Raw genomic sequence first — 72,089 nt, 5'->3', positions numbered from 1 at the left:
TCCCACTCTCCTACAACCATGCGACCAAAGCACAGGAGATATTGCATGGATCCATATGCCCCATCCACAATAGTTAATAGATGCGGATGAAAACGCCATCCTATGTCATCAATACTGAGCGCATATTGTGATTGGTGACCAATGCACTGTATTGTACCTATCTACAATAACGAAAAATAGACAAGCTGTTAACAATTGGTGTTGTAAGAAATAAATAAAAAAATATGTGTAGAAGAAATTACCACATACTCTAATTGCCCAGAAACACCATGGAACATTTGTCTAGGTTGCGGATTCTAGTAGATAGAATTCAAAATGTATAGGATCATGTGCTGATGGTACCACTGGAGATAATCATTTGATGGCCTGAACGTATCATTCTAATTGCCTAGAACCTCCGCATTAACCCATGCATTCTAACATCCTATCCAACTCTTATGAAACTGGGTCCAATTTCTTCCTAAATAGCCTACAAGATCTAGTTGGTACAGACTGTTATGATTAGTATCAACAGGATCAGGAATTTTCTGTCTTAGTCCAAACTGACGCATGACACGAGAACAATGAAACTCAATTATCTGCCAAAATATAAGCGAGACTTTTACCCATCAAATACGCTCGCCATGTCTACAGTATTTAGGTAGGATGGCCAGTCTTTCGTCATTGTACGATATCCATATGAACTATCATAATAAAAAGCTAATTAGCCACAGACAAAATTCATGGTGGATGTGTTGGCAAATAACCAATCGAGTAAAGAGATAAAATACCCGATTCGTATGAAGGTGTGGAGTTCTAGGCCCTACATCGAACATACCAAATAGTAGGTGTGCTTTCCTGAACTTTAAACTTCCTATTCTTCTTTGTGGACCACAACTTAACTGCTGGCTTGACATGTTCCTTTGTCTCGAATAATTAGCCTAATTCCAAATCCTTCGTGTGTTCATTCATAGCTTCAATTTCTCGGGCTTTCAAGTATCGAGAGGGTCAAACTGTAATACAGCATCAACATTAGCTTCATAATGCAATTTGAGTCCCTCAGTTCCCAACCAAAGTGCACTATGACTCATGTGGTGTTGTGTTAGACTCAGGACATCCGGATAAACCTCCAGACCATATGCATCAGGTTGGTTGTCTTCTCTACTGGAATCATCAATATCCAACTCTGGTTCCGAATCCATGTTGACATCAATCAATTCCACATTAGTATGTCGAAGGGGCTCTTCACCCTCTTTGGGCCGAGAGGAGATCTCCCGACTCTAATTGGGTCAGCTGACTCTCAACGAGTTCGGCAGACTCAAACACAGTAATATGTTCTAAGCCAATATTGCCTCGCTTAGCATTCTCAATTCTAATTTCTATAGTTTGGCTATCATTTTGACCGAAATAAAAAATATCCTCCACCTCCACATAGATCTCGGTGCTTTGTCTAATACCAGCTTTTAGTTAGTACATATCAGCAACTCTATTATCATCCACCAAAGGCATCGCACCAAACACACCATGTTGGAGGTAATTTCGAAATATCAAACTAATTTTTTGCCTATTCCGGTCTAGACCTATAATGTTGTATGCTTTGTCAACCAACTCATTATATCCCACCATTTTTGTAAGAAAGAGAACTTTTTTCGATATAGGTGGATCGTAAAAATTGACCCTCTGGCCTATATAATTTTCTACCCCAATATAGTTGAATCACCAAATAGTTATTGTTGGACATATTATACCTAATTTAGGCATAATGTACGACATGTTACAAACTTTTTATTGACGAAAATATATTTAAATGTTCAGTTACAACATGTTCACATTATAAAATTATTGTTAGGTAGTAAATGCTGGTTAATTACACATTTTTAATGAATCTAACTAAGCACATAGCAAATAACATAAATCGATACCATATAAAATGCAGCTTTTGATATGGTACTCTTAAACCTTTATATAAATTTCACCTTTCTAATTTATTATCCTATTTTTACCTGCATAAGTTAAACCTAATTAACTACGCTAATTATGACTTCAAATTACATTCATTCTTTATTACGCTAATTCTTTCTTCATCCTATAATTTACATTCTATCAATTAAATAATGACTTAGATTTCTTTTGTTTAAATTATGAATCACATTTGTAGCGCCTATCTAAGCGTTTAGCTACACTAATTGCACTAATTAGACATATTTTATTTATTAACTACATTAACCAATTCAGTTGTTTATATTGTTCATGTAATTGCCTATCATAATCACAAGAAACGACTAAATTAATTACACCTTTATTTATTTATTCATAATCCTAAATTTAATCCATTAAATTAGTATTTAAACTAATCTAACTAAGCTAACCTAACTAACTAATCACATGACAAACAACAAAATTCCAACATTTCAACACATGGATTCCTCTCACAGACATAAATATTATATACACGTGTATACGTATAAGAATTCTTATAGATCACAATCAATACAAAAAAGAAAATTCCAACACACACAGAGCATGTTATATACACATGTATGTATGCAATTCTTATATGTATACAAGAGAAAATTATAGATTTTTGATAACATAATATATCTCAAATGAAAATTTTTTATATTACTTTATTTGGATTGGGCAGGTAAAAGAAAAAGGGAGAAGTAGAGGAAAGGGAAATGGAGGAGGTTGGCAGTGGGGGATAGAGGTTAGGGGGCTATCCAAGGATTTGGGAGAATGATGAAGGGAAATGGATAAGAAATTAAGTGGCGAGAATAGGAAGCTGGAGGCAAGGAGAAGAGAATGGTGAAAAGTTAAAGAGTCGTGAGAAAAGTCGAAAAAGGAAAGTGAACAACAAGGTTGTGCAAAGAGAGGAGGGAAGAAATAAGAGAATTATGGACATATGACAAAGATGACAAAAAATAATAGAAAGGATGGCACCATGGTAGGATGCGTGAAAGTCATAGAATGCAGTGGATGGCTAGATGACAGGTAAGAATGGATGAAAAGGGTAATTGTTTTTAATAATTTTGAAAACTCTGACAACGTCTCTCACAATGATTTTTTTTGTAATCTATATTAAAGCATATAAAAAACACTATTCTATAAATACTCAACAACTTTAAGGGTACAAGATGGGAGAATTTTTTTTTCTAAAATCAAGAAAATGAATTAGTTATAATTTATGTTTCTATATTATAAGTTTCGATACATGGATATAACATGATATCTTTCATCGGCTATTAATAAAAAAAATTTACAACTGCTCTATCATGTAAATTATTATAAATTAAATTATTTTATTCAAATTCTTATCGTATATCGACAAACAATAGGCAACAAATTTTGGTTTCAATTTATTTTAGATGATAAAATTAAGAAAGCCCATTTTGTGCTCACGAAATAAATTTTTTTTAACATGTTAAGCATACACTTATTTAAAATTTTTAATCTTTTTCATAGACTCTATCATGTATTGCAGTATAAAAGTATATATTATTAATTTAAATTGAAATATAGACAACGTGTGTTGGCACGCCTGAATGAACAATTTGAATATTTTGCATGAAACCATAGACCTTTAGAGGGCTAAGCTCCTAGTTTGGTGATTTGTTTCTTTTTGAGGTATTTTCTCTTTAGAACTCTCATTCTCTGCATGCCTTAGTCGTTCCTTTATTATTTTAAAATTTTTTCTCTTGTGAATACTAGTTAGGTTAGGCCAATTTGCCCATCGGTTCTTTTTCTCTTTTCTTTTCGGGATCTTCAGAGGAAACCACCCAATATTTGGTACTCTTGTTGTAGTTTGCATATCAAGATTTGACAATTTTCTTTTGAATTCAACATTCATTGATTTTTGTACTTTCATTTATCAATGAAGTCAAAGATTCAAGAAAAGAGCTTGTGTGACGCCCCACTTCTCCCAAGGGCGAACCCAAGGGTATCCGCGGGACGCCAGCCCAACTCTCGCCAGGACTCGGTACAAATTTAAGTCAAACTTAAAATAACCAGTCGATACTAGAAGTCGAAGATATAGAGAAAGGTCAATTCCTTACTAAACGTTCAAGTCTTACATCAAAAACTACCAAAAATACCTTACATTCCCAAAATATACAGATCCCAAAAGTTGTCTAAACAAATACATTCAAATTCTAATCAAATGAGCCATCAAGTAAGCTTCTCCAAATTCCTCCCATTTCAGTTCCTGTTGAGGAAAACAAATCTAACGGGGTGAGTGAATGCTCGTGAGGTCAAGAAAATCATGCAAGCAGGTAATTCAAGTAGCAATAAAGTTGGTATGAAAGGTAAAGCTATAACATTCAAGTAATTCCTGAATATTCACAAAACACATTCATGAAGGATACGGGAGCTCTTAGGAGATCATTTCCACTTGCTTTGCCAAATTTGAATCTAATAGTCCGTAGAACTTTACTTATTCCAATTATGAGTCTGAGTCGAATGAGAGGTACCTCCCACTCGAATCGGTGTGGTACATACTATCGCTCAGTGATCGATTGTACGTTTATGGTTCTGAGTCGAATGAAAGGTACCTCCCACCCGAATCGGTGTGGTACATACTATCGCTTAGTGGTCGATGAGATATCGCTCCAATCAACTTATGCTTTGCTTATAGTTCTAGGTCGAATGAGAGGTACCGCCCACCCAAATTAGTGTGTTACATACTATCGCCCAGTAGTCGATGAGACATCGCTCCAATCGACTTAGAAAGGTTTATGGTTCTGAGACGACATGAGAGGTACCTCCCACCCGGATCGGTGTGGTACATACTATTCGCTCAGAGCTCACGAGTTAAACATATTCATGTGCAATTACCAATCATTGTTTATGATTCTGAGTCGACATGAGAGGTACCTACCACCCGAATCGGTGTGGTACATGCTATCACTCAGGGAACCGATTTTAGCACTGAGACGGTATGAGAGACACCTCCCACCCGAATCGGTATGGTACATGCTTCCGCTCAGAACTTACGAGTTAAACGTGTTCATGTTATTCAAGCATTTGATACATCCAAACATTTAATATATTTCAGCATTTCAAGCATGAGTTATTCATTTCAAATGAGAACGAGTGCGATAAAGTACACACTCGGCTCGGCAAGGTTACGTATCATGTATAATACTTGTACAACTAATATCTCAATCACATAAGCATTTAACACATACTTGACACTCACCAAGTAGCAAGAGCAAGTAGGTTCAATTTGAAGTTCAAGCGTCCACCGTGGTATCCTCTTGAAGGTCTTCGTGTGCGCTTGAGCAAATAATAATAGACTATCATTCAAATATCCCCACTATTGAGGAAGATCGTATCATAGTACAATCATAGAAAAATCTCGTGAAACGAGCCTTAATTATCCTAAAACGAGACTCTCGAGCGGGATTTCAAAGTACAAGAGAAATTAAGTTTATATTTTGGAAATCAATGATACAACGTTCGAATAATATCGAAGGAATAAGGAGTACTTGAAAAACTCCATTTTCTTGGAATTCGGAAAATTTCTGTTTTGAAACGAACCCTTGAAAAATCGTATCTCACTCTACACAACTCCAAAATTGGAAAACTTGACACCATTGGAAACCTCTTTGAAGGTACTAAAAGTTCTTAGAAGACACTTTTCCATGAATTTAAGTGGAAGGTATCAAAAAATGGGCTTAAATTTACTGCTTCAGGGTGCTCAGAATTGTGCTGGGATTGGTTTTTCGCTAACTTTGGAAATTCGGTAAAATTCATACGTTGCAAACCAGCCTCCGAAATTTATAAATCAATTAGAGTTGCAAGTAAAGTTTAAGGAAGAATAAGCGGATCAAGAATCGGAGTTTTGAGCACCGAGATACGGTCGCTCAAAGTTGGAGAAAAAACGAAACTGTTAAGCTAGTTTCCAGATTTGAGTTCCAAACTTTGGGACTTTAGTTTGGTAGAAAAATAGACTCGGAACGGTACCAAATTTGGTATGAATATAATACCATATAAGGGCCACTCGGTTGCCAAGTTTCATAGAAAAATATGAACGGGAAGTCGGTTAACAAAACCGTTGAAATCGCAAGAAGTTCTAAGGCTAAGCTGCCTTTGCGCTTCCGGTTTGCCGTTTTCCAAACATTTGGCCAAAAAACGACTCAAACATGATTCATTCCAGTAGGTAATGTCTAAAATATGTCCAAGGTACATTTGATAGGTGATTTACACCAAGAAATTTCGGATAACAAGTCCCAAATCATTGCTAGTTCAAATCTGTCCAAATGTAAGGTATTCCTTCGCCAGACCAGATTCGAGTTTTGATCATAAATCACTCAATTCAGCTCAGAATTGAGCGTGGTCGGTGGAGTTGGAAAATAGACTCATAAGGCAACATTTTCTCAGAAGAAACAATTTTCAAAATCTGTCCATAACCAGCTCGTTCATGAGCATTAAGTTGCAGCTCATGAGCTGCCTTCCAGGAAGCAACGAAACAGGACAGTGGATTTCAAATGAATGATTTGGCTAGCTCAAGTGGAACGTGGACATGCATTTTACACCATCGTAAATATAGGAATGTCTAGTTTCCAGTGCCACAAACGGCACTCGATTCCGACATCGGAGCAATGAGTTATGGCCGAAACAAGAAGACTGCCTGGGCAGTGACGGGATTAAAATTCCAGTTTTCTAACCTTTTGAAAGTCTAACATTTGAGTGACCAAATCAAGTTATTTTTCAATAAAACTTTTTACACAACCAATATAATATGTAAACAACATAGACAAGCCATTATAACTTCAAAATTTTGCACAAAAGTGATCGGACAAGGTAGGGGTAAAATGATCACTTTTGGCCATTGCACCATCTTGGAGTTTCTAACAATAACCCAACATTATACCACTAATTCAATCACTAAACCAACATAATTATCATCATCAACCACCAAATCAGTCCATCAACCAAATTGGGAGTTCATAGAGCCCACACAACCAAATTTCCATCATAGACAAGCTACCCATAAGCATGCAAGGGTTTATAAATGCTATATTACTTCCATAAGCCAAGAATTGAGAGGTTGATCATCACCTACTTGTGTGATGAATCAAAGGCAGAATTTTGACCCTCTCCTTGTCCAAGAAAACCGTGGATTGCAGCTCTCCTTTGTAGCTTAATGTGATCTCCAAGTGCTAAGCTATGTGTGTGTAAAATTTGAAGTGAATTAGAGGAGATTTGAGTGAGATTTTGGTGATAAAAATTGAAGAACTCTTGGGTGTTCTTCCTTGTGGGTTGCACGCTGGAAATGAAGCTAAAAGAAGGAGTTTTTGCTGCTAATAAAGCTTCCCAAGAAAGCTTAAATGTGTGGTGCAAAATGAAGCAAAAGTCAACTCTCCAATAGTGCGCGTACGCGCGCGTTTCGTGCTCGATTCCTCTCGAGTTTATTTCGCTAGTGCACTAAACCTCCAATATACTTATATTCATATAAATATTATTCACTCTTAATTGTCCCAAAATAATGGTGTAAAGTCTCTCAATTAATCGCGCGCGTGAAAATGCGTATTTTCAATTCAAGCGCGATAAAGCGAAACTTCCAAGAATTTCTTATAATGATATTACTAATAACTATCATTTGAGTATTTAAACATAAAATTACCTATTTTAGGACCATTATACAAGTCTCCAATTTTTAAACTTATTGTACTCTCAATCGGTTAAAATTTTCAAACGCGTTTTCACTTTTTCACTAAACGAGCCTCCAAAAAAAAAATAATTTTTGAAACAAGTCACTTTAAAAATATAATAAAGCTACAATTCCATATATGTAGGTCTAATAAGGTTGAAAAATAATATTCGGCGCAAATATCCAAATAAATAATTAATTGAGCCAAAATTGGGGTTTAAAATAAGAATTTTATGAGTCCTCACATCCTGTCCCCCTTAAAAAGAATTTCGTCCTCGAAATTCATACCTTGATTTATGAATAATCCCAAATACTTCTTTCGGTTTGCTCTTTAACTTCTCAAGTTGCTTCATTGATTCTATAATCTCTCTATAAAACCTTCATTAGAAGGACTTGCTTGCATTTTAACTTTTCTGCTTTTCGATGAAAATCTTTACCGGCCCTATCCTCACGTGACCAATTTTCATCACTTTTACTTCTCCCTTTCACAACTCACACTTATTGAACTTAACTACTCTCAGGTGCCATTCATGAGCTTATTACAGGTCTAGAGGCTTGGAGCAATAGATTACATATACATATAAACCGTAAAATCAATTAAAAGTAAGGTAAATTTTCATATGCCATAAAAGATCATAATAATTACTCTAAGTTGTAATAAGTTCATCAAATTGTTTCAAAATAAAAAGGGAAAACAACAAGATCAAGATATGCAAAGTCGCAATATACAACAAAATGATGTCATCCCCTATACAAAAAATTACAACCTCTAAAAGTGCCAGTCTATGTTAGGGTAAAACTACGATCCCTATTTGTCGAGTGGAGTCAGATTCACCCCTAGTCGAAGAGTTTCCACTACTTGGATTTCTCTTAGAATCATCAGCATTAATCACTCTTCTTGGCACTCGAATGATTTGCAATGGATTTAGCAGGTTGTTGAGAATTTCTTTTTCCCTTAGAAGTTTTAAGGCAATTCGAAAACTTATGTTCGGTGCTACCGCACCTCAGACATTTTCCTTACTTTCTCCAGCACTCGACCTCCGTGTGGTTAATCTTGTCACAATATCCACAAGTTACGTGAGGAGTCACGGCTTGACTAGTTTGAGATTTGCCTTTTTGTTGACCTCGCCTACTTTGATTTTCTTCTGGCGGGGCTTCGCTTGATGGAGTTTTTTCGGATTTTTCAGGCATCTTCACTCCTCCAGCCCCTTTTCCCATTTTAAGGGGTTGGGTAGACCTTTCGAACTGTTTAGGGGTATCGCTTGGGTTCCCTCTCTTTCTAGCATGAAAAGCCTTAGATTGAGATTTAGCATTTTCTACCCTCTGTGCCTTATCCAAGGCATCCGTAAAAGTGGTAATCTGGGCAGTTGCTAGGAATTCTTGAATTTCTACATTTAACCCTTGAATAAACCTCCTTATCCTTTTCCGTTCGGTGATTACTAGCTCAGGGGCAAATTTGGAAAGTTTGGTGAACCGCTCCTCATATTCGGCCACACTTAATAATCCTTGTTTCAACTTAATAAAGTTGTCCTCCCTCTTCTCTTGTATAATTGGCGGGAGGAACTTGACATTAAACTCCCTCTCAAAGTTTACCCAAGTCCAAGAGATTTGTTCTCTTTCCCACTTTGCACTAACAACATTCCACTACGAGCGTGCTACCCCTTCAAATTGAAAAATGGCAAAATTCACTTGCCTTTCCTCGGTATAATTTAAAGCAGCAAAAATATCAACCATCCTTTCAAACCAATTTTCCGCTACTTCAGGATCAGACCCTCCATGGAATTTAGGGGGAGCGAACTTCAAGAATCGCTCGAGGGCTCTATCCTCACCCCTCTCTTGGTTCCTAGGTTGGTCGACTGGTACAGGTCCCTGGCGCTCAGCTAAGCGCTCGAGAATATTGGTCATGCGGTTAATGGCCGTAGCCACTTGGTCACCCTCTTCGTTTCTAGGGTTTTGGTTTGGTCCAATTACGGATCCCTCACCTCTCTCGGGAGTGCGGGGTTGCCGAAACCCACGCCCACGCCCCCGTCCACGTCCTCGCCGATCTATTTAGCAAGATTCTAAACGCATAATAAAAGTGGAAAGTATAAGCTCATGAATTGAAAACATGTACACATTGCAAGAACATTTTAAATCAAAGTATAGCTATTTGCATAAGTTAGAAGTCATGTCATATGTCGATGTGCATACAACGAATTAATAGTATCAAATATAGGTCATAGGCAACTAAGTGCCACAAATATAGTACTTGCAAGAAAAATACACAAGGCCTCACGGCGAGCACCACCCCCACTATACTTGGTAGGATCAAAAGAAAAAACCATAAGCCTAGTTAGGGACAAAACTAGAAGAATCCATGATACCAAGCCACCTCATTCAAATGATTATAAACTCCAAATTGCATCCACAAGTCTAAGTTACTTTCTAAATTCTTAGCCTCCTTACTAGATTCAAGGTGAAAGTTCTTATACAAGTTACGGTAATAAGTCAAACCAAACGGAATGCAATAGGTGTCTCATTTTCAAGTTCAAAGCGGAATCCAAAATTATTCAAATGGTTCAACTTTTCTTTCGAAAAATTGGCAAGCAAAAATAATGGAGGAAGCAAGGTTCCTAACCCTTAAACTCACCAAATGGTTATTTGAATTTCCTAATCTTGACTCACCTCCAACCTAACTTGAAGAGTAAAGTCTTATAGTGTTTTGTGAGCAAAAAGGTGATACATCCTCAAGCATCAGAATCACGTTGCACTCAATACGAAATCAAATCCCATGGTCCGGCATCCTAAACTTTTAGATCTAGGATACACTACAAAGATCTAAAGCCTAAACTCGGATACCAACTGTGACGCCCCCACTTCTCCCAAGGGTGAACCCAAGGGTATCCGCGGGACGCCAGCCCAACTCTTGCCAGGACTCAGTACAAATTTAAGTCAAACTTAAAATAACCAGTCGATACTAGAAGTCGAAAATATAGAGAAAGGTCAATTCCTTACTAAACGTTCAAGTCTTACATCAAAAACTACCAAAAATACCTTACATTCCCAAAATATACAGATCCCAAAAGTTGTCTAAACAAATACATTTAAAATTCTAATCAAATGAGCCATCAAGTAAGCTTCTCCAAATTCCTCCCATTTCAGTTCCTGTTAAGGAAAACAAATCTAACGGGGTGAGCGAATGCTCGTGAGGCTAAGAAAATCATGCAAGCAGGTAATTCAAGTAGCAATGAAGTTGGTACGAGAGGTAAAGCTATAACATTCAAGTAATTCCTGAATATTCACAAAACACATTCAGGAAGGATACGGGAGCTCTTAGGAGATAATTTTCACTTGTTTTGCCAAATTTCAATCTAATAGTCCGTAGAACTTTACTTATTCCATTTATGAGTCTGAGTCGAATGAGAGGTACCTCCCACTCGAATCGGTGTGGTACATACTATCGCTCAGTGATCGATTGTACGTTTATGGTTCTGAGTCGAATGAGAGGTACCTCCCACCCGAATCGGTGTGGTACATACTATCGCTCAGTGGTCGATGAGACATCCCTCCAATCGACTTATGCTTTCCTTATAGTTCTGGGTCGAATGAGAGGTACCTCCCACCTAAATTGGTGTGGTACATACTATCACCCAGTAGTCGATGAGACATCGCTCCAATCGACTTAGAAAGGTTTATGGTTCTGAGACGACATGAGAGGTACCTCCCACCCGAATCGGTGTGGTACATACTATTCGTTCAGAGCTCACGAGTTAAACATATTCATGTGCAATTACCAATCATTGTTTATGGTTCTGAGTCGACATGAGAGGTACCTCCCACCCGAGTCGGTGTGGTACATTCTATCGTTCAGGGAACCGATTTTAGCACTGAGACGGTATGAGAGGCACCTCCCACCCGAATCGGTGTGGTACATGCTTCCGCTCAGAACTTACGAGTTAATCGTGTTCATGTTATTCAAGCATTTGATACATCCAAGCATTTAATATATTTCAGCATTTCAAGTATGAGTTATTCATTTCAAATGAGAACGAGTGCGATAAAGTACACACTCGGCTCGGCAAGTTTACGTATCATATATAATACTTGTACAACTAATATCTCAATCACATAAGCATTTAACACATACTTGACACTCACCAAGTAGCAAGAGCAAGTAGGTTCAATTTGAAGTTCAAGCGTCCACCGTGGGATCCTCTTGAAGGTCCTCGTGTGCGCCTGAGCAAATAATAATAGACTATCATTCAAATATCCCCACTATTGAGGAAGATCGTATCATTGTACAATCTTAGAAAAATCTCGTGAAACGAGTCTTAATTATCCTAAATCGAGGCTCTCGAGCGGGATTTCAAAGTACAAGAGAAATTAAGTTTACATTTTGGAAATCAATGATACAATGTTCTAATAATATCGAAGGAATAAGGAGTACTTGAAAAACTCAATTTTCTTGGAATTCGAAAAATTTCTGTTTTGATACGAACCCTTGAAAAATCGTATCTCACTCTACACAACTCCAAAATTGGAAAACTTGACACCATTGGAAACCTCTTTGAAAGTACTAAAAGTTCTTAGAAGATACTTTTCCATGAATTTAAGTGGAAGGTATTCAAAAATGGGCTTGAAGTTACTGCTTCAGGGTGCTCAGAATTGTGCTGGGGTTGGTTTTTCGCTAACTTTGGAAATTCGGTAAAATTTATACGTTGCAAACCAGCCTCCAAAATTTATAAATCAATTAGAGTTGCAAGTAAAGTTTAAGGAAGAATAAGCGGATCAAGAATCGGAGTTTTGAGCACCGAGATACGGTCGCTCAAAGTTGGAGGAAAAACGAAACTGTTAAGCTAGTTTCCAGATTTGAGTTCCAAACTTTGGGACTTTAGTTTGGTAGAAAAATAGACTCGGAATGGTACCAAATTTGGTATGAATATAATACCATATAAGGGCCACTCGGTTGCCAAGTTTCATAGAAAAATATGAACGGGAAGTCGGTTGACAAAACCGTTGAAATCGCAAGAAGTTCTAAGGCTAAGCTGCCTTTGCGCTTCCGGTTTGCCGTTTTCCAAACATTTGGCCAAAAAACGACTCAAACATGATTCATTCTAGTAGGTAATGTCTAAAATATGTCCAAGGTACATTTGATAGGTGATTTACACCAAGAAATTTCGGATAACAAGTCCCAAATCATTGCTAGTTCAAATCTGTCCAAATGTAAGGTATTCCTTCGCCAGACCAGATTCGAGTTTTGATCATAAATCACTCAATTCAGCTCAGAATTGAGCGTGGTCGGTGGAGTTGGAAAATAGACTCATAAGGCAACATTTTCTCAGAAGAAACAATTTTCAAAATCTGTCCATAACCAGCTCGTTCATGAGCATTAAGTTGCAGCTCATGAGCTGCCTTCCAGGAAGCAACGAAACAGGACAGTGGATTTCAAATGAATGATTTGGCTAGCTCAAGTGGAACGTGGACATGCATTTTACACCATCGTAAATATAGGAATGTCTAGTTTCCAGTGCCACAAACGGCACTCGATTCCGACATCGGAGCAATGAGTTATGGCCGAAACAAGAAGACTGCCTGGGCAGTGACGGGATTAAAATTCCAGTTTTCTAACCTTTCGAAAGTCTAACATTTGAGTGACCAAATCAAGTTATTTTTCAATAAAACTTTTTACACAACCAATATAATATGTAAACAACATAGAAAAGCCATTAGAACTTCAAAATTTTGCATAAAAGTGATCGGACAAGGCAGGGGTAAAATGATCACTTTTGGCCATTGCACCATCTTGGAGTTTCTAACAATAACCCAACATTATACCACTAATTCAAGCACTAAACCAACATAATTATTATCATCAACCACCAAATCAGTCTATCAACCAAAGTGGGAGTTCATAGAGCCCACATAACCAAATTTCCATCATAGACAAGCTACCCATAAGCATGCAAGGGTTTATAAATGCTATATTACTTCCATAAGCCAAGAATTGAGAGGTTGATCATCACCTACTTGTGTGATGAATCAAAGGCAGAATTTCGGCCCTCTCCTTGTCCAAGAAAACCGTGGATTGCAGCTCTCCTTTGTAGCTTAATGTGATCTCCAAGTGCTAAGCTATGTGTGTGTAAAATTTGAAGTGAATTAGAGGAGATTTGAGTGAGATTTTGGTGATAAAAATTGAAGAACTCTTGGGTGTTCTTCCTTGTGGGTTGCACGCTGGAAATGAAGCTGAAAGAAGGAGTTTTTGCTGCTAATAAAGCTTCCCAAGGAAGCTTAAATGTGTGGTGCAAAATGAAGCAAAAGTCAACTCTCCAATAGTGCGCGTACGCGCGCGTTTCGTGCTCGATTCCTCTCGAGTTTATTTCGCTAGTGCACTAAACCTCCAATATACTTATATTCATATAAATATTATTCACTCTTAATTGTCCCAAAATAATGGTGTAAAGTCTCTCAATTAATCGCGCGCGTGAAAACGCGTATTTTCAATTCAAGAGCGATAAAGCGAAACTTTCAAGAATTTCTTATAACGATATTACTAATAACTATCATTTGAGTACTTAAACATAAAATTACCTATTTTAGGACCATTATACAAGTCTCCAATTTTTCAAACTTATTGTACTCTCAATCGGTTAAAATTTCCAAACGCGTTTTCACTTTTTCAGTAAACGAGCCTCCAAAAAAATTTAATTTTTGAAACAAATCACTTTAAAAATATAATAAAGCTACAATTCCATATATTTAGGTCTAATAAGGTTGAAAAATAATATTCGGGGCAAATATCCAAATAAATAATTAATTGAGCCAAAATTGGGGTTTAAAATAAGAATTTTATGAGTCCTCACAGCTTGTTCCCAAGTGGGCTAGCCAACATCCACCTTAACAGTGAGTGTGATTGATAGGACTTTTTACACACTACAAATTTTAAAATCTTATTACCCTATTTTTATAAGTGCACAGTTCGTTCATTGAGTATAGAGATAATAGGTGTCGATCCCATAGGGACATAGAAGTTGACAATCACTTGAGTTTAATCACTTATTTTATTATCCAGACAATCAAAGTTTAAGGCGGTAACAACAAATAAAGTTAATTAGGCAGTAAAACCGGTCATGAAAGATGTTAATTTAGGTAGTACAATCAGCCATAAAAGTTAGAAATTAGTTAGGCAGTACAACCAACCATATCGCAAAAGCAATAAATATAAAAATCGGCTATTAGGTAGTAAAATAAACCATCTAGGCGGTATGGTGCAAGAAAGTAAAGACAATTTAGATTAGAAGTACTTTAAAGATTAAGTGAGAGGATCTTAGGGATTAGAATCCCTTATTATATCAAGATTAGAAATTAGTTTGAATGATTATGCTTATGCTTTCATGAATTGTCAAGGAATAACTTCCAAATGGATGTCCTTGCTTTCGCCAATGGACATTTAAGAGAAATCGCCTTAGTTAATTTCATTAGAAATTGTTTTTGCCAATTTCTTTAACTCCTTGAATCATCCTTTACCTATTTTCATAGAGAAAAGGTAAGAAACAAGTTAAATAAGATCAGTGAAGTTATTATATGAATCCAATCAACCATTATTCACTAATTTTGTAAGAATAAGACTAATGTTTAAGAATTAAGATATATTTGAAGGCAACTTTCGTTACTCAACACTTATCAAATCATTTATAATTGATGACCAAACAACTATAAAGCACATGCACAAGTTCTCAAACTAACAAATTATGAAAAAAGCATAATCATGCCTTAACTATTTCAAATCAAAACTATAACAAGTGCATCTTCACCCTAAGATATGAAAAGATTTAGCTAGACATCATATTAAGAGCATATAAGTATGAAACAAATTTGTAACAAAGCATGTGAAATAAGAACAAGAGACAAAGTTTGGGAAGAAGAATTTTTATTTAATGTCTTGAAGCTTGAATCCTTGAATTCTTTCACAAGTTGATCTCTCAAATAAACTTGATACAAGAGTGTTTGTCACCTTTCTCTCAAAACTCTTTAAATTAAGAAAGAAACTAACAATATGAAAGTAGAGCTAAAACTACTCCCATCTCTACTTCTACTCTATACTACAAGGTGTTTCAAGATACTACAAAGTACTACATCATCCTCAAATGAATGAGATACAAGGGATATTTATAGATATTTTTGGATGGGAAGGTGTTTTCATAATGTAGTCACAAAGTTGTTTTCCACTTCTCCAAATCAAATTTAGTTGGTTCCACTCATAATTCTTGCAGACAAATTGGTTAAAAGGTTGGTGTGACCAGAATGCAAGTTGTAGAACAAGTTGTAGCTTCAATTCAAGGATTTGCGAGGTGGATCCGTGACCTGCTACCTTGTGGTTCTTCTTTGTGCTCAGTTTTGCACTTTTTAGCTAAAAACTCAACTTTGCTCTATTTTTTGTCCAACTTCAACTACAATTTTCTTAATGATGAAAGTCGAATTAGCTCTTACATAAAACAATAAAGTTGTAGCTCTTTGAGTTATATTTCCAATGCATTAAGAATCATCTCATTTGGATCTCTGTAAGCTGAAAAATGACTAAAATACCCTTGACTAGTCGATGTTTTGTTTCAGCTGTTGACAGAAAATTTTTCGACTGTATTTCAACCTTTTTTACTAGGAAACTCAATGAATTAGATTTTAATATCTCATAAAAATTGTAGAGCTGTGTCTTAGTTTCAAAATGGCTCAAGAATCACCTCAATCCAATACTTGTAACTTATGATATAGCCAAAATACCAAAATGTGTCAAAACTGTCAATCTCTGTTTTACTTGAATCGCTTCATATGTTACCAAAACCTACAAAGCAATATAAATTTGCATATTAACTCATACTTTTACATATTTTGGTTAAGTAGCACTACTTATATGAAATGTAACTTATAAAGTAATTCAATTTTTCCATTTTAACTTAAAACACACCAAGAAGTTAATTTAAAACCTAATTAAAATTAGGTAAAATAAAGGCTAATCAAACTCCCCCACATTTGAACTATTGCTTGTCTTCAAGCAATTTAAAAATTACAAACCATCATAATAGTTCAAATATATCCCTTTATACTCATGTATCTTTCAAATTCATTTTCTCAATAACAAGGTAAACCACCATTATACAACCATTCATTTCACCCTAAATACTCATCAAACCAAGTAAAGAAGAGATAATTATATAAGATCAACTCATTTCCTCCCTTCAACTTAATTTCACTTTTAAGCAGTTCATATAATCAAGTCAAGGCATAAAACTTCCATGAGCATCTTTATTATTTAAAATAGGGATTTATTTAATGCATAATAAATAGTTTTCTCAAGTAATGATGATGTCTTTTGACGTGAAAATCAATATTGGTAGATGAAGACCTCCGGTTACTCAACTTCATCACTAACTAGAGTTGCTTTACATACTCATAATTCAAGAGCCATTTTATACGAAAGTTGACATTTGTAGATGAAGACTTCCGCTTACTAAGTTTCAAAAATCATTAGAGTAAATATTTATTTATATATTTTTTCTTTATTTTTCTCATTTTTTCTTTCTTTATTTTTTTTTTCTTTTCTTCTTCTTTTTCTTTTTTTTTTTCCTTTTTTTAGGAGCTTCCCTTATATAGAATGATCATAGCAAAAGTAATGCCAATTATTGACCATATTCATCATTCAGAATGTGAAATTCAATCAAGATAGAAAACTTATCAAGCATGCAAAATTCAAAGCATAATTATTTCTACTTTACAATATGTATTTTCTTCTTAGCAAAAATTCTAGTCATATAAGAGTTATTTCTAAGTTAAATAAGAAATGAGATGCTTAAGACACATCAATTTCACTTCAAAGGGAGAATTTGATGACTAATAGATATGAAACTTCTTTGCAAATTGACAAAATTTTGAAAAATTTGTACCATTTTTCACAATTAAGAAGATAATAAACCTTCCCCCACCTCACACACACACACACACAATTTTTTTTTGAAAAAAAAATTTCATTGTTGTGACCTTTTTTTTTCGGGGGAAGGGAGCCACCCCTTAGTTTTATTCAACAAGAACCAAACCTACCAAAGGACTTTTACACGACAGTGCGACTACAACGAAAGTGAGGAAACGAAAGCTTGTCTAGATGCATGCATGCCCTAGCCTTTGCTGGGAGCTACCGGAACTCAAAAAATATCATATCTGAACCCAAGTTAGCGGAAGCCAGGGCATCTGCCGAAGAGTTCCCTTCTCGAAACACGAAAGCAAGCGAAGCCTTCAGATCTCTGAGCGTCAGTCGAATGCGTTGCAGCACTCGGCACAGCGGCCACTTGGCTAGAGCATTCGACTGCACTAGGTGGAACACACACACACACTTAACACACACATTGTCCTCAATGCGTGAAAAGGAAAAACAAGAGGAAACAAAATATTCCTTCTATAGTGAATTTGTAACACCTCTGACCAATATTGTTCCACAGTTAACCGCCCCATTGGGCCGTGGGTTTTTTTCCTGGAGGTGGGGTTATAGCCCACAACAAGTGAAGAGCCCAACCCCACAGGTCAAGAAGCCTAGCACCCCTCCAAAAGGCCTCGGTCAGGTGGGGGATGTTAGACCCTGAAAATTTTCACATTTTCTAGGCATTCTTTTATTTTTGCCTACATTTTTATACTTGTCTTTAAAATATTGAATTTTCTATGCATTTTTATAAGTAAGTACAGTTTTAAATCATTTTCCTATCATAAGTTAGTGTACGTTAAAATTGAAGAGCATTATAGACGTGGGACCCGCTAGTGCGATAAAATTTTGGTGACTAAGTGAGTTTTGTACTAAGTGATATTATTATACAAGGTGCTAGAGAATAATTAGAGGTTTGTTATATGATGTAACCATTAGAAGACAAAGGATTAGAGAAAACACGAGAAAGGTAAAGTGTCACTACATCATTGGAGATTGGATTTTGACCTAATTTTCTTCACTTTACTAAAACAAATTTTGACCCAAAATTTCCTCTATTTTCCTTCTTCTTGGCCGGCTGTTTTGAGGAGAAAAAGAAGAGAGAAAACTCCATTTTCTACCTCACTTGCTAGCTTGGATCTTGTGTTTTAGCCAACCAAATTTGAAACTACTCCATACAAGTGATCACTAGGAAAGCTTAAAGGCTTTGGGTGGAGTTATTTTGGAGGGGGAAAGACTAAGCTACCATTTTTCTTGAGGTTACAAGGTATTTTTGGCTAGCAACTTTTCTCTACTTTCAATATGTGCAAACTAGTAGCTTATGGTTGAGATTTTGATAGTTTTATGCAATATTTCATGAGTTGAGGTAGTGATATGAAAATTTTCAGTTTTATGGTGTAATTTCTGCTCACATGTGAAGTGTAATGGTTGGTCATGATTTACTAGCTTTGATGTATGGAAAATCTTGTGTTTAGGTGCTAGTTTACTTTGTCTAAAGAAATTTCTGGTTGGTTTGCATTAATTCCAGCTTTAAGTTCTTACACTGCCCTGTTCTGACCAGTTCCATTCGGCCATGATGGAGGCCGAATTGGGCATAGCTTAAAACATAAAAGTTGTAGGAAATGATGTTTTTCAGCTCAATCAGAGCACTGTATCATGTGAAATGATAAAAATACCCTTGACTGCCATAGGTAGATTTTTGCGGACAGTTTTGACATTTCATCATTCTGGTTTCATTTTTCACCTTGATCCGTAATAAATCAGCAGTTGGACAAAACACGAAAGTTGTAGTTTTATGTTTTAGCTTTCCAACGCATCAGAAAACGCCTCAATCGGACTTGTGTAGCCTGAGTTATTGTCATTTGAACCTAGTGCTGTTATCCAGCCTGACAGTGAAATTCTGGTTCTGTAATCTGTAAATTCGATCTGGATAAACTATGAACCGGGCTAAGTTGTCTTCATGAAAGTTGTAGCCCTTTGTCTTAGCTTCGAAATGGTATAAATTGTACCCTAATCCTATACGCATAGCTTCAGTTGTGACCGATACGCTAAGAGACGTCAAACCTATCATTTTATTCTTTACCTTAAACCTTATTTCCGGTCACTTTTCTAGCTTGATTTTGTAATGGAATGAATTTTAGCCTATTGAATGGCTATTGTAACGAGATTATTTGTGTGTGATTTTGGGGACTGATTGAGGCAAATAATGAAGCCATAAATGGCTGAAAAATAGGTAAATACAAAGGGCGTGCTGCCCAAATTTGCACTCGAGGGCTAGGTAGATGTACTCGTGACTTGAGTAAGGGTTGAGGATGAAACTAACTTGAATCGTCTAAGGTGTTCAAGTATTCTTTATTATAGGTATATAAGTTAGAATCTGGCTGAAACTTGTACCCTTGGAAAAATGAAATTTACGACTAATAGAAATACGTTTTCTTCATTTCTTCGACTCAAATGGAGATTTCAAGTTTTACGAGCGAGCATAAGTTTTACAAATATTTTACTCATGTCCTTTGGTTTAAATGTACTCTTTTCACTTCCAAAACTATACTTATATTTTGTACTAGTAGTTATTCGAATTTTCTTTGAATCACCTAAATCTTTGATGGTTGAAGCATGACGTGTTCTCTTGGTTACTCTGAGGGTTCCTTGGTGATTAAGGGTGTTATCCGGAAGGATACTTTGGACGTTATTTTGCTTAAATAGGTGAATGTTCTTTGTACGTTATGTTTTCAATGACTATGTGGATTGTTGTGACTATGTGACTATTTGTGCATATTTGATTAAATATTAAATGTTTTCAATGATTTCTAAAATGAATTTTGCTAGGTGAGTGTGTATTTTATCGCACTCGACCTAAATGAATGTGGAATTTACAATGATTAAATGCTACTTTTGCATGAATGTAAGCCATTTGGCTGAATTGGGCCTTTGCCCTTCGTTGCCGGTCGACTCGAGCCAGAAGCGGACTCGGTCGGGCTATTGGTAACCATAGGAAAATGTTTGGTATACTCGAGTATGACCATGAAGTCTGGTGGAGACTAGCTAGTGAATTGGCTAGAAGGGGGAAAATGAAATGAATGAATTAATGGCAGGAACAATGGAGGGATTTTCACTTACAAATGAAATTATTTTAATGCTGGAGGAATAAGGAAATGATTAATGGAATGAATGAACGAAGGGCTCCATGTGAGCATGTATCCTTTTAATGAATGTGTTATCATTGCTTTATATTGTAAATGTTTTCTAGATGACTTGTTATTATCTGATTAATGCCCTTGTTTAATTGCTTTGATTATGCGTACGGAACCTCGCTGGGTTTTTAGCTCATTCCGTTAGTTTTGTTTTCCTTACAGGGGATGCGAGCAAGGGCGAGAGACCTGGATAGAATAGCATAGTCTAGTTCTTTTGAATTTTGTTTTTTTTTGTTTCTCGCTCTAGTGCTTGGTTAGGTGGATGTATTGAGAATTTAAAGCTTTTATTATATTTGGAATTGTATTACTTTTGAGATAGGTATGAATGTAAGTATATGTTTCAAGTTTGGGAATTGTTTTTCGCTTAGTCTCGAGGTTATATCTTATTTCACTTGATGAGAGCGATCGAATTCTGGCGAGAGCTGGGCAGGCGGTCCGCCAAACCCTTTAGTTCGCCTTAGGGGAAGGTGGGGCAATCACAGAATTGACCTCTTACTTGCAACCTTCTATGATTTCATCTTTCTTGAATTGCAACTATTCGCTACATAAATGAAAGTCAAAGAGTGCAAAAGTTTCATATAACTATTAGTGATAGAAATCTATAATGCAAAAATAGCAAACTCACTAGTTAACATTCAAATGATGCAAAAACCACAAATTTAGAGTGTGATTAAGAAAGAAAAGGAGAAAAGAGGAACAAAAGTTGAAATATGAATTTTTTTTGGAAGAAGCCTTCAGGAACCTCGGGGATCGCCTCGCTGATCTCTGGGTTTTTGCAATTAAAGTGAAAAAAAATTGCACTTTTTCACTATTCCATTCATTTCTAACGTCTACAGAAATATGATTCCAAACATTTTTTCGTGAAGTGTAATGTCTCAAACAAGTTTCAAATGATCTAAACATGCAATCTAACCCTTCATAACAAATCAAAAACATTTAAAATGTATAATGAAGGGTTGAGTTCTTCATGTTTCTTATTTCTCGCTAACCTTCAAAAAGTGACTTTTACCTTATCTTTTGAAACCTATAAAATAAACATAATAAACACAATTTAATACATCTAATAAACATGAAAACATACTAAAACAAAATAAATGACCTAAAACATTGGGTTGCCTCCCAATTAATGCTTTTGTTTATAGTCATTAGCTCGATTAAAAAATGTTTCTTCTTGAATTTCACTTTGGAGGGGAAAAGGAACTAGTTCCTTCACAGGGCTAAAATTTTCTTTCCATTCACCATATTTTGTGCTTGCCCTATCTCCAAATCATACTCATCATCAAACAAAGAAGAGTTAGCATGATCATAATATGTATGAGGATTTCTTGAGAAACATTTTAAACAATCCCAAAATCTACTTGATTTCTTGCCTTTATCTACTTGAACTTTAGGATTAAGGATCTCTTTTTCTTTATTCTTCATATTAGGCATGTTAGAAGCATGAAAATCAAGAGTTACAAGATGGTAACTGTAATGATCCTACATCGGCTAGGGAGAGAGACTAGGCTGCTTTGATAAGTCTGTAGTGGTATCACCCACCTCGACGAGGCCTTTTGGTGAGGTAGCCTGCGGGTGACTGTTGTGTAGTCTAGCACCGCCAATAACAAAACCCATGGCCCCACGGGATGTCAAACTGTGGGACAATATTGTCGAGGGACTGTTAGAGTTGGTATCAGAGTCGACTCCCGACCTCGGTGTGCCAGCGAGGACGCTGGGTCCCCTAAGGGGGGTGGATTGTAATGATCCCACATCGGCTAGGGAGAGAGGCTGGGCTGCTTTGATAAGTCTGTAGTGGTATCACCCACCTCGACGAGGCCTTTTGGTGAGGTAGCCTGCGGGTGCCTGTTGTGTTGTCCAGCACCGCCAAGAACAAAATCCACGGCCCCACGGGGTGTCAAACTGTGGGACAATATTGTCGAGGGACTGTTAGAGTAACCTTCTTTATACAACTCTTGCATAACATTAACCTCCTCAGGTTTAAAAGCTTTTCCATGCTATAAATCAAGATTCTTAATTTCAGTAAGATTGAATGTTAACTCTTCACCATTTACTCTAAAGCTTAACTTATCTTCTTGAACATCAATTAGAGTTTTGGTGGTGGTTAAGAAAGGTCTACCTAAAATAATAGGTGATGCATATTTTCTTTCATATCAAGTACAATAAAGTCAACCGGTATAAAGAATGATTTCACCTTAGTGATAACATTTTCGATTATACCAATCGAACACTTTATGGACCTATCCATCAATTGAAGAGTAATATTTGTATCCTTCATTTCCCTCAAATCAAGCTTCCTTGCAATGGAAAGTGGCATCAAATATACGCTTGCACCTAAATCACATAAAATATTAGTGAAATTTAAATGTCCAATGGCACAAGGTATAGTGAAACTCTTCAGATCTTTAAACTTTGTTGGAAGCTTATTTTGAACACACACCAAGTATTCCTCCGTTAATGCTATTGTCTCATGATCTTCAATTTTTCTCTTTTTTTGACATAATATCCTTCAAAAAACAAGTATAAGAGGGAATTTGCAAGATAGTATCAACAAAAGGAATATTAATTCTAATTTACTTAAATATTTGAGTAAATTTCTCAAATTCCTTCTCTTTATTGCTTTGTTTCAACCTATCGGGAAAAAGAATGGAATTAGTAGCATTCTTATGAGAAGTATGAGAAGGAATATCAAACTCATTTTGAACATGATCATTTTTACCTTCTTGTTCATTTTTACCCCCATTTTCATCATTTTTTCCATTTTTACCAAGGTGATTATCTTCTAATTGTTTACCACTCGTAAGATTGATTGCATTCACATGTTTTCTAGGGTTCACTTCGACTTTATTTGAAAATTCATCCGATTGCCTCAAATTAATGGAATTAGCAATAGTACCTAATTAGCCTTGCATATCCCTAATCAAGGTCATCATATTGTTCATGTTTATTTTAACATCATCAAATCTTTCTTTTGTTTCATGAATATATTTTTCAAAATTGGCCTCTAAAGTTAAAAAATGTGACTCAAGTGGTCTTGTTTGAAAATCGGATGGATAGATTGGATTTTGTAAAGTTGATTGGTCTCTCCACCCTAAATTAGGATGATTTTTCTAACTGAGGATGGTCATTTCGGCTCATGGAGTGCCTCCTGAAGTGCCACCTCGGCAAGACCTGTTGGTTTGGAACCCACCTCATTACCACTTCGGCTAAGATCGTTAGCCGAAGTGACGCTTGAGTATTTGATAACTGCAGAAAGGTACGATGTGACTCCTGACACATCTGACACCTGGGAAGGCTGCTCTGATACGCCGCCTGAACCTGACAGATGTCCCCTCACATCTCATAAAGATCGGTCAAGTCTACCGGATGCACTGACCATCTCAGATCTTTAGGGACTCGTGCCGACAGTCCCTCTCTCCTATCCTTCCTCTATAAATTCTCAACATTTCTATTGAGAAAGGGATGATGACCAATTCTCTGGTAACATACTACTCCCTTCTATTATACTACCTCCTTACAACCGAACTAACTTGAGCTTCGGGGTTATACCAGGGGATTCAGCCCCTCTTATTACCCAAGCAAGTGACCACGTCCAAGAGAGCTGCCCAAGATAAAAATACTTCTCCAGTTCGGGTGACTTACTCCAGCGGGACGAAAATCACCTCTTCAATTGGCGCCGTCTGTGGGAACGCAAAGACATCAGAGTATGAAGCCTACGCGTTCTAAGAGCAGAAAAGCTCTCACCATTGGTGCTGAGCAAAGCAATGCAGCTTCACAAGAAGACATATCTGAAGGGCAGGGGCCTCCAAGGACCCAGCCCGCAAACGAAGAAGCCATCACTCGTATGGCCGAGTTTGTAACCGAGAACCCCAACATCTTTGAGGAGTTGGGGAGATATTTAAAGAGGCAAGGCAAGTAGAAGGCTGAGTCCTCTAAAAGAAAGTCAGATGGATCTCCTGAGGGTTCATCTGAAGAGGAGTCTGATGGGAGGCGCCTAAGCCGGAGTGCGTCGAAACGAGCGTTTTCCAAGGCCACCTCCAAGGTAGCCTCCCTAACTAAGGCTTTTTCTCGAGGTCTCCTGGGGCGACGACCTGAGGAAGAACTTCGGCCCCTGGGAATACCCGGGGTGAATTATATGAGGGCCCCGCCTTTTACCGACGACATTAACGAGGAAAGACTTCCTCCAAACTTCAAGCTCCCCGCGATACCGTCTTATGACGGCCGAGGTGATCCCGAGGATCACATTCATGCCTTCATCTCGGCCTTCCGCTTATACTGCATCCCTGACCCCATCATATGCCGAGCCTTCCCAGTATTCCTCCAGGGGACAGCTCGAAAATGGTTCTGGGGATTATAGAACCTAGGAGCATCTCAACCCTGGGAGGACTGGTGGAAAGATTTCTCCATAGGTTTATTTCATCCCGACCTACGACCCAAACCTCGGCTTATCTGCTGAACATGCAGTAGAACCCGGGTGAGTCACTTCGGTCGTATGTTCAGAGGTTCCATGAAGAAAGCGTGCAGATACCTGATCCTAATGAGCAGGTCACCATCGCCGCTTTCACCCTTGGGCTCGTTTCCGGGGTGTTCAACACGGGGATTCACAAGAAATATCCCCGCACCCTCCACGAGCTGTGGTTAAAGGTTGAGAAGGGCATACAGGCCGAAAACCTCAATCGCATGAAAAAGGAGGTTCAAGCTGCTCGCCCGAGGGCCGACCCCCGAAAGGGAAAAGAGCTTGGCCGAACTGAGGTGGGGACGGGCAGTGGCTTCCAAAGTCCTGCCCGAGATCACCGCAGTGTGTTTGACAGGATATCTAAGGGAAAGGCATCTATCCCCGAATCTGAACTAACTCCTTTGAACACTAGCCGGTCTCGGGTGCTATCCGTAATGGAACAAAATAACCTTGGAAAGGCACCCCCCAAGATGCAGGGCAGCAGGGACAAGAGGAACTCGACCCTCTATTGCTTATATCACCGAGATATAGGACATGAAACCGAGGACTGCAACGATCTCAAGAGAGAGATTGAGAACCTCATTAGACAAGGCCACCTCAAGCAGTTCATCCGCCGAAGTGGAGGTCATCCGCGTGATGAGAATCGACGTGATAAGCGAGGTGACCAACACCAAGATGAGAGGCGGACGTCGAGAACCAGTTGCCGACCTCCTGAGGATCCTAGGGAGTCGAAGAGGCCACCTGGAGACGGATCCTCAGGTCAAGGATTAGGATATGGACCAAATATTGCCGGAGTCATCAACACCATTGCCGGAGGTCCGACGGGAGGAGATAGTCAAAACTCCCGGAAGAGGACCTACAGACAAGCCAACCCGGATCAGGCTGAGTCGAGCTCTCGCTTGTCCGAGGTGATTACTTACGGGCCCAGTGATCCCGTCCCAGCTGCCTCCAGCAGTCATGAAGCTTTGGTGATTGAAGTCCTCACCAATAACTACATCGTGAAAAAGGTCTACATTGACCCGGGGAGTTCGGTTGACGTCATGTACCTTCGTACCTTTGAGAGCCTTAAACTGGCCAGGGAGTGCATGACCCCGGTGAGAACCCCTCTTGTCGGGTTCGGGGGACACATTGTGAACCCCGAAGGGATGGTGACTTTGACAGTGACTGTAGGGCATCACCCCCGCTGCAGAACCATCCCCGTCAACTTCGTAGTGGTTAAGGCTGACTCCCCATACAACTTACTCCTAGGCCGACCTACACTTAATGCTTTGCGGGCAGTATACTCCACCTATAACCTAAGCTTTAAGTTTCCTACTCCAAAGGGGGTAGCCGAGGTCAGCAGCGACGTCTGCGCTGCCCGGGAGTGTTACCTCGCCACTCTACAAGCAGCCTCCCCGTCCACCTCAGGAGCAAGGCCCGAGAGGAAGTCAAATATCCTCTCAATAGATAGCATCGATCCTCAGCGAGCTGAGAAGATCCCGAGGCTGGAGACTGGGGATGAGGTGGAAGAATTCCATCTGGACCCCACGAAGCCTGATCAAACGATTCGCGTCGGTACCCGATTGCCCAGTCCTATCAAAAGAGGTATGGTGAGCCTCCTCAGAGAATACCGGGACGTCTTTGCTTGGGCCGCAGAGGAGGTTCAAGGGGTCCCGCATCACCTCGTGATACATGAGTTGAACGTCGACCCCCAAATCCGCCCGGTCAAGCAGAAAAGAAGGCACCTCGGCCCTGAGCGTAGCCGAGCTGTTGGCGAAAAGGTGGACAAGCTCCTCCCTGCAAAGATCATCCGGGAGGTCCAATATCCGACCTGGTTATCCAACCCGGTCATGGTAAAGAAGGACACTGGGGCTTGGAGAATGTGCGTCGACTTCACCGACCTCAACAAAGCTTGTCCCAAGGATTGCTACCCGTTGACCAAGGTCGATACCTTGGTGGACTCGGCAATGGGTTATGAGGTCCTCTGCTTCTTTGATGCCTTCAAAGGGTACCACCAGATCGGAATGAGTCCGGAGGATCAGGAAAAGACCGCCTTCTACACTGACCGAAGCACATATTGCTACACCACTATGCCTTTCGGATTGAAGAACGCCGGGGCCACATACCAACGCTTGGTTAACCAAGCCTTTAAGTCTCAGATCGGTCGGATGGTTGAGGCCTACGTAGATGATATCCTCCTCAAAAATCGGACAACCTCCACATTCCTTGCCGACCTGAAAGAAGTCCTGGAAGTCTTTCGGAAGACGCGAATGATGCTAAACCCCAAGAAGTGTGTCCTGGGGGTCACTTCGGGGAAGTTTTTGGGCTACCTCGTCTCCAGGCGAGGTATTGAAGCAAATCCAGACAAGGTGAAAGCAATTCAAGAAATGTCTCTACCTCGGTGCGTCCGCGATGTCCAAAGGTTGACGGGGCGGTTGGCCGCCCTGAATCGATTCCTATCGCATTCAGCCTCCAAGGCATTGCCATTTTTCAAAGTCCTCAAAAAGGCCAACAACTTCTCCTGGACTGAAGAGTGAAGACTCAGCTCGGCGGGATGTCTCCGCACCTCCTTCCCAGGCTCGGTAAGACGCTTCCGCACCTCCTTCCTCGGCGTCGAATGCAGTTCTCTCCTCGGAAGGGTCGGGCCTCTCTGCCTCGGTGAAGTCAGGCCTCACCGTCTCTTTGTGTGTGCGAGCTGTTCTAGCCATTAATACAGAAAGAAGAAGTGAACTTACTTAGGAGATGCGGAGTGAAGAAGTTGCTGAAGAAGATGTAGGTTGGAAAGATTGTCGAAGTGAAAAAGCAAAAAGACAGAGCTCTGAGGTGATTTCAAATTTTGGTAAAGAATGGAACGGTGAAAAGAAACCCCTATTTATAGGCAACAGGGGGGAACCGAAGAGACGCGATCTTTGGGATTCCCTAAAGCTCTCTCTCCCCTCATTAATGAAGGTGCTGTTCACCTGACAATCGATCGTATTGATCCGACGTTAAAGCTGCCAGCCCCCGTTTCACCTTCCCCCAGTCACATCTACACAGTCGTGACGTGTCCTTGCCATGTTCCGTGTTCTACACGCGAGTCAGCTTCGGGAAGTGACGACCTCGGGAGACACCGACCTCGCTCTTCTCGAAGCTTGGGGGGCTTAGTGAGGATGGTCATTTCGGCTCATGGAGTGCCTCCTGAAGTGCCACCTCGGCAAGACCTGTTGGTTTGGAACCCACCTCATTACCACTTCGGCTAAGATCGTTAGCCGAAGTGACGCTTGAGTATTTGATAACTGCAGAAAGGTACGATGTGACTCCTGACACATCTGACACCTGGGAAGGCTGCTCTGATACGCCGTCTGAACCTGACAGATGTCCCCTCACATCTCATAAAGATCGGTCAAATCTACCGGATGCACTGACCATCTCAGATCTTTAGGGACTCGTGCCGATAGTCCCTCTCTCCTATCCTTCCTCTATAAATTCTCAACATTTCTATTGAGAAAGGGATGATGACCAATTCTCTGGTAACATACTACTCCCTTCTATTATACTACCTCCTTACAACCGAACTAACTTGAGCTTCGGAGTTATACCAGGGGATTCAGCCCCTCTTATTACCCAAGCAGGTGAGCACGTCCAAGAGAGCTGCCCAAGATAAAAATACTTCTCCAGTTCGGGTGACTTACTCCAGCGGGACGAAAATCACCTCTTCACTAACCGAGGTTGCAAGTGTTTGAAAAAGGATTATTTTGAGGTGGTCAATTGTAGTTGTTAACATTATGAACTTGCTCCCTATGAAAACAATTAGAACTATCATGATTACCACCACATGTTGAACAATAAGCAACACTTACACTAGAGTTTGAACTACTTCCACCTTGTTTACTTAACAACCTCTCAACATTATCCATACGAAAATTGAACATATTTTTAATTTAGCATTTAAAAAGTTAAGAGAATCGATTTCATACATACCGACCACTCTTCTTAAATTACTTCTTTCATTTGCCCATTGATAGTTGTTAGAGGCCAATTCCTCTATTAAAATTTGAGTATTCTTGGTTGATTTTCACATTAAAACTCCACTAGTGGTGGCATCTACTTTGATCTTGGTTAGGTAGTTGAGGCCATTATAGAAAGTTTAAACAACCAACCAATCGGAAAGACCATGGTGGGGATATCTTCTTTGAAGATTTTTAAATCTCTTCTAAGTTTCATATAATGACTCACCTTCATGTTGAGTGAAACCTATAATATCCATACAAAATTTAGTCATTTTCTGGGAGAAATTTTTTTATTTAAGAATGCTTTTGTCAACTCACTCCAAGAAATGAAAGTATTAGGTAGATAAGAATTAAACTATACCTTTGCTTTGTCACAAAGCAAAAACGGCAATAATCTTAACTTAATTGGATCATTACTTACTCCATTTATTTTGATTGTACCACATAAATCCATGAAATTAGTTAGATAAGTGTTAGGATCCTCCATTGCATTTGGATATAGCCAAAATATCAAAATGTGTCAAAACTATCAAACTCTTTTTGACTTGAATCTCTTCATATGCTACCAAAACCTACAAAACAACGTAAATTTGCATATTAACCCATACTTTTTGATGTTTTGGTTAAAACACTATTTGTATGAAAAGTAACCTGTACAGGAACTCAATTCTTCCATTTTATCTTGAAATATACCAAAAATTTATCCTAAAACCTAATTAAAAATAAGTAAAATAAAGGCTAATCAGATATCTTGAGTGTGCTCAAGATTAGGTAGGGTAATGAAGGTTATGGATGTCTGTTGCCCTAGTATGTGTTAGAAAAAAAATTGTTGTGGGCTGGAGGATGTGGATATTAGGCATGGTATGATGGAGAAATATGTGAGAAGTCAAAACTAGTCATACTTGTTCTCTTAAGAAGCAAGAACAAGTTAAAAGTTGAGAATGAACCTCTACAAGAGAAGGATCTGCAGTGGCAAAGGAAAGCTGAAAAATGAAACTAGAGATAAAATCATTGAAGGAACAACATGGCAAAAAGCAAAGGAAAAGAGAGCTGACAAAGATTCTTCTTATGATAGGGGTTGTTGCTGCATATGTAATGTGGATGAATGAGCCAAGAAAGCACTGTTATCCTGGGCCATTGCAAATTATCGACTTGTAGAAAGATAATAGCTGGGTTGTAGAACAAAAATAGCTAAGTTGTTGGTATGTAGAACGTAATGGTAGTTGATAAATAATGAAACCAATGGGAAATGAATGTATAAAGTCCTTAAACATGAGTTAGTTGCATCAATTTCATTCATCCAAATTTTCCTCATTCAATTGGTCAAGAAAGAGGTAAGCAAATTAGAAAAACCCAAATTTTTGACCTATTTCAAATTAATTTTGAAAATTTGAAAATAGAAAAATAGAAAAATAGAAATTTGGATGAATATAGAAGCAACCGAATTCAAATAAGTTAAATAAGTATTGAATTTGGATTTAGAGATTGTTTTAGAATTTTTTGATTTTTGTAGACACCAAATTTTTAAATAATTTGTATGTTGCATCTAATTCATGATTTTGTTTTAGATTGTCTGCATTTTAGTTGTTACCTTTTTATTTGTCTTTTATTTGCTAATTATTTGTCATATTAATTTTGTTCACGTTTTAGTTTTAGTTTTAGTTTTAAGTTTTAACGTAAAATTTGTGAAAAAAGAAAAGAAAAGAAAAGAGGAAATTGATGAAAAATGGAAAATTGTGCTTTGTGGATTCTAGTTTATTTAGATTTAGTTTCTATTCAATAAATCAAAAAAAAATCAAAAAAAAAAAAAAAAAAAAATCACAATTCTATTTCTGCCGGCTCCATTTTCCACTTCTCAACCTAGCACCTTCCATTGTTATTGCCGACTCCACTCCACTCCACTCCACTCCCAATACCTCAATATATACATCCCACTACGCTATATCATTGCCAGTTCACTACAATCATTATCACTCACCATAACATTTTATTTTTTCAATTGTTCCTATGCCGGGAGCTGTGAAGTGATCAGCTTCTTTGGAAATAACGACGAGAGAGAGAGAGGTGAGGACTTAGCTTATCTTCCAGCCTCACTTCAAGACCAACCGAGAGAGGGAGAGAGAGAACCGAGAGTCAAACTTCCTCCAATCCAGCCGCAAGTTTGAGCCAGGGAGAGGGAGAGTTGCGGACTGCAATTCTGGACAGCCGAGAGTGGAGGATTTGCAGCTGCTAGTCGTGTGTTTTAGGCTTCAAGCTAAGGTAATTTCTGAACTTAGATGAGTTGTTTATGGGTTGATGAAGCTGACTATAAGCATGCATGTGGGATTGTGTGGTTAGATGATAGGTTAAATCATAGAAAAATCTGTTTGAGAAGGAAGTGAAGCTGCCGAGAGCTTGAGCTGGAAGTTTCGGTTTTTAATCTGCTAGCTGTGATGATCTGAGCTTAATTTTGGACTCAACCTGATAGATAGTTTCTTATTTGATGTTGCATGTGAACTACGTGGCCTGAATTTCGGTTGCATGGCTGGAAATTTTAATGGAAGTTGATGGATTGCTGAAACAATTTTTCCAGTTTAGCCGTTGAAGTTGTTTTGGAAATTGCATGGGTATTTTAGCATGAAATTTGCTGGAAAGTGGTTGATTTTCACTTGGTTAGGTGTTTGACTAATTAAAATTAGATGATTAAGCTTTGCAGGAAGTTTATTGGTCCGGCTAAGCAAAAAAAAAAAAAAAATGAAATAGTGAACGGCTACATGCAAGTTCATCCAAGGATGGCGAACAGAATTTCTGGATTTGTGGATGTTTATAGTTGCTGTCCGAACTTGATCTGAACTAGAAATGATAGTAATTTCATTAAGTAGCCTTGCATGTTAGTTTTGGGTACTTAACACAATGATTTAACCGAGGTAAATTCGGATTCATGCCCAAGTACTTGCTGGAAAATGCATTTCAACTTGCCAAATCAGTTTTATATGTTCCAGATTTTTCAACTTGCTGAACGTATTTTATTTGTATTTGCACTGGATTTTGCTCAGTTTTTTTTTTCTATTTGTTTGGATGATGGTTTGCTGCCTAGTTTAAAGCCTTGTGTTTGGATTTGATTGTGTTTGAAAGCTGGATTTTGTAAAGTGCCGAATTGCAGAAAGCTTGCTGCGTTTTTTTCTGTTTCATTCTTGTGCTGTTTAGTTTTCTTTCTACCTTTGATGATTAGCTCCATTTTCTTGTTTCAATGCTACAATGAAGTTACAAGTTTAGTTGGTGATTGGTAGTTAAAACTCTGATATATGGTGAACACATTTGTATGTTGAAATGCAAGAAAAGCTGCGGCTGAAGGTGCACAAAGCCAGATTTGCTTCTTTTATTATTGATGGATAATGAATTTCCTTCCTTTGTTGATGATCAAAACCAGATTTGCCATCTTAATCTTGCACCCAAAATTTCATGTTTTAAATTGGGTCAATAATTTCTGGGTTGATGAATTTGTTTGCATGATAAAAATGCGAAAGATTGCGGCTGGAAATTGCTGCTGCACTTTGTTTTTTTTAGCAGTCACCGAACTATATTTTGCTTGTTTGAGCATGTTAAATGGTTTATGTCTTGGGGTATACTAGTGGGTAACATGCGATATTTGCCTCATTATGTTTTGATTTGAGCTCATGGATGGTCTGTACAAAGAGTAAGCTACAAATTTGCAGCAGATTATAAGAAAGTTTTTTTTTTCATTTTTCTTCGCATGAGAGGCTGCCAGAATTTGTATTTGGAGTTGTTGGCCTGTTGAGTTACGCTTGTCTTTGATTTAATGTTGAAGCTTGGATCGATTGGCTGAATTTTTAATTGTGCTAGGAGTGCATTTGAGCAACTCGGTAATGCAGCAATTCACCAAAACTGGTTTAGTTGTCTACCTTGCTAGTTTTCAGTTTTTGCAGCATGAAATAGGAAGAACAAGTCAAAGTTGCTGGATTTTGTTTTAGCATTTGAATATTCTTGTTTTCTGGATTTTTGCGTTCCGAAGAGGGGGAAGAATGTTTGATCTCCTTACAAGTTTTTTTGTTTGTTGGATTGTGTTTGCATGGTAGAATGGAAAGAAGCCACGGCTGGAAATGAAATTTGTTGCAGAGAAAGTTTCTTCTACGTGATTGCATGGCTTTTGCATGAAAATGACTTTCAAAAATCGCACTCCAACCCCTTGGCTTCCATCTAATGCTTCCATGGCCCAATTAATTGGAAACTTAATTAATTTTGTCCTCCTAACATGCCATTTCCTCTTTAATACATCTTGATTTGTTTTGGGTAGATACTTAAGGGATTGTAGAATGAATTTGAAGGGTCTAATAATTTCTTTTTCCTAGACTTGTAGTTAATTTGATTTTTTTTGGATTCTTTGGCATTTGGTTGTTTAGCTACTAGTAAATTGCTCCTCGTTTACCTTTTTGTGAATTTTCTAGTTTGATTTGGTAAGTTTCACCTTAGATTCTTAATTTTATTTTATGTTTTTTTAGTTCCTTAGTGTTTATAATAGTAATAAATTGGCCCTTTAGACCTCTTTAATTTTTTTCCAATTGGGTTTTTGTTTGTCTTAATTGGTTAAGTACGAGTAGTTTACTTTCCTTGGAATGCTTCGAGTGATTCAATTTGACGGTTGTTTCCATTTTCTTTTAATTTTTCTCAATTAAAGTGGTACCTTGACCTTTTTATTGTTTTGAAGCCATTTTTCTTTCATTTGGTCACCATTCAAAGGGGGCGGTATATTTTCTTTTATCCCTTTTTGTATCTCTTCTATGTGATCCAACGTGTTACGTGGAAATTACATGACTATTTGCTTTCATTGCCTTTCTTTAGTTCTTTCATTTCATTTACTTTTGCTTTTATTTAAGTTCTTCTTTATGGGGTATGTGTACACCTCTTGGCTTGTAATAGATAGGGCTTGGAGGAGCATTCAATGAAGACCTATCGAAGACGTGTGCCTAGCTAGCAAATGTAATAGTTAGGGCTTTAATTGCCTATGTGTTATGTGTTACTTGCTTTAATTAGGTTCTTGCATCTAGTTGAGCATGCTAAGTGTTATGTGCTATGTGTTTATAAGTGTTTGGCATGTCTACTCGCTTTCCATGGTCATGAATGAATGTGATGGACGAATGTACGTTTCCACTAGTCCAACGCTAGTCGGAATTCATAGAATGGGCTAGTCCAACGCTAGACCCTTAGGGATTTCCCCTCGTTAGTACATGTTTGCATGTTCATTACATGTCATGCATTCTTTTAGTTTTATCATTTTGCATGCCCCTCGACCCCCTTTTCCCTCCATTTTAGGATTTTTGCATTTCATGCTAGTTATAGGGTTCATTTGCTTGAGAGTCCCCTTAAATATGGGATATAGACGAGTGTGGCTTTTTCTAAGCCTTAGCACGCTTGTATTCCCTCTATAAAAGGGTAAATTGAGTCACGATTTAGGTCTCCCCGTACCCAATATGCATGCGTTCCCTAGGCTCATGCATTCTAAATCCACTCTATCATTACACTTTCACTTTTCATTCCATTTGCACACATACACCTTTTATCCCTTCACTTGCACACGAACACTTTTGTTCCATTTTGCACACGTGCACCTTTATGTTTCTTCACTTGCACACGAACACTTTTATCATCACTTGCACACATGCACTTCATATTATCATTTCACATACCGTACCTTGCCCACTCACGTGCACATTTTCCTTTACATATTTATTGTTTTTTTATTACTTTTTCAAAACTCATGTCCTCACATTGCATACATGCATTCCATTCATTTGCATCCCACTCGCATTATTCGTGACTTCTTCAAAGGATCGTCATTGGGCTTCACAATTAATGTGATTGGCACCACTCAACCTTTGAAGAGAAATTTCCCCCAATACCCCTAGGTCTAGGGTTTGCATTCATGTAGTACATCCAAATGTAATAAATTCTTTGATTAAAACAAGAAAATCTTTGATTAAATCAAGCAACTAGCCTTGGCTAGGTCGAAGGGGTGCCTTGGATTTTATCCTTGCCTTCCCCTTCGTCAAATGTGACTCCCGAACCTTTTTCGTTGGTTTACGTGGACTAGGAGTCGTTTAAAAGGGGTTTCTTACTACTTTTTCCTATTTTTCTTTAAAAATTCATTTTTAGGTGACTTGGTACACCTTAACTCATTACCAAGTGGCGACTCCGATTTTTTATTTCAAAAAACCCTTTTTAAACTATAATTTTGGGTCAAATCGTCGCATTCTCAAACCCCCATTTAGACCCATTTTTCTTTTAAATCACAATTCATTTTCCAAATCACAAATTGAATCAAAAAATACATTTTTAAACCATTTATTTATTTTATCAAAAAATGGGGCGCGACAGTTGGCGACTCCACTGGGGACATTCGAGAGTCCGAGCAATTTTGATTTAATCAATCTTTTTCTTCTTTTAATCTTTTCATATATCACATTTGGGTGTTTAGGATTGCATTTTTCCTTTTATTAGGATTTTTGCATTTCACGCGTATCCAACTACTCCCTCACTCACGAATGTATGATTGGTTGATTGGATGTATGTTTACTTGCTTACCTCGCGCTCGCATTGCATTTGGGGGGGTGTGTCACCTTAGAGCCTCGCGTTGGTTCTTGATCCCTCCCCTCCAAACGAGCACTAGCATACGCGCATACGCTTTAATTATTTTTACCCTTCATTTATTTTTCTTTTAGTGGCTTGTCACGCCACTCCACCCTATTAGGATTTTAGGCGACCCACTTGGACATGTGATCGTATCACGACGTGTGCGTAGCATGATCCGAGGGGTCACTCGATCTTCCGCTTTAAACTTTAGGTTGATAACCTATTAGTTTTTAGTCGAAGGTTGAGGATTTTTTTTAGATTTGCCCAGACGGGTAGCCGTAACACGACGTGTGCGTAGCAACGCCTGGGGAATCGCTCGAGCCACCGACAAGGAACCTTGGGAGTGATGACCCTTGGTTTCCAAGTCTGAAGGCTCGGGGACCTATGACTTATTGAGTCTAGATGCATTAGTGAACCCTAACCTCATGCATCCATTTTAGCTTGCCTAGGGTAGAGTCGACCTTACCCTATTAGGGACACTATTCACGAGGGGAGGGGTCCAACCCCTTTCTTCTTTTTATTGCTTTATTCCCTTGTGTTGATTTCGTTGTTACAATGTGTTATGTGTATTTATCGGACTGAGCTAACTTTTCTTGGTTTTGTGCCCCCATTGCATTCACAAACATTAGCAAATAAGAGGTCTGGCATGATCCTCTTTTAGGACCTACCCTTATAGATAGGCTATTGCACGTTTAGAAATTTCGGTATATTTTGTTCATAAATTAATGTCATACCATTTTAGGCTTACCCTGGCAAACAAAGGGCTCCTTAGGTCACGTCTCATTTCAAATCGCATTTTTCCCTGCTTTGATAAGAATGGCATCATGCATAAGCCTTAGAAAGGGAATGCCACTTAGGGAATCCCGCATTAGGGACAAGCCAACCTAAATCCCATGGGTATTTAACTCAATTTTTGGGATTTGCACGTTTAAATTCCTGTTAACCAGAGAAATGGGACCTGTAGGTAAGGTATTTAACTCCGGTTTTGGTTTCTAGATGGAGAGCCCTCGCCGAGTGCAACAGATGTTAGTAGTGCCGCCGGAGGTACAAAGATGGCCCACGTTACTCTCACCCAATGAGGTTAACCAAATAGCCGATCGATTAGGACACATCGGGGATTTCAAGGACATTAAGTCCGATGGATATTTGGTAGAAGCTTTGGTGCATCTATGGGACCCCATTTGTTCTGCTTTTAGACTTGGAAAAAGGGAGATGACCATAACAATTGAGGAAATCGCTGGATTTCTCAATTTGCCGATTCAAGGAACTGCCGTGGTATTGCCGCTAGTATCTAACAAAGCTGAATTTTGCCGTTTCACTGGGTTAAAGGAATCAGTACTACAAGGGGCAGACCAAAATATAGAGGCGAAGTTCTTATTTGATCGATTTGCGCTAAGAGATGGTTTTGAGAGGCATCAAGGGGATTTCTCGTTTACTTCCAAGGAAACGTGGGATCGAAAGAGAGTCTGGGTATACGGTTTAGTCATGACGGGAACCTACTTTTTTCCTAGGAAAGACAAAAAGATAGCCTTCAAGCTCACTAGAATCCTGTATGACTTGTTTCTCGGAATTAATGATAGGCCGTGTTCCATTATTCCTACCATTTTGGCCGACATCTTCATAGCCTGCACTACCTGTCAGAAAGGGAAAAAGTTCTTTTGTGGTTCAAATTTGATCTTACATATATGGGGAATGGAGCATTTCATGAGACGATCGGCTATTTCATCGAGTCTACCAATGTCCGCATACAACTGGATAACCACGCATCACAAGAGAATTAACAGAGACAATCTGCCGTGTAATGCATCTGAGTTTGTGGATTTCTTGAAGAACGTGACCGATCAAAATATTAGATGGGTGTTGGATTGGACCGATTGTACTAAACCCGTTCTTCGCACTCAGGCATCCGAATTCATTCTCCTACTGGGTACTCAAGGGATTACCGCGTACGCCCCAAAAAGGTTTCTCAGACAATTAGGGCGTGTCCAAGAAATACCACCCGTAATTGACATGAGCGAAGTCACCATTATTTTTAACTGGGGAATGTGTCCAAATCAAATCCCTATGAAAGATCGGATTATTGACGCCTGGGTGACGCTATCCGATGACGTGAGTTTTAGATACATCCCGGAGCTCAAGCAGAAGGGTTTGACGACTTCACAATACGAAGACTGGGTAGGAGGATCCGCTGCGCAAGAAATTCAAGATGAGCCAGCTGAGGAGGTGAAAAGGTTAAAGGCCATTGTCGAAGCAAAAGATAGGGAAATTCTGCAGTTAAGTAAGTCTGCCGAAGCATACAAAGGGATGGCCGAGCAAAACAAGCAATTGTATGAAAATGAACAAGGAAAGCGTCAAGAGCTGAAAAGGAAATGTGCAGAATTATATGACCAAACTGAATGTGTTAGAATTTCATATGCTAGGGAAACAAAGGACTCTGTATTAGATAGGTTCAGAAGTTTTGGTAATCTTGTACGGAATCGTCTTCGTGACATGATGTAAATATTGGCAAGTTTATCAATGAAAATGACTTTTCTTTTGCTCTTATTTTGGATTATTGTCAAAAACAGGTTTGTATTACGGGTCCCATTTCGAAGGTGTTGCATCATGCTAGGCCTACCCTTGGCACAAAAAGGGCCCCCCAAATAAGACATGCATCCGAATTGTTTGAATAATTACTAACTCATGTCTTTTTCTTTTTTCTCTTTTTTTGAATAAATTGCAGAAATTCAGTAATCATTGATTTATCTAAAGAAGTCTTTTGCATTCTCAGGTAAATTTCAAAATAGCTTTTCGGAAAAGCCCCATTATTACGCGATCCCGAAGTAAAGCCCAAAGGAATCGTGTAGACATGAGTACTCAACCAGAATCATCTGATAAGGCCGTCGCAACTACCCAGCCGGAAGCTGCAAGTCCTGGGGTTCAGTTGACAGAGTTACTCACAAAATTTGGGGAAATGGCATCGGAAATGGCCGCTCAGAAGAAGTTGATTGATGAGCTCGTTAGTAGCGGAGTGCAACCTGAACCTGTACCCGCCACACAAACACAATCCGAACCATTTGTTATTCCTCCATTTCAAACTACGTTTGAGGGAACTGTAAACCCGCAATATGCTTTTACTCAAAATCCTCCTTTCTACCCTCCTTATGGTCAAGGATTTCAGCCTCAAGACAATCCGACCCTGCATTTGAACCCACCAGTTTTTTATCAGACTACCGCGGAGCCCGTGGTGCCGGAGCACACTTTTCAAAATAAGCCAGAAATGGGAGAGTCGTCTGCCCAGATTGATATGAAGTTACTTAAACGCTTGGATCGTTTTGATGAATTTATTCGGAAAAGCCAAGGTTTAAGCAAACAAGGGGTGTTGGATTATGATGATTTGTGCCTATTTCCGAACGTACAACTACCGGTGGGGTTCAAGACCCCTAAGTTCAACAAATATGATGGAACGGGTAACCCTAAGACGCACCTGCGTTTGTTTGCTAACAAGTTGGGCAAGCCAGTGGATGACGAGAATTTGCCGTTGAGATTATTTCCAGAAAGCTTAGAAGGGGATGCTCTCGATTGGTATTCCAACCTAAAGCCAGAGGAAGTGAAGACCTGGCTCGATCTGTCCAATGCCTTCATCAGACAATATGAGTATAACTGTGAGCTGGCACCAACCCGAACTACTTTGGAAGGAACGAAGAGGCGACCATCTGAAGATCATAAGACATATGCCAAGAGATGGAGAAAGATAGCTGCGAAAGTGGAGCCTCCGATGACCGAGGATGAAATTATTCGCACATTCATAAAGGCGCATGATCCTCCATATTTCGAAGAAATTTTCCGTATGACTGGTTGTTCATTTGCTGCCATTGTGAATAAATTGGAAGAGTTTGATGACTTTGTAAGAGCCGGGAAAATTGTCAACGTCTCTGCTCTCAAATCCCAGTTGGATGCTTTACAAGGTCAAGGAAGCAATGTGAAAAAGCCGCCGTTCAAAAAGAAGGAGGGGGATGCAACCTTTATTTGGAACCAAAACCCTTCACCCCGACCCCGATACCAACACAATCCAACCTACCAACCACATTACCCTTACTACTCAAACCCGCATCCTGTATATACCACCAACATCCACCACCCTCGACCTCGCCCAAGTTATCCTAACCCACTTTCAGCCCCTTTTCAAATTTCCCAACCAAATCCACCTCAAAACCGACCTCGCCCTCCATATAACCTAAGATTTCCTCCACCAAATAGACCTGTTTACAACCATCCTCAACCTCCTGAACCTTACAACCGACCACCTAGCCGTACATTCACCAATTTAGGCAGGCCTCTGGACCAATTGTATGACCAGTTGAAGGCCGCCGGGAAAATTAGTACAGTACCCCCTCCTACCTACCCATATGGCATGCCCGCGTGGTATAATCCACAAGCTGTCTGTGCTTATCATTCTGGGGCCCCCGGACATGCCACCTTTGATTGCAAGGCGCTTAAGCATAAAATCCAAGATATGGTTGAAGCCGGGGAGATTGTAATCCGGAAAAGGGAGGCGCAAGGGCCGAACGTAAATAGGAACCCTTTACCGGAACATGCCAATATCATTGGGGTTATTCTGGATGATACGGAGTATGTGGAACCGGTCAAAGAATTGACAAGGGAAGCTGAAGTGTTTGGGGTCACAGACCAACCCTTTGTCATAGAATTGCCATTTGAAGAGGACGAAAAGCCCTTTGTTTTGGATCTCACGCCAGCGGAGAGTGAGGCTTTGGAGCCAGTAATCATCGAATTCCCGAAGCAGGAGCCTGTTCTGAGTCTGCAACAAGTGCCATGGAATTACAATGAACCTACTGTACAGATTGGGGAAAAGTCAATCGCGAAGGAAGAAGTGTCAGTGGTCACCAGATCAGGGAAAATCGTAAGTCCATTTGAAGCTACCATTCCGATTCAAGCAAATAATTCCGAGCCACCCGCCAAACCAACAATCACTGAGAAGGAAGCCTTGGATTTTCTTAAAAGGCTCCAGAGAAGTGAATACAATGTGATTGAGAAGCTAAGCAAGTCACCTGCCCAGATATCCATGTTGGATTTACTTTTTTCTTCAGATGTGCATAGGGATGCGTTGATCGAGGTATTGACTAAAGCTCAAATCCCTAGGGACATTTCTGTTGATAATTTTTCGCACGTGGTTGGGAGTGTGTTATTCACCAAGCAAATTACTTTTTCTGACGATGAATTGCCGGCGGAAGGCATTGGACATAACAAGGCCCTGTACATAGTTGTTAGGTGCAATGGGAAAAGGCTGCCGAAGGTTTTGATTGATAATGGATCCGCGCTTAATATCTGTCCTTGGAGCACCTTGGAAAAGCTGGGATTGCAAGACATCAAGCTGAGGCCTTCAGGGACCATAGTTCGAGGTTTTGATGGAGCACAAAGAGAGCCAATAGGAGAAGTGGATTTAGTAGTTGAAATGGGACCCGCCCAGTTTCAAATAACCTGCCAAGTCATGCACTTTCCTAGTGTTTACAACGTTTTGCTTGGCAGGCCATGGATTCACAAGTCTGGGGCGGTGCCTTCTTCATTACATCAGTTGTTGAAATTTGTAGTAAATGACAAGCTGATAACTATATTTGCCGAAGAGGATTGCCTTGTAATCATCGATTCCGAGTCCAAAGAAGAGGGTAGCCGAAGCTCCACAGTGACCCCTCATAGCACATCTGATATTGTCTCCGTCAGTTGGATAACAAAGGAGGAGCAAGCTCTATCAAGGGCCAGTGTCATGATGGCTAAGGAGATGATCCGTGGAGGCTATGAATTTGACAAAGGGCTGGGACGAGATCTGCAAGGAATTTTAAAGCCAGTGGAGATTGTGGAGAAAAATGATTCGTTTGGTTTGGGTTTCCGACCGACTGCTAAGGATATCAGAGAAATGAAGGAGCGCAAGAAAGCGGAGAAAGAAGGAAGGCAAAGGGCTCTTGACATTCCACCCCTGCATTATACTTTCCCACGACCAGCCGAGGTGATCATGTCAGAAATCAACCCAGTTGACGAAATTGAAGCTAGTTTGGCCCAATTGTTCGTTGGGGCAACATTTGAAGATAGTGTTCCAGGCGAAGCTGAATTTCCTGACATCCCCGAAGGATCAATTCCCAATTGGACAGCCGAGTTCCTGCCCGTTCGGAAGGAGTTTCGGTAAACTGAAAGGGGTTTATCATTCATGTGAATTCATGAAAAGTTGCATCTGTAAATAGCCAATGAAAACAATTTTACTTTTTGACTAACATTTTCGCATGTAAATATTGTTAAGTTTTCATTTCCATTTGCTTTCAATCAAAGGTTTTATGAAAATGTACAAGTTGTTCTTGTCATGTTGTTTTGTTTATTCATTTGTTTATATCTTCGTTGTATTGCTTGACCATTTGTTTGTTGTATGCTTATTTGCTTATTATCCCACATTCATTAATTCTTTCAGATGGCCAAAAATAAAATTATTTGACCCTTTGGATATCACAATTCTGGAATTCAATAACGGCAATCTCTATATCACTCATGACTTGGAGGTCTGTGAATCCGAACTCCAAAGCGAGAGTGATAATGAGGAGGTATTCGATTCTTTTGCAAAGGACCTTGAACAATATGAGGAAAAACCAAAACCGAACCTGGAAGAAACAGAAAAGGTTAACATTGGCACTGAGGATGAAGTTAAGGAGGTGCAAATTAGTATTCATTTGAATGAGAGGCAGAAAAAGGAGATGCTTGAATTTTTGACTATGTTCCAAGATGTCTTTGCATGGTCCTATGATGATATGACTGGCATTTCAACTGACGTGGTAGTGCATAGGTTACCCACAGACCCTTCTTTTCCACCCGTAAAGCAAAAACCCAGAAAGTTCAAACCCGATATGAGCCTCAAAATAAAAGAGCAAATTGAAAAACAACTCAAAACCAACATTATCATTGTTTCCCATTACCCAATTTGGCTTTCAAATCCAGTCCCTGTTCCAAAAAAGAATGGAGAGGTGCGAGTTTGCGTTGATTATAGAGACCTTAATAAAGCCAGTCCTAAAGATGATTTCCCTCTACCAAACATTCACATTCTCTTAGACAATACTGCCGGACATGAGATTGAATCCTTTTGCGATTGTTTTGCTGGCTACCACCAAATTTTGATGGCAGAAGAGGATAGGGAGAAAACTGCTTTCATTACCCCTTGGGGTACCTTTTGCTACCGAGTCATGCCTTTCGGTTTAAAGAATGCAGGAGCAACGTATCAGAGGACCATGACAACCTTATTTCATGATATGATCCACCGGGAGATGGAGGTCTACGTGGATGACATCATAATCAAGTCTAAGAGGGCAGAGGACCATTTGGTTGATTTGAAGAAGTTATTCGAAAGATTGCGGAAGTACAATTTGAAGTTAAATCCTGCGAAATGCGCCTTTGGAGCACCTGCGGGTAAGCTGTTGGGATTCATTGTTAGCAAGAAGGGCATAGAAATAGATCCGGCGAAAATCAAAGCAATTCGAGATATGCCAGTGCCGAAAACTCAGAAGGACGTGAAAAGCTTCTTAGGGAAGATCAATTTCATTGGGAGGTTCATCGGCCAACTAACTGCCACATGCGAGCCGTTGTTCAAATTATTGAGAAAGAATGTGCCGTTGTATTGGAATGAGGAGTGCCAACAGGCTTTCGACAAGATTAAAGATTATTTGTTGCATCCACCAGTTTTAGTGCCACCCAAACTGGGCCGACCTTTGATTATGTATTTATCTGTACTCGATGGAGCAGTAGGGTGTGTTCTAGGTCAGCACGATGACTCTGGGAGGAAAGAACAAGCCATTTACTATCTAAGTAAGAAGTTCACACAGTACGAAGCTAATTATTCATTCATTGAGAAAAGCTGTTGTGCATTGGCCTGGGCGGCTCAAAAGTTGAGACACTACTTGTTGAGCCATACCACTTATCTTATTTCCCGATCTGATCCTCTGAAGTTTCTTTTGGAGAAGCCGATGTTAACCGGACGCCTGGCCAAATGGCAGATAATTCTATCAGAGTTCGACATTGTTTTCACTTCACAAAAGGCGGTCAAGGGGCAAGCTATAGCTGATCATCTGGCGGAAAATCCAAGGGATGATGATTATCAGCCACTTCATACTTATTTCCCTGATGAGAAAGTTTTATTCGTAGGCGCTACAGATGATATGAGTGAACAAAGCCCTGAATGGAGGCTTTTCTTCGATGGAGCTTCGAATTCCCTCGGAGTTGGAATTGGAGCTGTTCTGGTTTCACCCGAAGGGAAACATTACCCTGCCGCTGCCAAATTGCAATTTGCCTGCACAAACAACATGGCTGAATATGAAGCTTGCATTTTTGGTCTCAAAATGGCTTTGGAAATGGAAATCAAAGAGTTGATAGCTTTCAGCGATTCAGATTTGCTTGTACATCAAACCTTGAAACAGTGGATAACCAAAGATTCAAAAATTCTGCCCTACCATTGCAGTCTGCTTACTCTGGCCAAGCAATTTCGAAATTTGGAGTTCAGACATCTTCCACGTGCCCGAAACGCATTTGCCGATGCTTTGGCCACTTTAGCTTCTATGATCCAATATCCTGATGAATTGAGGATCGAGCCAATTCCGATTCAACTTCAAGACAAACCTGCCCACTGTTGGGTTGTAGACAAGTCCTCCGACAATGTTCCGTGGTATAATGATCTTAAGGAGTTTCTCAAAACAGGATCTTACCCTCTGCATGCTAAGACAAAGGACAAGAATTTTCTGCGTAGAATGGCTTCAAAATTTTTCTTAAATGGAGAAGTGTTATACAAAAGAACCTCAGATTTGAACCTTTTAAGGTGCATTGATGAGGATGAAGCTCAATATATGATGAAAGAAGTGCATAGTGGCGTTTGTGGACCTCACATGAATGGCCATTTGCTAGCGAAGAAAATCATGAGAACCGGATACTTCTGGCTTACTATGGAGCATGATTGTATAGATTTTGTCCGGGGATGTATAAAATGCCAAATGCACGGTGACATTATACGCGCTCCACCCACTGAACTGCATAGCATGACCGCCCCATGGCCCTGTTCAATGTGGGGTATGGACGTGATTGGTACAATCGATCCTCCCGCTTCAAATGGACATCGATTTATATTGGTGGCGATCGAGTACTTTACCAAATGGGTTGAAGCAGAGTCATTCAAACATGTCACGAAGAAGGTAGTGGCCAATTTCCTGAGAGATCACATCATCTGTCGCTTTGGAGTACCCGAAACGCTTATCACGGACAATGCCAAGAATCTGAACAATGACATGGTAGATGGACTATGTGAGCAGTTCAAAATCAAACACCGCAATTCTGCCATTTATAGGCCTCAGATGAATGGAGCTGTAGAAGCCGCAAATAAGAATCTGAAGAAAATTATCCGCAAAATGACAGAAAAGCATCGCGATTGGCATGAAAAGTTGCCTTATGCATTGATGGCGTACCGGACTTCTATTCGGACATCGACTGGGGCAACGCCATATTCACTTATGTATGGGATGGAAGCTGTATTACCAGCTGAGGTTGAAATTCCGTCGCTACGAATCCTTATGGAAGCTAAATTGGAGGAGGCCGATTGGATCAAGCAGCGCCATGAGCAATTGACTTTGATAGATGAGAAGCGATTCAATGCTATCTGTCATGGGCAATGCTATCAAAAACGTGTGGCCCGAGCTTACAACAAAAAAGTCCATCGGCGGGCATTTGAAGAAGGTGATAAGGTACTGAAGCGAATTTTGTCAATGCAAGATGAAGCTAAAGGCAAGTTCGCTCCAAATTGGCAAGGGCCGTTCATTATCCAAAAGGTATTACCTGGCGGAGCTCTTATTTTGGCGGAAATGGATGGACGGGTTTTCCCTCAACCCATCAACTCAGATATGTGCAAAAAGTTTTTCATTTGATCATGCAAATTTTCTTTAGAAATTCATGCAAATGGCGAAATGCAAGTCAGGCCATCTTCTTTTACACTAAAAACATTTTATCTCTACTTGTCCCCTTTGAGCCATCAGAATTGACAAATTTCGTTTGATAACCCTTGAGAATTGCAAACCCCACACTGGGGTAAATTTGTTTCGAAAAAAAAAAAAAAAAAAAAGAAGAAAACCCTATACTGGGGCAAATTTAGTTTTCAAAGAAAAATGCAAAAAGTGAGGAAAATACAATGAAAAATGCAAAGAGAGAAAATCTGATCAAACTGGGGCAAATTTTCCTCAGTTTCGGAGTTGTTTTCAAAAGGGTGCAATCTCAAGTTATTTCACCCCTCGTATCAAATCTGCTTTCAAGCCTTAACCTTTCTTGAAAAACACCCCACCGGACTTCATTACAAAAGCCCAAAGTCCTGGTTTTCATCACTTGCTGCATTTCTATTAGGAAATTTGTTAATCAACTGGCAGGTGATGTCTATAATGCTTTCGCCTAATCTCACAAGGGAAATGCATTCTACTGATGCCAGAAATCTTCAATTCATATTTCTGAGTCGATAATGGTCGAGATATTTCATGGTTCTCTAGGTGAAAACCCGAAAGGGCGCCTCGAAAGAAAAAAGAAAGAAAAAAAAAAAACAACAAAAAGGGTGGGGGCAACCTTGGTGAAAACCCGAAAGGGCGCCAAGGTAGGTTTTCTCAACAGACAAGCTCAAGAAGGAACAGCCGGTGACCTGGTTCATTTGGGGTTTTCCTCATATTTGTGATACTTCTGCCAATATCGGATTCCGAAGAGAAAATATCCAAAGTTTTGAATATGATATTCGTTGGTTAAATTTGTATTTGTTCTTTACAAATATTCTTTTGCAAAATGTATCTTTATAAACCTCTTGGTTATTCTCAAATTATTTGTGTGTGAATGCTTATGATTGTCTACATTCTTTTGCATGCTCATCTTTGCCTAACATAGGAAATCATCTTGCATATACTAATTTTCATGCATCATTCTTTCACCATTAAATTCAAATGAATGATAAACCCTGAGGTTTGTGCAAAAATAGGGGATTCAATCATCAGTTACAGGGAGTAACATACAACAAAGCTACCACCTGGATTGGGTGACGTGGTAAATCTGCATTTTATCAGTCTCAGAAATTGAAAGGTTTAAGGCAGACGCCGCCGAGCCGAAATAAAAGCATCACAAGACTCATGTTTACACGACTCTCAAGGCAAACCGGATCAAATAATGGTGGCAAGCCCATTATTTCTTCTTTTTTTGCAGGAATGTTGCATTTACAAACAAAAGCAGCCACTCTCTTTTTGGCACCTAAACCGATGTCAGACAAAAGCTTCCCAGTAAACAAGGATCGATGTTATTTGCAAGACTCGATCATAAGAAACAGCATCAGCTATCGTTTCAGTCACAGAAATCCAAATTTCCCTCTTGGTACAAAAGTTGAAATATTCTCAGGTAAAAAAAAAAAAAAAAAAAAAAAAAACTCAATTCATTGTTTAAACTTCCCCAGTGAAGTCCCCTTTTAAATCCTTGTTCGGGTCAGTCCCGTTTTAAATTCCTGTTCGGGCCAGTCCCGTTTTAAATCCCTGTTCGGGCCAGTTTTAAATCCCTGTTCGGGCCAGTCCCGTTTTAAATTCCTGTTCGGGCCAGTCCCGTTTTAAATTCCCGGGCCAGTGTTTTAAATTCCTGGGGCCAGTCCCGTTTTAAATCCCTGTTCGGGCCAGTCCCGTTTTAAATCCCTGTTCGGGCCAGTCCCGTTTTAAATCCCTGTTCGGGCCAGTCCCGTTTTAAATTCCTGTTCGGGTCAGTTCCCAGTCCCGTTTTAAATTCCTGTTCGGGTCAGTCCCGTTTTAAATTCCTTGTTCGGGTCAGTCCCGTTTTTTAAAAGTCCTGTCCGTTCAAATCATTCTGCAGCCGAATAACACAGGTAAGTATTTGGTGTCTACTTCTTTGTCTCAAGTTTTTTCAAAACTCAAACAAAGAGGGGCAAACTGTAGACACCAAATTTTTAAATAATTTGTATGTTGCATCTAATTCATGATTTTGTTTTAGATTGTCTGCATTTTAGTTGTTACCTTTTTATTTGTCTTTTATTTGCTAATTATTTGTCATATTAATTTTGTTCACGTTTTAGTTTTAGTTTTAGTTTTAAGTTTTAACGTAAAATTTGTGAAAAAAGAAAAGAAAAGAAAAGAGGAAATTGATGAAAAATGGAAAATTGTGCTTTGTGGATTCTAGTTTATTTAGATTTAGTTTCTATTCAATAAATCAAAAAAAAATCAAAAAAAAAAAAAAAATCAAAAAATCACAATTCTATTTCTGCCGGCTCCATTTTCCACTTCTCAACCTAGCACCTTCCATTGTTATTGCCGACTCCACTCCACTCCACTCCACTCCCAATACCTCAATATATACATCCCACTACGCTATATCATTGCCAGTTCACTACAATCATTATCACTCACCATAACATTTTATTTTTTCAATTGTTCCTATGCCGGGAGCTGTGAAGTGATCAGCTTCTTTGGAAATAACGACGAGAGAGAGAGAGGTGAGGACTTAGCTTATCTTCCAGCCTCACTTCAAGACCAACCGAGAGAGGGAGAGAGAGAACCGAGAGTCAAACTTCCTCCAATCCAGCCGCAAGTTTGAGCCAGGGAGAGGGAGAGTTGCGGACTGCAATTCTGGACAGCCGAGAGTGGAGGATTTGCAGCTGCTAGTCGTGTGTTTTAGGCTTCAAGCTAAGGTAATTTCTGAACTTAGATGAGTTGTTTATGGGTTGATGAAGCTGACTATAAGCATGCATGTGGGATTGTGTGGTTAGATGATAGGTTAAATCATAGAAAAATCTGTTTGAGAAGGAAGTGAAGCTGCCGAGAGCTTGAGCTGGAAGTTTCGGTTTTTAATTTGCTAGCTGTGATGATCTGAGCTTAATTTTGGACTCAACCTGATAGATAGTTTCTTATTTGATGTTGCATGTGAACTACGTGGCCTGAATTTCGGTTGCATGGCTGGAAATTTTAATGGAAGTTGATGGATTGCTGAAACAATTTTTCCAGTTTAGCCGTTGAAGTTGTTTTGGAAATTGCATGGGTATTTTAGCATGAAATTTGCTGGAAAGTGGTTGATTTTCACTTGGTTAGGTGTTTGACTAATTAAAATTAGATGATTAAGCTTTGCAGGAAGTTTATTGGTCCGGCTAAGCAAAAAAAAAAAAAAAAATGAAATAGTGAACGGCTACATGCAAGTTCATCCAAGGATGGCGAACAGAATTTCTGGATTTGTGGATGTTTATAGTTGCTGTCCGAACTTGATCTGAACTAGAAATGATAGTAATTTCATTAAGTAGCCTTGCATGTTAGTTTTGGGTACTTAACACAATGATTTAACCGAGGTAAATTCGGATTCATGCCCAAGTACTTGCTGGAAAATGCATTTCAACTTGCCAAATCAGTTTTATATGTTCCAGATTTTTCAACTTGCTGAACGTATTTTATTTGTATTTGCACTGGATTTTGCTCAGTTTTTTTTTTCTATTTGTTTGGATGATGGTTTGCTGCCTAGTTTAAAGCCTTGTGTTTGGATTTGATTGTGTTTGAAAGCTGGATTTTGTAAAGTGCCGAATTGCAGAAAGCTTGCTGCGTTTTTTTCTGTTTCATTCTTGTGCTGTTTAGTTTTCTTTCTACCTTTGATGATTAGCTCCATTTTCTTGTTTCAATGCTACAATGAAGTTACAAGTTTAGTTGGTGATTGGTAGTTAAAACTCTGATATATGGTGAACACATTTGTATGTTGAAATGCAAGAAAAGCTGCGGCTGAAGGTGCACAAAGCCAGATTTGCTTCTTTTATTATTGATGGATAATGAATTTCCTTCCTTTGTTGATGATCAAAACCAGATTTGCCATCTTAATCTTGCACCCAAAATTTCATGTTTTAAATTGGGTCAATAATTTCTGGGTTGATGAATTTGTTTGCATGATAAAAATGCGAAAGATTGCGGCTGGAAATTGCTGCTGCACTTTGTTTTTTTTAGCAGTCACCGAACTATATTTTGCTTGTTTGAGCATGTTAAATGGTTTATGTCTTGGGGTATACTAGTGGGTAACATGCGATATTTGCCTCATTATGTTTTGATTTGAGCTCATGGATGGTCTGTACAAAGAGTAAGCTACAAATTTGCAGCAGATTATAAGAAAGTTTTTTTTTTCATTTTTCTTCGCATGAGAGGCTGCCAGAATTTGTATTTGGAGTTGTTGGCCTGTTGAGTTACGCTTGTCTTTGATTTAATGTTGAAGCTTGGATCGATTGGCTGAATTTTTAATTGTGCTAGGAGTGCATTTGAGCAACTCGGTAATGCAGCAATTCACCAAAACTGGTTTAGTTGTCTACCTTGCTAGTTTTCAGTTTTTGCAGCATGAAATAGGAAGAACAAGTCAAAGTTGCTGGATTTTGTTTTAGCATTTGAATATTCTTGTTTTCTGGATTTTTGCGTTCCGAAGAGGGGGAAGAATGTTTGATCTCCTTACAAGTTTTTTTGTTTGTTGGATTGTGTTTGCATGGTAGAATGGAAAGAAGCCACGGCTGGAAATGAAATTTGTTGCAGAGAAAGTTTCTTCTACGTGATTGCATGGCTTTTGCATGAAAATGACTTTCAAAAATCGCACTCCAACCCCTTGGCTTCCATCTAATGCTTCCATGGCCCAATTAATTGGAAACTTAATTAATTTTGTCCTCCTAACATGCCATTTCCTCTTTAATACATCTTGATTTGTTTTGGGTAGATACTTAAGGGATTGTAGAATGAATTTGAAGGGTCTAATAATTTCTTTTTCCTAGACTTGTAGTTAATTTGATTTTTTTTGGATTCTTTGGCATTTGGTTGTTTAGCTACTAGTAAATTGCTCCTCGTTTACCTTTTTGTGAATTTTCTAGTTTGATTTGGTAAGTTTCACCTTAGATTCTTAATTTTATTTTATGTTTTTTTAGTTCCTTAGTGTTTATAATAGTAATAAATTGGCCCTTTAGACCTCTTTAATTTTTTTCCAATTGGGTTTTTGTTTGTCTTAATTGGTTAAGTACGAGTAGTTTACTTTCCTTGGAATGCTTCGAGTGATTCAATTTGACGGTTGTTTCCATTTTCTTTTAATTTTTCTCAATTAAAGTGGTACCTTGACCTTTTTATTGTTTTGAAGCCATTTTTCTTTCATTTGGTCACCATTCAAAGGGGGCGGTATATTTTCTTTTATCCCTTTTTGTATCTCTTCTATGTGATCCAACGTGTTACGTGGAAATTACATGACTACTTGCTTTCATTGCCTTTCTTTAGTTCTTTCATTTCATTTACTTTTGCTTTTATTTAAGTTCTTCTTTATGGGGTATGTGTACACCTCTTGGCTTGTAATAGATAGGGCTTGGAGGAGCATTCAATGAAGACCTATCGAAGACGTGTGCCTAGCTAGCAAATGTAATAGTTAGGGCTTTAATTGCCTATGTGTTATGTGTTACTTGCTTTAATTAGGTTCTTGCATCTAGTTGAGCATGCTAAGTGTTATGTGCTATGTGTTTATAAGTGTTTGGCATGTCTACTCGCTTTCCATGGTCATGAATGAATGTGATGGACGAATGTACGTTTCCACTAGTCCAACGCTAGTCGGAATTCATAGAATGGGCTAGTCCAACGCTAGACCCTTAGGGATTTCCCCTCGTTAGTACATGTTTGCATGTTCATTACATGTCATGCATTCTTTTAGTTTTATCATTTTGCATGCCCCTCGACCCCCTTTTCCCTCCATTTTAGGATTTTTGCATTTCATGCTAGTTATAGGGTTCATTTGCTTGAGAGTCCCCTTAAATATGGGATATAGACGAGTGTGGCTTTTTCTAAGCCTTAGCACGCTTGTATTCCCTCTATAAAAGGGTAAATTGAGTCACGATTTAGGTCTCCCCGTACCATTTTCCTTTACATATTTATTGTTTTTTTATTACTTTTTCAAAACTCATGTCCTCACATTGCATACATGCATTCCATTCATTTGCATCCCACTCGCATTATTCGTGACTTCTTCAAAGGATCGTCATTGGGCTTCACAATTAATGTGATTGGCACCACTCAACCTTTGAAGAGAAATTTCCCCCAATACCCCTAGGTCTAGGGTTTGCATTCATGTAGTACATCCAAATGTAATAAATTCTTTGATTAAAACAAGAAAATCTTTGATTAAATCAAGCAACTAGCCTTGGCTAGGTCGAAGGGGTGCCTTGGATTTTATCCTTGCCTTCCCCTTCGTCAAATGTGACTCCCGAACCTTTTTCGTTGGTTTACGTGGACTAGGAGTCGTTTAAAAGGGGTTTCTTACTACTTTTTCCTATTTTTCTTTAAAAATTCATTTTTAGGTGACTTGGTACACCTTAACTCATTACCAAGTGGCGACTCCGATTTTTTATTTCAAAAAACCCTTTTTAAACTATAATTTTGGGTCAAATCGTCGCATTCTCAAACCCCCATTTAGACCCATTTTTCTTTTAAATCACAATTCATTTTCCAAATCACAAATTGAATCAAAAAATACATTTTTAAACCATTTATTTATTTTATCAAAAAATGGGGCGCGACAAGTACCCATGGTTCGTCAATCTCCTTGACCAAGCCCTTGCTAGTTCGATTCGACTAACTAGCCGATGGGGTTTGAGATCCCAGGCGGTTACTTTCAAGTCATATACATGAATATCAATTCATTTGCAAACAATGCATGGTACTTTAGTCAAGTTAGGGCAAGTGTGATAAAGTACATACTTGCCCAACCAAACAAGTCAAGTATTGTCCGATCACAACAAGAGAGCATTTCAATCAAGCGGCAAGTTCTACTATGCAATTTCAAACATTCACCAACCAATTAAGATCTAGCAATGTCAAGCTGAAGTTCTGTCTCCTGACCACTCTCGAAATCTGCAATCAAATATCGTATAGTAAGAAGCTATCAAACTTCCAACATAGGTTTTCAAAATTCATAACTTTTACTTGTGAAAATCCAAGGAAGACCATGTAAATGTAACTCATGTAACTCAAGACTGCAAGCACAAAATGGGGTAACATATGGTATGTATATGTACAATTTTTTGAAGAAAAGTGACACAAATTACGAGTTTAAAACTGGACACATCTAACTATAAAATATGTTTGGGCAACCATTACTTCCCTCCTTTTAAATCGCTTGACTTTGTCTAAAATCCAACCTATATGTGAAAATCAAAGTGTTCTCAAGTAACGTCGAGTAAAGTAAGTTCAAATCACCCTAAGCGTTCCCCTCAACTCTCACTCTCTTTCACTTAACCAATAAGGGAAAATTCCACCAACTTGTCTGTCCAATTTCAACCCTATTTTCATAGCAAAACCACTAACAATCAAGATAACATATCATTGAGTATACGATACATATTCTAGTTAAGAAAATCTAGCAAAATTTCACATATATAAAGCTCTAAACTAAACTACATATATCTTGTATCAAAATTGAAAATTTCAATAAAACTTAACAAAACCATAAAATCTTCCATAAGCATGCTTCCTTTAGTTTCTTTTGCTTCATATATCAGATAAATTTAAAAATAAAAGAAGAAAGAGATGGTTCCTAGCACTTTTACTTCAAACCTTAAGATGGAAAGCAAATCAATGTCTTTCTTCCCCCAAAAACTTCACCAAAAGCTCCCTTCCGCACTTGCTTCAAAGATCTAAGGAGTAGATTAGGGTTTTTCTTTGGTTTTCTCACAAATCAAGTAAGAGATTAAGGCTAGAACTTGAGATTCTTTTTCTCTCCTTTTTCTCTTTCTATTTTTGGCCACAAGAAGGAAAAAATGAAGGAGTTTTGGTTGTGAAATGGAAGATAAATACAAGACTTATTTTGGTCAAAGAAAGCTTAGATTGTCGACACTTGGCGAAACTTGGTTCAAGCCTATCTCTTTATCTCTTGATTTATCTCTAATCACCAAGATATTTAGTGTTCCTCCAATTAACTCTTAACACTTCTTGTCCCATAATCCCTCTTGCACAACACCCATTCTTGTTCCCCAAATTTATTGCACACACCTCACTAGTTAGTCACACTAGCGTAATGCACTACAAAACTAAACATGCACCAAATTATATATAAGAGAAAAGGATAAAAATCATGACTCAACCATTAAAACAATCAAGAAATTAAGGCAAGTAAATTCAGAGAAAAGAAAATATAAATTAACTTATTAAAAATAAAAGAAAATATAAAATGATTTTCGAATCCTCATTGACTTGCCCTGCCACATTTTCTATAATATATCACAACATGCTTTCTCAATTTCTGGACATTGCTTTTTCCCCCATGGGTGTTGTTTCTTTTATCAGAACTATCTTTTCTTCTTATTTTCTAGGCCTCTTTGGTTGGGTATATGGTATGGGTGGTCCAACATAGAATTTGAACTGGTGGCCATAGTTTTTTTCCACTGATAGGGTATAACACATTCTCATAAATTCTTAAAAATAAATCTTTAAAACAGAACTCATGACAATGCAAGCATGGGTCATCATTCATTCTACGGATGGTTGCTATAGCATGCATGGCAACATGGTAGCCCACTAATTTGCCATAAATTACATGAACAAGTTTTCATATTGATATAAACTACATACTACTCCCCCGTTGGCCCACTCATCTAATACCCTTCCCCTCATCACCATTTGCTATAGTCTTCCACTTCCTAGACTATTTTGCCTTTCTTCAAGTAACCCTTTTATTGATGGACCCACAAGAACTATGCACTTTCTCATCCAAGAAACCATATCTGCTATTCTACCTATTACATATTCTCTAATTTTCTCCATCATTGCAATAATTGGCAAATCCCTATACTATAATATTTTAGCATAGAATGTCTCACACAAATTGTTAACAAGCATGTCGACTTAATATAATGAGGAAAAAGACCTTACGCCAATGTTTAGGAGGGAGTGCTCTCTTGACCCATGCATATGCAAGAGAATTAAACTCCTTCAAATCTTCTAATTCTAACTCACACAGCTCAGTAGTTGTTGCTACAGTGATGCTCCATAGCCTATCTTTCAGCAGTTGGCTAGGATGTTTTTTCTTGAAATTTTTGTATAGGTGCTAGACACAAAATCTGTGTTGACAGTAGGGAAGGAGTTCAAGCAGAGCACTATCAAGTCCCTAAATAACAATAGTATGTCAAATGTGATGATTGTGATAATAGTAATATAAATCGCACTTGTATTACACCAGTTACCTTTTGTTGATTCAAAATGAATGTGTAATGACTAGAGGTAGCTCCAATTCCTAGATGTTCAATTAATAGGCTAAGGAACTAATGCCACTACTGTGACGACCCCACCTTCCTCTAGGACGTACTCCAAAGGTTAGCGGACCGCCTGTCCAACTCTCGCCAAGACTCACTCACTAACATTTTCAAATCAATAACACTAAAATCCTTCAATATAACATTTACATGCTATAAATCGTCCTAATATTCAAACCAATGTACAAGCCAAAAGAAAAAAACTTAACGACTAGTACCATGATACAGTGTCAGCCAAATACATGTTTAAGATTTCCTATTACAAACTATTACTATTCTTGTCTCTGGCATCCCACACCCTGTAAAGGACAACAAATAATGGGGTGAGCTAAAAATCCAGTGAGATTCCTAGAAAATATGCAGTCAAATTGGTAAGATATCAATCATATATATCAAAATCATAAAGCAAAGAAGGTGAACAATTACAAGCAAAGCCATTAACAATTCACATATTTAAATAAACAATTTAACACCAGCAAGAAAAGGATACAGTACTGATTCAGTGGCTTCCGCCAAGATCTAGGCAGAGCATCCAAAATTCAAACGTTAATACAATTGATACGGTGGCTCCTGCCAGATTCTAGGCGTAACAATTAGTCTCGTTCAATATTTCACTTGCAACTCAAGGATATAGTGGGTTCTTACAAGCCAGTTCCACAGCAGTTTTTTGAGTCCGTTGACACTCCGCATACGTTTGAAATGCACCAATAACAATGTCTGTAGGTCACCGCTTAACTTCAGTTGCCATGCACCGATCAACCCCCATGTCAGGACCAAACTCCAATAGCACTAGAACACTGGGTGGTAATACTCGAGTATATCGATTCCAAAGGACACATCCAATGGATTAAACAAAAAACACAAAACTCTATCTATGGTTCATCAATCTCCTCAACCAAACCCTTGTTAGTTCGATTCGACTAACTAGCCGATAGGATTTGAAATCCCAAGCACTCAGTATAATCGATGAGATAACATTTCCAACCAACTTTCAAGTCATATACATGTATATCAGTTCACTTGTAAATAAGATAACAAGAGTTCAATTAAGTTAGATCGAGTACGATAAAGTACACACTCGCCTATGCACTAACAATTCAAGATATCTAGTACTTTCGATCAACAAGTCACATTTAGCATCATTCAAGTAAATCACATGGTCCTAACATGTAGTTGGAACACTCACCAATTGATCTCAATCTTTCCACTTCAAACCTCAGTTCTCTCTCTTGATCATTCTCGAGTTCTGTGGTCATGTCATACATCAAGAGTTTAACCACTTAAAACCAATATAAATGAGTAAGTTTCACTTAGCAAACACAATAATTTATAGGTTTAACCCCATCATAACTTTTAAAATGGTAAAGTTTTCTTCTTCAAATCAAAGGGCAAACCACGTGCATGCTAAATCAATGTCTCAATCAAAATATGGAGTCAAAATATGTCAATTATAGTCAATAATTTGGAAGAAAACTGGTCAAGACTTTCGATGTTCAAAACTGAAAATTTTTTACTATAAACCGGTTTGGAGAAAACTCATCTCTTTTCACTTAAACCTCTTTGTTTTGGTTCAAAACCAGCACACATGTGGAGATCAAAGTCTTGGCAAGTATTTTGAATAAAAGTATGTCACAATCACCATACAAATTCTAGTATTAAAGCTAAACTTTTTTAACTATCAAACATTTTGGGGCAAATATCATTTTCCTTCCCTTAAATCGCTTTGTTTTGACTCAAATGCAACCGATATGTGAAAATCAAGGGTTTCTTAAGTAACTCAAGCAAAGGTAGATCAAAACCACCCCAAATCTAAAATTCAAAAACTCCAAATCAACCTACATGTGAAGATGAAAATATTAACAAGTATCTTGAGTATAATATATCAAAACCATCCCAAACTTCCAATTCAAACAAGAATTTCCAACAACTTGTCCTTAATTTCCTTTACTCTAATTTCAAAGTTTCAAACTTATCTTCATGAAAAAAAAATCATGACTAGCATAACATGTGTTATATGGTATATATTCTCGGTAGGAAAAATCACACATATATAACTTAAACCTATGCTATGCACTTCATGTACCAAAGTTGGAAATTGACAATATAACTTGACAAAATCATGAAATCTTTTATAAAGATTCTTTTTTTAACTTCTATAACATCATATTTCAAATAAACTCAAAGATAAGGGAAGAAAACTAAGGTTAAGGGAAGAAAACTAAGGTTTCTAATCAAGTTCACCTCTTTACCTCCAACCCAAGGATGGCAAGCAAATCAAGAAAGATGCAAGACTTTCTTCCTCCAAGAACTCCTCCAATAGCTTCCTCCCAAACTTAATTCAAGGTTTTATAGAGTAGATTAGGATCTTCTCTTATTTTTCTTACTAATCAAGCAAGAAATCAAGACTTGAATTTCGAATTTTTCTCTCCCTTTCTCTCTCTCTCTCTCTATTCAACCATGACAAGAAAGAAAAAGAAGAAAAAATGGTGAAACTTAAAGTTTTGGTTGAATAAGAATAAGGTTTAGTCTTGATTAAGAAGTTGTAGTAGTTTGACAAGTGGGAAGATAAGGATTAGTCTTGGCGGTCAAAATGTTATAGTGGTGTGACAAGGGTAAGATAAGGATTAGTTTTGGTCAAAAATCTTGGTCAAGGTTTCATGGATAAGTGACAAGTGGCAAGAAATCAAATTATCTCTATCCAATTGTCTCTAATCACTAAAATATCTAGTGTTTCTCCAATTAACTCTTGACAACTCTTGTCTTAGAATTCCTTTTGCACAAAAATCCCTCTAATCCACCAAATTTATTACACTCATCTCACTAGTTGGTCACACTAGTACAATATACTGTGAAACTCGACATGCACCAAGTTAAATAAAGCAAAAGGATAAAAATCATGATTCAACCATTAAAACAACCAAAAATGCAAGACAAGTAAGTGAAACTAACAAAAATCATAGGAAACGAACTTTCGAATCCTCGCACTCTCTCCCCCTTAAGAGAATTTTGTCCTCAAAATTTTAACTTTTACTCGCACAAAACTTGATTCTCTAGGGTTGTCTTCCAATTTCTAAGTGGATTCCTCTCACCTATGATACTTCCACAAAATTGTATCTAGAGGAAAGTTTTACTAACGTAGTGGCTAAATTGATATGCTAAGGAAGTTTCCTGACGGTTGACATAACTCACGATGATATAAACTTGAAACTCGATGAAAAGGAGAAACTATAACTACAAAATTGGTTTGCTACCCTTACTAGATCTTGAAATCAGATACCATGCATTGGCAAACGTACTACCTTCTCTAATCGACCTGCCTTCATTACAAATCACAAATAAAAATCCTTGCTCAAACCCAAGAATAAATTGTAGGAAATGAATCATAGATAAGGATATAATTATAAACAAACACCGACTTTTAATATCACTAGTTCAAACATCAGACTCCAAGTTTATTATATATAATGGAAACACAACTTTCTACGTAAAATAGTCACTACACATTCTAACAGATACAACCATTTCAGAAAAAACATCACTAATTGCTAATTTTGATGACTACAACAGTTATCGAGCCCCATTTTTTCAAAAAAAATAATAAAATCAAAGTATTTAAGTGTTAGAAAAATGAATTTTTGATTTGAAAATGAGTTTTTTATTTTAGAGAATAAATAACGAAAAAGACCTAAAATGGGACTTAAAAAAAGGTGACGGTTTTGGCCCAAAATAATAGTTTAAAAAGGGTTTTTTGGAAAAATAGGAATCGCCGTTTGGTATTGAGTTAAGGTGTACCAAGTCACCTAAAAATATATTTTTTTAATAAAAAATAAACAAAACCCTTTTTAGACGACTCCAAATCTTTGCAAAACAAAAAAAAAGAGTTCGGGAGTTAGAGTTGAAGAAAGGGAAGGCAAAGATTTGATCTAAGGCACCCTTTCAACCTAGTCAAGACTAGTTGTGTGATTTAGTCAAATTTTTCTTAATCTAACCTATAAAATTGGTTACATTTGGATGTTTCTACATTGATGCAAATCTAGATCTAATGGATATCGAGAGGGTCGAAATATCTCTTCAAATTTTAATTGATGCAAATCACATTAATTGTGATGCCCAAAAATGATTCTTAAAAGAGGTCACAAATATGCAAAAATGAGACTCAAAGAAAAGAAAAATTATAATATATAAATATACGTGACTTAAATGAGAGAAATACAACATAACGGGTATGGGGGACTAAGATTCGTGACTTAATTTTTCTTTTTATAAATGAGACACGAGCGTTCTAAGGTTAAAAAGCCATACTCGCCCATTTCCTATATTTGAAGGGTGACTCTTCTAATCTAATCAAGTAAATGAACTAACATATATCTAATTTTCTAAATGAGATGCAAATCTAAATGTCATATTTCGACATAGGGATGAGAGAGGTAATATATAGGAAATACCATGCAAGATGAGAAAATATCCTAAAAATATAAAATATGTATGAAATGCGATGAATATCACGCAAAAAGAGTGAATCTAGGTCAAGATGGCCTAAAAGGTCTAGCATTGGACTAACCCATTTTTACAAGTCTTCACTAGCGTTAGACTAACGAGAAATCGGGGAGAAAACCCACAACTAGCGTTGGACTAGTGTGGTAATGTCATACATTTATTATAAACAAATAAATTATATAAAATATAATTAGAGCAAATAAACACATAATGCACATAGAACACATAATACATAAGCATAATTTCCAGATGCAAAACCCTAATGAAAATGAATAAATACGTAAACACACAAGCATGCAAGCACACAAGCAAATAAAAGCAAATAAAAACCTAACTATTATATTCGGGACCCTAATTACAATCTAAAATGGGAAAATTTTAAAATAATAACCTAACTATTACATTTATCTAACTAAATACATTTTTAGTAAAAATTAAAACCTATCTATTACATAGGCTAGCTAAATACATATCCTGAACATCTATCTATTACAACTTGGCATTTAAACGCCTCACAAATAATCATCAAAATTAAATAAAGGAAATGAAATTTAAATGAATAAAATGAATAATTAAAACACTCAAAACATGTAATTATACATAAAAAACACATTGGAGCACATAAAAGAATTTAAAATAATAAAAGAGATTATCTCCCTTGAAGTTATGTTTAAATGAGGTGAAATTTGCCCTATTTATGCTCCAAAATCAACAAAATAATCAAGACACCAATTTAATTATAAAGAAATGGGAATAATCATAAAATCTATCAATTAAAACACTTAAATGAAGCATAATTAACAATTAAAGAAGAAAATTAACTTGTATTTAAGAAATCAAAACTACCAGGGATCTAATTGCAAAAATTAAGAAAATTTTTAGGGGCAAATTATAATTATTACAAAAATTAAGGGTCAAAATCAAAGAAAAAAGTTTAGGGACAAATTGTAATTAAATTAGGAACCTAATTGAAAGAAATTCAAAGTTTTTGGGTCACAATAAGATTACTCAAAAGTACAAGGACCAAGTTGCAATTTTTGGATCTGGTTTTCATATTTTAACCAGCCATTGAGCCATTCATTTATTTTCTTGGGTCAGGAGCCACTTAGCCCAACCGAAAGTTCAAACAAAACAAATAGGTATCCAAACCCAATCGAAATTCAACCAAAATCACTAACAACACACTATCTAAAGTCCAGCCAAAATTCAATCAAAATAAACCAATGACGCAAAAACTAGCTTTCTTACAAAACCCAACAAAATATTAAATCAACTAAAAATATTAAATCCTAATCATGCCCAAAAGTCCAAAATTAATCTATCCAAAAACATAATTAAAATATGCAAAAGATGATTAAAACTTAAAAGGGATCAAAATGGTTCATTTGTAGAAGTTTTGGGGCTACAGTAGAATTATACAAAAGTTGGGGGGTCAAAATGAAATTTTTAGAAAATCCCATGCATCTTGTTCGGAGCATTCTTTCTGCAACTCTCTGGGAAGACTTCCTCCTCAACAAAACAATGGGAGCTTTATGGTTAAGCCTTTTTTTAGTGACTTTTGAAATAGTCTTTTTTACATAAAATGATTTTTACAACATCAAAAGCAGACTTAAAGTTTCAAACAAGATCCTAATCAGCATAAATATCAATCAAAATCAAATTTTGCAGTCCAAGAACAAGGCTGCAAGTTTCATAACATGTTCGCATCAAACATCAAACCAAAACTCTCATGAGACCCTATCCAAACGTATAAAACAAATCAAGGAGTCTTCCTAGACCCAAACGTTTGAATATTAAGAAAAAGTTGAGATCTTTAATCCATTAAACAAGTTTTTGTTTCTTTTGCATATTAAAGGAACCCAGCATGACAAGGAAATCCCACAAAACCGGATTCCAATAAGACAAATAAAAAGGCCGAAGTTTAGAAACGTCTATTTGGGTGTATCGGTCAAAAATGAATTAAAACGAACAGGTTTTGAGAATGCAAATTTGATTTCAAACTCCAAGAATTTCGGAAACTAGGGTTAGTTTTCTTCCAGCTTTGGCGTCGAATTTGATAGCCTTAAAGTTGTTTTCTCCCGAAACCTTCAACACAAAAGTTCTTCGCCTACATCTATAGAGTATGCAAAAAAAAAAGAATCGATGAAAAAAAAGCTAAAACGAAAGAGAAAATGGCATCCAAAGATGGCTGCTCGATCAACCCGACTTTTTCTGCAGAAAATTTTTTCTTCTCCTTTTTCGTTCTCTCTCTTTTGCTGTTTTTCTTTCCTTCCTCGCCACTCTCTCTTTCTCTTGTCTGTTAGGGCTGTGTTTCTATCCCTTTATATGGAGCCAAAACTCCCCTCCAACCCTAATGTCAATCGGTGCGATGAAACAGGTTTTTGCTGGTTTCTTTATAGTCATTCGATGGCTTTAATTCTAGAAAGATCTTGGTATGGATTAGGGGAATGAGGTGGCAAATGGTTGGGGAAAAAGAAAAAACAAAAAAACAAGTGGAATTGGGCCAAAGATGGTTGCTGCAATTCGAGACAAAGATGTAGACACCAAATTACTTACCTGTTTGCTTCAACTGTGATTGAAACGACTAGCAAAACCTAATTAATCAGAAAACCTGAAGCTAGAAAATAAAAGGAGTGGTGGGATAAAATCCAAACCTAACAAAAATAACCATTTGTGGGATAAAATCCAAACCCAACAAAATAAAGGTTGGTGGGACAAAACCCAAACCCAACAAAATAAAGTGTCGGTGGGATAAAATCCAAACCCGACAAAATAAACGTTCGGTGGGATAATACAGTTGGTGGGATAAAACCCAAACCCGATACGGTTTGTGTGATAAAATCCAAACCTGACAAAATAAAGGATCGGTGGGATAAAACCCAAACCCGACAAAATAAACATTCACATGAAGATTGTGTTTGAATCAAAAGGTGTGAAATGATTTTTGTTATTTTTCTAAACAAATATTGAATTTACTTATTGAATCAGATATTAACTTTGTAATAAAATTGCCCCAATGTAGATTAGACTTGACTGAATAATTGCTAATTTTCTGTTCCTTCAAGAAACGTGTGTAGTTTAATCCTGCAAAAGAGAATAAAATAATTACGACAAAATATAGTGCCTCCACTGTGCGGTCCCTTACGTCTTGAGAAACATGTATATTTTGATATCAATTAACTGTTCGATTCGAAAATCTTGTATAATCCTCCTTCGACCTGCTAGTATCTGTGCTCGGTCAACTGTGTTTAGACCATAAGAAACATGTTTATGCATCAAATACGATAAATTATAGGGATTGTTTCTTGACCGAATTTAAAGAAATAAAATAAAAATTTTAGACAATTATTTCATGCAAAGACTCCAAAATAGAGTAAAATAATTTTTCAACGAGATGATTCTTATTAAGTTTTACAGAACAACTTGAAGACAAATTTGAATGGTTCTTCTATATGAGAAAACGTCACATTTGACCTCTTTGGATATCGCATTCTTGAATATTCACCGTTGCCAAAGAGTCTCAATACAAGAATAATCCCAAACGAACATAGTCACCAGTTTCTTAACAGTCGACCCTCAATTTTCCATTTTCAACTCAGTCAATGACTCCAAACCCTACCTTAGTGCCCTTTCGGGTTTTCATTAAGGTTGTCCCCGCCCATTTATTTTTCTTTTGCTTTTTGTTCCTTTTTTCTTTTTCTCTCTCTTTTTTTTCTTTTTTTCTTCATTTTCATTTTTTTTTCAAGTTTTATTTTCTTCGACTTTTTTTTAGAAAACGCCCTTTCGGGTTTTCATCTATTGAACAAATTTAACAGCAGCCTTTATCGATTCAAAAATATGTTTCAAAATTAATGGTATCAGTGTGACAATCCTTCACCTGCAAAATTGGTAAAGGTGTGTCGACATTATTTGTCATTTGATTAAGCAATTTTCATTAGAAATACTACTAAAGTGGAGGTCGAGACTTTATGATCTTTGTAACGGAATCAGGTGTGGTGTTAAGAAATGTTAAGACTCGAAGGCAAATTTTAAAGAATTTAAAAAATCCTAAGACCGCATCCTATAAGTTCTTGCCCCAATGTAAAGCTAGAAAAAATTGCCTCAGTTTGGGCATTTTTTTTATTACAAATGAAAGATAAAATTTGCCCTAGTGTGGGGTTTGCGATTTTTAGGAAACTCTCAAACGAAGGAGTAGATTATTCTAGAGGTTCAAAGGGGAGAATTAGGGATAAAATGTTCAAAGGGAAAAGAAGAAGGCCCATCTTTTAGTCCACCTTAAGCCGTATTTCGAAAAAAAATTCACATAATCAGATAAAAAACTTCTTCCACATGTCTGAATTGATTGGTTGAGGAAAAATCTGTTCGTCCATCTCTGTGAGAATGAGTGCTCCTTCGGGCAATATCTTTTTGACAATGAAAGGTCCTTGCCAATTTGGGGCAAATTTTCCTTTAGCTTTGTATTGGATGGGAAGAATTCGTTTCAAGACTTTGTCCCCTTTTTGAAATATGCGAGGTTTGACCTTTTTATTGTAAGCACGGGCATTCGCCTTTGATAGCACTGTCCGTGGCAAACAGTATTTAACCGTTTTTCATCAATCAAAGATAGTTGCACGTGTTGCTGTTTAATCCATTCAGTTTCCTCCAGTTAAGCTTCCATTAAGATGCACAAAAAGGGGATCTCAACCTCCATGGATAATATCGCTTCCATATCGTACATGAGAAAATAAGGTGTTGCCCCAATAGAAGTTCTTATTGCAGTCCGATAAGCCATTAATGCATACGGCAGCTTCTCATGCCAATCTATGTGTCTTTCCGTCATTTTGCGAATGATTTTCTTCACATTTTGTTCGCGGCCTCTATCGCTCTGTTCATCTGAGGCTTGTAGATAGCCGAATTCTGGTGTTTGATCTTGAATTGTTCGCATAATCCATCTACCATATCATTATTGAAGTTTCTGGCATTGTCAGTGATCAGCGTCTCTTGCATCCCAAAACAACAGATAATATGGTCCCTTAGAAAATCGGATACTACTTTATTGGTCACGCTCTTGTAAGATGTTGTTTCAACCCATTTGGTGAAATATTCGATTGCCACCAGGATGAATCGATGCCCATTCGAAACTGGGGGATCAATAGTTCTAATCACATCCATTCCCCATATCGAGCAGGACCACGGAGCGGTCATACTATGTAACTCGGTAGGAGGGACATGTATAATATCGGCATGCATTTGATACTTAATACATTTCCTGAAAAAATCTACACAGTCATGCTCCATAGTGAGTCAAAAATATCTCGTTCCCATGATTTTCTTAGCTAGTAAGTACCCATTCATGTGGAGTCCGTACACACTACTATGCACCTCTTTCATCATATATTTAGCTTCCTCTCTATCGATACACCTTAGAAGGCCCAAATCTGATGTTCTATTACATAACATCTCTCCATTCAGGAAAAATTTTAATGACATTCTGCGCAAGGAGCTTTTAACAGATGAATCGGTGCCTGGGGGATGAGATCCCGTCTTTATGAATTCTTGATGGCGCTATACCACAGGCGATCGTCAGATATCTCTCTCACAACCAAACAATGTGCCGGCTTATCTTGGAGTTAAATCTGAATAGGTTCGATTACCAGCTCGTCCGGGTATCGAATCATAGAAGACAAAGTGGCCAGAGCATCGGCGAAAACATTGCGAGTGCGAGGGATATCCCTGAAGTCCAAACTTCTGAATTTATTGGCCAAACTGAGCAGACTACAATGATATGACATGATTTTTGAATCTCGCGTCACCCACTACTTGAGCGTTTGATGCACCAACAAATTGGATTCATTGAACACAATCAAGTCCTTTATCTCCATCTCCAATGCCATTTTTAGTCCAAAAATACAAGTTTCATACTCATCCATGTTGTTAGTACAAGGAAATCGTAATTTAGTAGCGGCAGGGTAATGGTTTCCCTCAGGTGACACTAAAACAGCTCTGATTCCGGCTCCAAAAGAATTTGAAGCGTTATAAAAGAATAACCTCCACCCAGGATATTGCTCATTCATATCTTCTGATGCGCCAATAAATAAGATCTCCTCGTCAGGAAAATAGGTATGCAATGGCTGGTAATCATCTTCTCTTAGATTCTCGGCCAAATGATGTGCTGTAACTTGACCCTTGATTGCCTTCTGCGTAGTGAAAATGATATCGAATTCTGAAAGAATCATCTACCACTTCGCCATACGTCCCATCAGCATAGGTTTTCGTAACAAATATTTCAGAGGGTCGAAGTGAGAAATGAGGTAGGTAGTGTGACTGAGCAAGTAATGCCTCAAATTCTAAGCGGCCCAAGTTAAAGTACAGCAACTCCTCTCAAAAAAGGAATAGTTGGTCTCGTACGCGGTGAACTTCTTACTAAGGTAATAGATGGATTGTTCATTCTTTCCCGAATCGTCATGTTGTCCCAATACGCATCTCATAGTCTCATCCAGCACAGACAATTTTTGATCTTATCTAAAGCTTACTGACATTCATCGTTCCAGTGCATTGGTGCATTCTTCTTTAATAATTTGAAGAAAAGTTCACATGTAGAGGTTAATTGAGAGATAAATCTGCCGATAAAATTGATCTTTTCCAAAAAACTCTTCACGTCCTTGTGAGTTTTCGGTGTGGGCATCTCTCGAATTGTTTAGATTTTTGTCGGATCAATCTCAATTCCCTTTTTATTGATAATGAACCCTAACAATTTACCGGCGGTAGCCCCAAAAGCACAATTTGGAGGATTCAGTTTCAAATTTTATTTTCTCAACCTTTCGAGCAGTTTCTTTAAGTCAACCAGATGATTATCAACTTTTTTGGATTTAATGATAATGTCATCCACATAACCTTTCATCTCCTTATGAATTATATCGTGGAACAAAGTGGTGATGGTCCGTTAATAGGTGGCTCCGACATTTTTTAATCCGAACAACATTACCCAATAGCAGAAGTTTTTCATGGAGTAATGAAAGCAATCTTTTTTCTATCTTCTTTGAACCTTAGGATCTGGTGATACCTAGCGAAATAGTCACTGAAAGATTTAATTTCATGCCCCGCAGTATTGTCCAGAAGAATATGAATGTTCGGTAGCAGAAAATCATCCTTCGGACTAGCTTTATTGAGATCTCTGCAATCGACACATACTCGCACTTCTCCACTTTTTTTTCGGAACAGGTACAGGATTTGAAAGCTAAATGGAGTAATGAGATACTATGATGATTTTGGCATTCAGCTGCTTCTTGATCTGCTCCTTGATTTTAAGACTTATATCTGCTTAAATTTGCACGATTTTTTCTTTACTGGTGAAAAATTTAGATCGATTGGTAATCTGTGAATCACTATGTCTGTTGAAATTTCGAGCATATCATCATACGACCATGCAAATACATCTTGGAACATGGTTAAAAATTTGATCATCTCTTTTCTCTGCCCCTTATTTAAGTGCACGCTGATTTTGATTTCTTTAACCTCCGTCTTAGTGCCAATGTTAATGATTTCTGTCTCTTCTAAATTCGATTTGGGTTTCTCTTCATAATACTCAAGAATCTTTGAGATAGACTCAGGCTCATCCTCGCTATCACTCTCATTTTGAATTTCAAATTTCATAACTTCAAATTCGTGAAAGATATCGAGTTGGCAATTATTGAATTTCAGAACAGTGATATCTAAAGGGTCAAACGATTTTATTTTTGGCCATCTGAAAATAAAGTAAATATGCACAATAAATAAGTAAAAAATAATAAATATGGACAAAATCTTCCATTTCATTAAATTTAAAGAAGCAGATAGACATTGGAATAAAGACAAGAACCTTGCAAGCTGAAATATTAGTTAAAACCAACACATTCCCAATAAAATTATGCAGTGAGAACGGACTTTCATTTAAATAAAATGCGTATTAACATGACATTGAGAGAAAATAAATAACTAAAAATAAAGTAGCTTTTGTCATTGATTTTGGCAAAAAACAACCTCCTAATTTTACCAAAATTTCTTTCGAGAGGGAAGGTAATCTGCAGGCCAATTTTGTATGGCTTCTTTAGAGTTGGTTGGGAACTCCATTTCTTCTGGTGGCTCGTCCTTATAGGTGACTCCAACAAATAACTGAGACAAGCCCATTTCAATCTCTTCGATCGGGCATTCTTCATCCAATTCTGACAGGATTACTCCAGATGGCCGAGGAAATATGTAGTGTAGCTGCCGGACACTCATAGCAATCTGTTTTCCTTCATTTTCTACCTTTTTGTGAGCTTGCATCTTTTTCTTGTCCTTGGCAGTCGGTTGGAATTTCAATCCAAACGTGTCTTTCTTCCCAAAAAGTTCTGTAGTCTCCAAAATACCTTGTAAATTCTGCCCCAAATCTTTGCCTATCTGATACCCTCCTCTTATCATTTCCTTGGCCATCATGACGCTAGCTTCTGATCAATAAATTTTGTTCAGATGCCCGACCTACGGACACGATGTCAGCCACATGATGGGAGGAAACCAAAGTTTTTACTACCATTCTCCTCCTTCGATGCAGAATAAATGATCATAGTGCAATCAACCTCGGCGAACACAGTGATAAGCTGATCATTGACAATGAACTTCACTTTTTGGTAGAGAAAATGTGGAATGAAGCTAGAAGTGTGAATCCAAGGTCATCCAAGTAGGATGTTATATACACTTGAAAAGTTCAGAACTTGGCAAACCGCTTGAAATTGGGCGGGCCCTATCTCTTTTTTTTTTTTGGTTGCCCGCCCGGTATCCGAAGCTTTGCCCCGACTAATCCGGACCCGACCTGCGTCGCGCACCTGGCTATGGTGGGTGAGTCTCCTAACAGGGGTGTCTGCGTACACTAGGACTCGAACACGAGACCTGCTTAAGCGAATCCGAACCGCTTACCACTCGGACCAACACCTGTTAGTGGGCCCTATCTCTAGTTCTAAGTCAATTTCGCCCACTGATTCCCTTCTGTCTCCGTCAAACCCTTTTATTATCGTGGCAGATGGTCGCAACCTAGTATCCAGAAGTCCAAGTTTTACAAAAGTATTCCACGAATAGATGTTTAAAGCGGATCCATTATCTATCAAAACTCTCGGTAGCAGCTTTCCATTACACCTTACTGAGATATATAATGCCTTATTATGTTCGATCCCTTCAGAGGTTAAATCTTCATCTGAAAAGGTTATGTGATTAGCAGCCAACACATTCTCTACAATGTGAGCGAATTTGTCAACTGGGATATTCTTCAGTATTTGTGCTTCCTCTAGGACCATGAACAATGTATCTTTGTGTAATTCAGATGTTAAAAGCAAATCCAGAATGGATGCTCGCGCAGGTATTTTGTCCAACTGTCCCATGACATTAAACTCGCTCCTTTTCAGCAATTTAAGAAAATCTAATGCCTCTTCTCGGTCTCAGATGATTTGGATGGCATCAAATTCTCCTCCACAATCTTTCCAAATTTAATGACGGTAACCCCCTCCTCTTTTGGTACTGCGATATCCCCAATCAACAAAGCAGACTCACTATAATTTCATGATACTTCTTGCAAATTATGCACAGGTGATTGTTCAGAAAATTCAAACACCACAGGTTTTGGTAGGCTCTCTATTATTTTTCAACAGCTCTTCTTCAAGCATAAAAGGCTTCTCAACTATTCTAATTACTTCATTTTCATCTACAATATTTTGGGCAGACTCCTCACATTTATCATCAGTAGTAATGACCCCTAAAGTTTCTTTGTGATCAGGAAGGAGATTCTTACTGACGTTCGGCCCTGACTCATCTCTTCTCCTCAAAACTATATTTTCGGCGTCAATCATGTCTTGAATCTTATGCTTTAATGCCCAACAATTGACAATGGAGTGGTAAATCTTATTCTTGATTTTGATGATTACAAAAGCACTTTGAAATGTTTATCTAATTCTCTTCAAATATAAGTGTTTTGCTTTTTAGAGAATCAGGTACAAAAGTATCAAAGAAAGAAAATCAACCAAAAGAAGAAGCAAAAACAGGGCACTCATGTCGGACGTCCGAAAGAATGAAGAACATCAAGAAGGAAACTCCTTCGGACGCTCGTGAGGAAGCATCGGACGTCCGGGAGGATCGGACGCACTCTTCGGACGCATATCGATCGCGTTGGACGTCCGAAAAATTTCGCAAAGTTTTGATGACTCTCTGGAGGACATTCGGACGCAGATGCTTTCGGACGATAAAATCCCATCGGACGTCCGAACGACAACTTGGTGAGTTTCGGACGATGGGATCGGACGATGATTAATCTGTCGGACGTCCGACAGCCCCAACGGTTAGCTGACTCTTCATCTGCCTTCTATCCGTTGGAAGCATTAATGAAGCCCATTTTTGGTCCCCTTCAAATACAAACGATTCTGAACGAGAAAGTAACTTTTGCACACTTTGACTATAAGATCTAAAGAGATATTTTAGCTAGAAAATAGTCTCCCAAGCAAGATTTGTTCTCCTAGTTGTGTGAAGTTCTTGTAAGCTCTTCTCTTGTGTTTGAAATTTTCAATAGTGTAGCTTTATTGAGGGTTATCTGAGTGATAGTAAAACTTCCTAACTTGACTAAGTGAGGCTTGGGGCAAGGAGGAAGTGATCCCTCCATTGTACATTGAGTTGATTATTGTTCATCAAAGAGAAGGTGCTCATCTTTGTGATTGGTCTTCAAGTTGGAGGAAAGCTTGGTAGACAATCGGTTTGATACTCTATCTTATTCTTTTTGTTTAATAAAATTCTCATTGCTTATATATATCCTTATTTCTGATCAACATTGTTCTATTCTTTAAATTTACTTGATTGATCTCTACTAGAAAAGAAGGTAAATTTTTATTAAGTAAAAAGTGCATAAACTCAATTAAGTTTTTAATCAACCTAATTCACCTCCCCTCTTAGGTTGTCTTTGGGCCTTACAATTAGTATCAGAGCTTGGTCTCCTAGAGATTAAGCTCAAGCGGCTTGGAGTAAAGATGACAACTAATCATGCCATGTTTGTTGAGGGGCAATCTGTCACTAGGCCTCCCATGTTTAATGGTTCTAATTATATTAGTTGGAAAGAAAGAATGATTATCTTTTTGCAATCCATTGATATTGAGTTATGGTTTATTGTGAATGAAGGACCGCATGATGCTAACATTCTTGATGCAGATACAGGTTTGTTTCGGCCTAAAACAAGAGTTGAGTTGAATGCTCAAGATAGAACAAATCTCACTTTGAATGCCAAAGCCATGAATGTTCTTTATAGTGCCTTAGACTCAAATGAATCAATTAGAGTAAAAGGATGTAAATCTGCTAAAGAAATGTGGGATAAGTTAAGAGAAATTCATGAGAGTAGTGACAACGTGAGAGAACAGAAAAAGTCTATCTTGGTCACAAAATATGAATCATTTAAAATAGAACCCCTTGAGAATATTGACAAAATGTATTGCAGGTTCAATGACTTGATCAAAGATCTCGAGGTGTTGGACAAAGAGTACACCTTGGGAGAGAAAAACAGGAAAATTCTCAATGTGTTGGGCAAAGAATAGGAAAGTAAAGTGACTGCAATAGAGGAGGCTAAAGATTTGAATTCTATGCCTATTGAATCTCTAATTAACTCACTATCCTCCTATGAGTTGAAGTTGAAAACTAAAGTACAGGAGGAAGAGGACGCAAGAGCTAAGAGAAACATAGCTCTGAAAGCAGCTGAAGGTGAAGATAATCCAGCTCTGTTGGATGATGAAGACTCGGATGGTGATGACAACGATCTTGCTCTCATCACAAAAAGTTTCAAGAGAATCTTGAATAAAAGAAAGTTTAGAAGGGGAGGACCTAGCAATCAATTCCAGAATCAGTCTTCAAACGCAAGGAACAAAGGAAGACAAGAATTCAACAAGAAATAATTGGACAAATGCTACGAATGTGGACAGCCTGGACACTACGCAAACGAATGCTCCCTGAAGAAAAAGAAAGATGGAAAAGCTGATCGAAAGCCAAGGTTCAACAACTTCCAGATTACATGGAATGAATGTAACTCCGAAGACGAAGTTGAAGAAGAAGAAGAATCAGCTCAAATAGCCTTCATGGCTATTGGAGATAATGAGGTAACTTCCATACATTCTTAATCTGATAGTGATGATGAAGATGATGATGATCTTGAATCCTTTGTTGAAAAATTGCATAATGCCTTGAAAGAATCTTATGATAAAAATAAGCAGCTAAAACAGAAAATTGTCTTTCTCATTCAAAATAATACAAGTCTTTTTCAATAAAATAAACAACTAAAGGCTGACAATGAGTGCCTTGTAAGAGCCGAATTTGATGTTCAAAATGAACTTGATAGAAAGACAAGTGTTTGTGAAATACTAATGGAAATACATGCTGATTTGAATAAAAGGATGGACAATTTGGATGAGACTTTAAAAGTTAGAAAACAAGATAATCTCAAAAAGAACATGT

At 38.0% G+C, this 72,089-nt stretch overlaps 2 protein-coding genes across 2 annotated transcripts; one reads left to right on the top strand and one right to left on the bottom strand.

The window, feature by feature from the left end:
* The first annotated feature begins 40,205 nt into the window (after nt 1–40,205).
* On the top strand, nt 40,206–65,139 carry LOC140036364 (uncharacterized). Its single transcript, XM_072077745.1, has 2 exons — nt 40,206–41,758; nt 65,076–65,139. The coding sequence occupies exons 1-2, from the start codon at nt 40,206–40,208 to the stop codon at nt 65,137–65,139; spliced, it is 1,617 nt and encodes a 538-aa protein (XP_071933846.1).
* A 94-nt stretch (nt 65,140–65,233) lies between these two features.
* On the bottom strand, nt 65,234–65,839 carry LOC113729221 (uncharacterized). Its single transcript, XM_027253544.2, has 2 exons — nt 65,445–65,839; nt 65,234–65,351 (listed from the first exon to the last, which is right to left on the bottom strand). The coding sequence occupies exons 1-2, from the start codon at nt 65,837–65,839 to the stop codon at nt 65,234–65,236; spliced, it is 513 nt and encodes a 170-aa protein (XP_027109345.2).
* Nucleotides 65,840–72,089: the final 6,250 nt, after the last annotated feature.

Source organism: Coffea arabica, chromosome 2e (assembly GCF_036785885.1).
Source record: "Coffea arabica cultivar ET-39 chromosome 2e, Coffea Arabica ET-39 HiFi, whole genome shotgun sequence".
Lineage (NCBI taxonomy): Eukaryota > Viridiplantae > Streptophyta > Magnoliopsida > Gentianales > Rubiaceae > Coffea > Coffea arabica.
Note: the sequence above shows the minus strand (reverse complement) of the source record. Positions and strands in the feature narration are given on the sequence as shown.

What these genes read in the sequence shown, in the direction of transcription:
- LOC140036364 (XM_072077745.1), top strand. Translation starts at nt 40,206, where the DNA reads ATGCCCGCGTGGTATAATCCACAAGCTGTCTGTGCTTATCATTCTGGG. An exon ending in AAAGCGGAGAAAGAAGGAAG is followed by an intron (nt 41,759 to 65,075) that starts GCAAAGGGCTCT and finishes CTCTCCATTCAG; the next exon opens with GAAAAATTTTAATGACATTC.
- LOC113729221 (XM_027253544.2), bottom strand. Translation starts at nt 65,839, where the DNA reads ATGATTCTTTCAGAATTCGATATCATTTTCACTACGCAGAAGGCAATC. An exon ending in GTGTTCAATGAATCCAATTT is followed by an intron (nt 65,352 to 65,444) that starts GTTGGTGCATCA and finishes CAATAAATTCAG; the next exon opens with AAGTTTGGACTTCAGGGATA.